The 72089-nt window shown below is 35.6% G+C and overlaps 4 protein-coding genes across 5 annotated transcripts in view; 2 read left to right on the top strand and 2 right to left on the bottom strand.

The window, feature by feature from the left end:
* Positions 1 to 2929, top strand: part of LOC140874664 (uncharacterized) — a 5392-nt gene extending 2463 nt beyond the window's left edge. The window contains exons 4-10 of the mRNA XM_073278020.1: positions 1 to 35; positions 496 to 592; positions 1246 to 1292; positions 1440 to 1656; positions 1820 to 1949; positions 2168 to 2210; positions 2663 to 2929. The exon at positions 1 to 35 is cut by the window's left edge and continues 16 nt beyond it. Coding sequence (XP_073134121.1) covers positions 1 to 35; positions 496 to 592; positions 1246 to 1292; positions 1440 to 1656; positions 1820 to 1949; positions 2168 to 2210; positions 2663 to 2740 — 647 coding nt within the window. The 3' untranslated portion in view covers positions 2741 to 2929. The remainder of the gene's footprint in view (positions 36 to 495; positions 593 to 1245; positions 1293 to 1439; positions 1657 to 1819; positions 1950 to 2167; positions 2211 to 2662) is intronic.
* Positions 2930 to 4341: 1412 nt separating this feature from the next.
* LOC140888664 (vacuolar protein sorting-associated protein 32 homolog 1-like) lies at positions 4342 to 7973 on the top strand. 2 transcript variants are annotated; one of them, XM_073296367.1, is made up of 8 exons: positions 4342 to 4504; positions 4671 to 4811; positions 5738 to 5837; positions 6043 to 6128; positions 6225 to 6316; positions 6739 to 6853; positions 6932 to 7111; positions 7597 to 7973. In XM_073296367.1, the coding sequence occupies exons 2-7, from the start codon at positions 4740 to 4742 to the stop codon at positions 7109 to 7111; spliced, it is 645 nt and encodes a 214-aa protein (XP_073152468.1). In that variant the 5' UTR covers positions 4342 to 4504; positions 4671 to 4739; the 3' UTR covers positions 7597 to 7973. The 2 variants fall into 2 exon arrangements, with proteins under 2 accessions (XP_073152468.1, XP_073152464.1); XM_073296363.1 differs by having other exon boundaries at positions 6932 to 7115.
* Positions 7974 to 9470: 1497 nt separating this feature from the next.
* LOC140875640 (transcription factor MYB74-like) lies at positions 9471 to 11284 on the bottom strand. Its single transcript, XM_073279372.1, has 3 exons — positions 10974 to 11284; positions 10473 to 10602; positions 9471 to 10190 (listed from the first exon to the last, which is right to left on the bottom strand). Exons 1-3 carry the CDS (start codon positions 11110 to 11112, stop codon positions 9704 to 9706), a joined length of 756 nt encoding a protein of 251 aa, XP_073135473.1. The 5' UTR covers positions 11113 to 11284; the 3' UTR covers positions 9471 to 9703.
* Positions 11285 to 30705: 19421 nt separating this feature from the next.
* Positions 30706 to 32187, bottom strand: LOC140874770 (zinc finger CCCH domain-containing protein 23-like). Its single transcript, XM_073278160.1, has one exon. The coding sequence runs from the start codon at positions 32012 to 32014 to the stop codon at positions 30911 to 30913; it is 1104 nt and encodes a 367-aa protein (XP_073134261.1). The 5' UTR covers positions 32015 to 32187; the 3' UTR covers positions 30706 to 30910.
* Positions 32188 to 72089: the final 39902 nt, after the last annotated feature.

Raw genomic sequence — 72089 nt, 5'->3', positions numbered from 1 at the left:
TTGGCATTAAGCTAAATAATGTTGTTGATACCCAGGTTTGTATTTTCTTTAATTTTTCTGTTTTGAAGACAATTATGGTCTGTTTGGACAAGTACTTTAAAAATGTTTTAATATTTTATAAATGAAAAAAATCTTAAAGTATGTGTTTGGACAAGATTTTTAAAAAACTTTTTCGAAAATATTTTTAAAAAAGTGTTCTTCAAGTATAGTTTTAAGAGACCAATTGAGATGTGTTTTAATAATGTTTTTAGAATTGAAAGCAAAGATGGAAAAAAAATACTACTTTTAATTGTAAAAACATTTTTATTGAATTATGGTCCAAACATATATTTATTTTAAAAACAATTTTTAAATTATTATATATATATTTAAAAAAAACACTTTTATAAAACGTTTTATAAGTACTTGTACAAACGGAACGTTAAAGTTGTGTGTCACCTTTGATGTAAGTTTTATGATTGTACGACTTAAGCATGCGTACATTTTCTTGTGCAGATTGCTTATTCTTTGATTAAGGAGCAAGAAGAGCAAAAAAGAGTTCCGGATGACTACATATCATTCGTTGGCCTCCTTGCTGACCCTAGTTATTGTGGTAATTAGTCTGTTTGCGTTTCAATCTTTGTTGCTTGTAATTTTGGATCATGTGGCTGTGGATCACCTGTGTTGAAATTTGTTTAAGCATTTCGTTGGTGAAATGGGTTTTGGATTCTTATCCATGGGGCCTGGAATGGTTATGTATCTGATTGCCACTTGATTGGCATATCATCTCAAATGCAATTTATCAACTTTCTTCCTTGATGATTCTGTATGCATGTTCGGCTCTGGAGTTGGCACCATTTTTTAGTGTCAAAATTGTTTAGCAACTTTTTATTCTTCGGCTTAAAGAATCATTATACTGGACATGACAAGAAGGAAAACAAATAAACTGATAAGCTTCCTGATGCAGCTTCACACTTTGCCTCATTTACATAGCAATCCAAGCTTACTTGACTTTCTCCATTGATGAAGCTTTATCTAAAAAATGATTACATTTGTCGACCATCTTCTGCATAATATGTTTTACTTTGCACATGCTGTATTCTGGATGCTGTTTGCAATATATGTGTTTCACATGACATTGTTACTAGTTTGTTCATGTACTATTTCTGATACTCTTGTATGAGAAGGCCTTCAATTTACTGTGTTTTGTTAAAATCATGCTTCTTTGTGCTAGGATATCCTTTCACTCTAAAGAATTTGTGACAGGTATATCCTATGATGAGAAGGAAGAGGTTCGCGTTCTTTTAAGGCAGGTTAGTCTTGGTTTATTCTCGAGCTTTTTGGTCAGGTTTTACTAAAAGTTTGTTCACATCTAGGTATGTAACTGTAGATGAAGCGGCTTAAAATTTCAACCTGCAAATTACATGAATTTTCTAGGTACTCAATTTGTTTGGCTGCAGGATCCCAACTTTTGGACATACAGACCATTGTCTGAACAAATGGTCCGTGCTGCTGCGGATGACGTTCGCTTTCTTTTACTCATCTATCATAAGATGTTGGAGAAATTGAATCAGAGATCTTTGTGGTATCTTGCGGTTCGCGGTGCACTTTATTGCAGATGTTTCTGCATTAGTGATGATAATTACGCTGACTGGCCAGCTCTGCCTCCAGTTCCAGGTATTTACTCTCTTCAATCCTGTTTTATTCAAGCTTCTATAAATATGTTGATGCTCATGAATGGTAGTGTCTCAAATTATAAGTAAACTGTTAAAACCGGTGTTGCATATCATCTAGATTCTAACTTTAAGTGCTGTTATTATAATTCTTTTCATCATTACAGACAATCTGATTGCTGACAAGCATGCTCCAGAGCAAGAAACCCTATCGGTTCTCGATGTTCCCCCAGGGAAAATGGGTTGTGTTATCGGGAAACGAGGAGTTAATATCTTGTCAATAAAGGAATCATGCAAGTATGTCGTATTGCCATATGGTTGGCATTTTTTTTTTATTTCTACACGTCAATTTAATTTATAAATTCCTGACCTCGAACCATAGTAATCTGTATGTATGATAAGTAAGACATGCGTTTTTGTTTATTTTTTGTCATATTGGCAAATCCTTTGGCAATTTTCTTCTTGTGACGTTTAGGCATGCTTTGCTAACAAATATGGAATCATTATATTTGCAGCGCTGAAATATTTCTTGGAGGTGATAAAGGTCCCCCGGACAAGGTTAGTCCTTTATTGTTTGGTCTTCTTGTGCATTTGTTTCCAGGGGATGATTCTGCTGGAGGTAGGGAAATTGCACCCTCACCAAATAAAATAGAAAGATCATTCATAAAATTGCTAGTTTTCCACCTCTCCATTTCCTGAATCGGCATCTACTTGGTGCCGCGCCCTCTATCACACTGACTGCACTTCTTTACTTCTAGGACACTTTAGATATCTCAAGAAGTCCGTCTTTAACTTAGTGAGACACTCAAGGAACATTCAGTTCAATGGTAACCAAGCACTTGAAACAACAACTTGTCATCCTTACTGGCCAACAGACCAAGCATAGAAATCCATTGCCTCCTGTTATAACCCCGAGTTTATCATCTCTTGTCTCGGAGTTTGAAATGGTCTTTTTCTTTGAAACTAAGGTAGTCTGCAGTAGAAATACCATGTTCATTTTAAACGTGCAGGTTTTCGTGATGGGGCCAGTAAAGCAGGTTAGGAAAGCGCTAGCCATGATAAGGGGAAGAATGCTGGATATATACTAGAAAGCTGCAATTTTTTCAAGTTACTTTGCAACAGCACCCGGAAGATGGGCTCAGTGGGCATGCAATCATTCACATATACCCTTATTTGTGTACATAAATAAACAGTAGTTGTTAAGCTCTGAGACTTATGAAACCTTGGGCAGAACAGAGGTTATATTTTTCAATGTAAACTGAAGCAGATTTTACATACATTGATGTGGTGAATGCGTTACCCCTTCCTGGGGCGAAACTAATTGTCTTTGCTTGCCCTTCGATGGCCCCGAAAATCGCTTCTGGTGTGTGGTACCTTGAGTATTTTGCCTTCTATGTTTCGAATGCCATGGAATTAGTGATGATATATTTTTTTTTTGTGACGTGGGAACCCACAGCCGTTACCTTTCGGTGCGCTCTGGGTAAACTCCCGGACTAACGCAATGGCCTGCAAACTACGATTAGTGATGATACATTGCTTTATGTTGCAAATGTAAATTATGTAGAATTCATGTTATATTTATATGATCAGACGTAATCAGCAAATAATAAGTTGATATTATGTGCGTTTAGCAAATTATATGAATCATATAGACGATGGTATGTAAACAAACTTGGCGATGAATGCAATATGCCAACAGTAAAGTCGGTCGACAACTCATACATGGATTTAATCAAATCCGTGTACATATATATATATATATATATATATACACACACACACTATAACAAGGTAAATAATTGCAATGAGATATTAATCTTTATTCATTCTGATATAAATAATAGTTAATCAGAGTAAATATAGATGGCTGGATATTGGATAAAAGAGATGGAAATGCAAACCGAACTTTGAAATTGAAATATAATGTAGCATTTTTTAATCATCTACACAAAAATATGATTCTTTTTTCTTAATTCACTGTCAATTTTATCTTTATTTAATTTAACATTTATTATTTAAGAAAACGTCTCTCGCGATTATAACAAAATATTATAATAAAAACTAAAATGAAATAAAAATAATTTATATCAAAATTTTTTAAATTTTGATTATTGAAATACATCTCTATCTCTATCTATCACTGTATTATTTTAAAGATGAAGATATCATACGTTACCTTTGGTATCATCATTCTCAAATTATAATTTGTTCCCAAAATAAAATTACAAAAATGGTCTCTCATCAATTTTATAATTATTATGTTACCTTATTTAATATAAATTAAATTAAAGATAAAAAAACTAAACACAAAAAACAAAAAAAAAACTGCATAAGCATGTAACGTTTGGATACCAGTAGTATGTTAAAGTTGAGTAGACTTTGGAACGCTGATATGACCAATCTTCTATTTGTTTTGCAATTATCCAAATGTCATATTCTTTTTGTTCTTTGATAACTTATTAATTTACAAAAAATACCATGTTTATAAAACTAATTTATTTATTTATAAAAATTATTATTTTCAATTATTCTTCAATTTTTTTTTTCGTAAAAAAAATTGTATAAATACGGAAGACGTGCACCGAATATATATTATATTAAATTAAAACAATTAATGCAAGCCAGAAAAATCTCACATCTCGAAATCCTATTCGTCCGTGACATTTTGTGAGTCACAGCCTGTGATGCGAGACTTCCTTCCCAAGCGATCTAGCTCGTACGAAGTCCCCATAACGACGACTTTTTTCCGTATATTTTCTTAAATTAAAAACGCAAATTGAATCCACAAAAATTCTCCCCAAAAACAATCTCAAATTACTCCGGCAGATTCTTATCATCGGGTCAAACCACAGGTTAGTAATAATTTAATTACACGATTGTTTATTTTAATTTAGATATTGATAATAATTGTTGTTATTTTTTTGGTTGTGGATGCAATTTGTGAATTTGGACGAATTTAGGCTGATTTTATTTGTGTTATTTGTGATTAAATTTACGTTGTTTCTCATTTGGTTGCAGGGTTTGATACCTTCGATTTGTTTTTAGTTTTCCGAAACATACTTTGTTTTTGAAGTAAAATAATCGACGATGTTTACGCGAATTTTCGGAAAGCCTAAACAAGAGACAAATGCTCTGGCAACATTAGACAAGTTAAATGAGGTAAAAATTTGATCTTTGATCATTTTGGAGTACCTGGTATTTTTGTTTTGAAGTTTTGTGTTATAATGAATATGATTTGTAAGTTTGTGTATTTCGTTATTGTTCTGCCTCGACTGTTTAAAGATTCTTTGGGCTCTAAAATTTCTTAGGTGAGAGAATTAAGAATATGAGTTAATTTGGAAGCTATTTCGAAACGCTTATGAAGAATTTGTATAGTTATGTACCTCTTGATTGCTGCATGTGAAGCATTTGAAGAGACTGGACTTGTTTATTTGGTTTCAATTAGTCTATATGTTGATCGTGAATTTCTTCGTGCAAAGAAAAGTTATCATTTGAATTTGACGAGACATTTGGTGAATGATTATATTCCACGTCAGCAGTCCTCATTTGAGAATCCACTCCTTGAGGTTTTTGGTTTAATTTTTATCTTTGGTTTTAGAGAATTATATGTTTAATACTTATTATTCACTCAATGCGTGTTCTTTAATGATGTTAGTCTCATGTGTTACTTCTAATTACAGTAGATGGTTTGAGGGATTTGCTTTATCCTTTTCCATTCTTCACATGTTCCACCTGCTTTATTAGTTAAATGACACTGGTGATTGGTGAATATATGGAGATAGAAGAGACCCAGACCTAGGGTTCCTATCTTAGGCTTAGATTTTGAAGTTTGCTTTCTTATGCCTTAATCTATACATAGTAGCAGCTTGAGGCACGTGCACCATGTTTGGTGCAATGTCATGCAGAAACCAAGTATTTGTGACTGCAAAAAAAGGTGAAATCTCCATGGTCGAAACCAAAGGATTATTGACAGTCTACTTTTAGTGTTTTTGCAACTGCGGAAGTTGTTGTCGATTCTAGACCAAGTGAAGTAAAGATCCCTTCTTATGCATTTTTTTTATTCCCCTGCGTGACATGTTATGCAGACTCTTGAGATGCTAGAGAAAAAGGAAAAAGTTCTCTTGAAGAAGGCAGATGCAGAAGTGGAAAAGGCGAAGGAACTTACCAAAGCTAAAAATAAAAGGGGTAAGATATGGCGATTGTAAGAAATTATTTTACTCGCTTGTTCAGTATTTTAGAATCGGAAACAAATTTTGCATTCTCTAATCCCTTTCATTGTCCAGCCTCATAACAGTGGTTTTATGCCATGAGCAAAACACGTTGAGTTATTTGCTTTGTAATTTTAAGAATAACAGCAGGTTTTTATTGTTCTTATATTGTAATGTTTTAGCTGCAATACAATGTTTAAAAAGGAAAAGGCTCTATGAACAGCAAATTGAACAGCTTGGAAATTTCCAGTTGCGAATTCATGATCAGGTGATTTGGAGAAACATTAACCAATTAGTTTTCCTGTTGAAATAGTTTTGTTCTCTATCTGGTCCGTTTAAGAACGTGTCTGTACGTTGGTCCCAGATGATAATGCTCGAGGGGGCCAAAGCTACAACAGAAACTGTTGATGCTTTGAGAACTGGAGCAGCTGCAATGAAAGCTATGCAGAAGGCTACGTAAGTTGCATTTCCCCCAATTAAAGAGATTCATTGATATGGCTTCGTAATTATGAAGTTAAAAAGAAGGCTGTGAAGTTAGTTGAATTAAAAAGATAAAGAACACCAAAGATAAAAGTCATTTTTTAGTTAGAAAATAAACCCTCAGAGAAAAAATAATATATCTTGAAATTGCTCCACATCACCCATTTATGCATTATATGGTTTATCTAAGTAATCAAGCAAGAGTGACCTTTGATGGCTACGCTAGATAAAATGCTTTTCAATGTATTTAATTTATGTGTGATTTTGTTTAAGAAGAGAATGCAGTTTGTCACATTTAATGGGAAAGCAAATTACGGACTCTGCCACATCTTGATACACAACCACAATGAACGTAGAATTTTGTTACCTCATATTCTCAACTGGCTTTGGTGATGTAGTAATATCGATGATGTGGACAAAACGATGGATGAGATCAATGAGCAGACCGAAAATATGAAACAAATTCAGGAAGCATTGTCCGCACCACTTGGCGCAGCAGCAGATTTTGATGAGGTAAGCTGTAGTTTCTGACAGCTGCTTGTTCTCACTTCTTCTTTTGAAGATTATACTGTACCCTATTTCCTTCCATAGGACGAATTGGAGGCTGAGCTTGAAGAACTTGAAGGAGCTGAACTAGAGGAACAGCTTCTGCAACCTGCAACAACAGCTCCCGCAGTTCCTATTCGAGTGCCTGCCGGTAGACAACCGGCAAAGAAGGTCGAAGATGAAGATGATGAACTTGCTGAATTGCAGAGGGAGATGGCCCTTTGAGTAGGTATCCTCTGACCTGTGATATTAGTTGCATAGTATGTTGATTGCACGCTGACAAATTGTAAATCTGTTGGTTCATTGACTTGCATTCAAAGAAACTGTTGTATCTGAGAGAATCTAATCTGTGATAAACATTTGCAATGAAAAAGGCTATTGTTAAATTTCGAAAAGGGCTGTGCTAATTTGAGAGGATACCGCTATTTTATAAATTTAACTGTAACTAGAAAAAACTTAGCAATTGTGTTTTACGTGGTGTATACAAAATCTAATGTAACTGTGTTTTATGTGGTATACAGAATCTAATGTAACTGAACTTGTTCCTAGGTTTGATAGTCACTATTGTGTGTGCAATATATAGGGTTTTCTATTAACAAGCAATTATGATTTCCTCTCCAAATGTTTGTGAAATTTGAGCTTTGGGGCTCATGCATGTACAAGCCTACCTCACACCCTTGATAACGGCTGATTTATCGCCCATCTTGCAGTTCAACAACAAAGTTCGAATGTAAACATGGGTTCTACTGTATCTTGAGATCATTGCTACAGCTGCTACCTCTATCCTCTGATGAATTTCACAGAGGTGTATTTACCAGTACAGAGATTTATACCTGTATGTATGGATGGCTTTAAATAATTTTTATTCAGCCTTTGTGTTTTAGCAGATGATGAATATTTTCTAGCATTCACGATGGTTTGACAATTAAATGTGATGACGTGTTTTGATTTTACCCATTTGCTGAGATCCATTTATCTGGAAAATGCATGTAAGGCCATACGTTTACTGAACTGTCGGGAACGACATCGTGTCATATGCTAGAGCATTGGGGTTTTTACAATCAAATGTGAGAATGGTTACCGTCCATTTTTGTATGTGTGCATTCATCTTTGTACTAGACTTGCGTCGACGGAGTATATAAATGAGTTCATGTGTTGTGTGGGAATTTACATTTAAAACACAACATGAACTTTTTCTGTGAAGAATACATCCATTTTAAAAGGTCTATTTCTTTCAGATTGTGATTACCCAAGTAAGAAAGAGCCAACGATGGCCAAGGAGTGGATGTAGTTTTATATATTTCTCATATTTTTTTATCACTGTATTATATTTTAATTTAAATTACATTGTTTTAAATCCGAAATGACTATTTTTGCCATAACTTGATATTTACATCAATAATTTTATTGTTGTTCAAAAATATTAAAAATATATCGAACATATAGTTTATTTTATTTCTCAAAAAATCTTATTATTTTTGTACCATTGAGTTGTCCACTTCTTCATCCTCGAATGAGCAGTAGTCCTAGGGATGTAAATGAGACGAACAGTTCGCGAACTGTTTGGGTTTCGACTCGTTAAAAGCTCGTTCGAGCTCGTTTAATGAGGCTCGTTAAGGCAAACGAACCAAGCTCGAGCTTTACAATATTCGGCTCGTTAGCTCGTGAACATGCTCGTTAACAGGTTCGTTAACAATCTCGTAAGTCATCTCTTAGACGAAAAAATAATAGTATTGATATTTAATTTATAAATTTACACTTTACTTATGAAAAATATTGAAATTTTTTTAAAAATTAATTATTAGAATAAAATTACAAATTTTAATAATATTATTATATTTTTTTCAAATATATAATTTAGTTTTTAATTAATTTAATGAATATTTAAATTTATAATTTAAATATATTAAGCTCGTTTAGGCTCGATAAAAACTCGAATAAGCTCGTGAGCCATGAATATATTCGTTAAATAAGCTCGGGCTCGGCTCGTTTATAAATGAACTGAGCTTGAAGATTCAAAAGCTCGGCTCGTCTCGGCTTGGCTCGGCTCGGCTCGTTTACATCCCTAAGTAGTCCCATGCAGCTTAGTGTTTGAAGTGCAAGATTGGATTAAATAATCCCATCATGTTTAGTTTTAAATTACATTATTTATCATTATTTATCTTACGTCAATCAAATCATTAATTATTTATCTTACGTTAATCATATTATTAATATAAAATCATAATATTGCCCTCAAATTTTTTTTTATATTAACTAATCATTAAAAATGTTAAAAATTAAATTTATCATTTTATCTTAAATTTAATCATTCAAACAAAAAATATTATTATGTATCAATTATTATTCTACATCCAACTCGAACATATTAATGAATAACGATCATATCATTTTATAATATCCAACCCTATTTATCAAACCAAAGGATATATCAATTACTAGCATGATAAAGAAAGAGATTCTGTTTCCACTCGTGTTTCCATCCCCTTCCCATTGAAAAGAAAAAGCAAACGTGCACAACAAATTCAGGTCTAATATTTAAATTCATTGACTAATAATTGAGAAAAATTGCTCTGTTATGAATTTATCACATAAATTTGTCAGAAATTTTATATACTACTGGTCCCTACAATAAGAGTAAATTATAGTAGGAAACATTGTTTTTTACACTAAAATTTATAGGATGTTAATTTCTTAACCTAATCACTTTGTTTCATATACAATACATCACAAAACACGAAACAGCCACATGCAAAAAGTCCTCTCTATCCTTTTTCTTTTACTAGTGGTTAGTGACTTTGACTGATACCTAGTGGTTTAAAATGAAAATGGAAACATCTGAGCAAAATCTGCTTTGCTTTCAACTTCAATGGCTTCCATTGGCGACCAAAGGCCACTTAGAACTTCATTTGAATATTCATCCACCGGGATTAATCCTTCGACGCCAAAGTATTCATCCACCGGGATTATATTTTGATTCAAATGTTCACCTGAATCTTTGCAAACCATTCTTGGTGTAGGAGAATTGTTGGGATCATTTGAAAATATGGCACTTGAGTGATCAGTGGTGGTTTGCGGATATGACGTCGAGTAAGTCGGTAGTACATGAGGGGCTAGAGAATTCGTCGAAGCTTGGAAAGTCGCCGTCTTCCTGGCACTAGCGGTGGTGGCGGAGGTGGCGGCGGTACAAGTAATAGGAGAGCAGCTAAGTTCTGTCAGTAGCTTCTTTTTCAACTTAGTGTTCCAATGATTCTTCACATCATTGTCTGTTCTTCCTGGCAAGTGTGAAGCTATGACAGACCATCTAACATGTAAAACAAAATTTAAAACCATTTACTCATACATTCAAGAAAATCAAATATCCACTGTTTGGTTCATGGATTGGATGACGATGAATTAATAATATAAGGATTTTAAATCAATATACTTGGATTAGACAATGGTGCATAGCATTAATCATTGGAAAACTTGAGCCAATCGTTGGACAAAACAATGATTATTAATCAATCAATGTGTTATCCTTCACACCAAACAGTGAAAATACTGAATCAGGTTCTAAGTATAGATAATGATTCAAAATGCATGCCTGCTTCCGAGTATCTTGTAAAGATTGAATATGGTATTTTCTTCCTCTTCTGTGAAAGCGCCATGTTTAATATCAGGTCTCAGGTAGTTGAGCCATCTGAGGCGACAACTCTTTCCACAACGCTTTAGGCCTGAGTCACAAAATTAAAATCATCGGGGAATTAATCAACCAAACAATATTGCATATATAAATGTATAATGCATGGATGGATATATAGAATTAGACTCCAAATTATGTACAAGGTTTATGTTTGAACTTTTGCATAAATAGGATCATGATTCATATCTAATACATGGCTTGTTTCATGATTCAAAGGGGCCCTTATTTCAACAAGTGTCATGAAATATGCAACAAATTAACATCCCAAACGAAAACATAAAATGCAAATAAAGGAACATGTATGTGCTGAATTTGAAACAGAACAACAACAGAACATCCTTTGATTAACTTCAGACGACGAGAGAGGCGATGAATATTGCGCATTTGCGCGTGCGTGCGTACCGGCCTTTTGAGGCAAAGCTATCCAGTTGCCACCAGTGCCATGCTTGTGGAGGTAATCCTTGAGAATTGCATCTTCTTCTGGAGACCAACACCCCCTTTTCACCTTGGTTTTATCACAGCAAGGGCTTCTCCCCATCATACAAATTTACACACAGATACACCCACTGAGGGGGGAAATGTATATATAGGTGGAGGATACTGAAAATTTGCATGTACATACACAGAATTTTCCAAGATATGAAAAAAGGCAACAGTCTTCTCTTGTTTCCACATATGTTAGCTTCGCTAGTCTCTGCCACTAAAAGCTTGACTTCCCCCATGCACTTTCACATATTAATAAGTCTCTATTTTTTTTTTACCCGTGACGTTAACACGCTTCAGTCTATAAAAAATATAGAAATAGTAACCATCACAGGTAGTTTCCAGGTACTCACATAATTTAATCATTTTAAGATTTGTAATCAAAACTATAAGGCACCGTTTAGTACATGTATTCATAATCTATGCATAATTTATCTCATCCAGTCCTATATTTTTCTTGTCATATTATTTATCCATCTTTAATTATTTACATTACATCAATCAAATCATTAATTAATTTTCTTACATCAATCAAATAATTGAATTTAAATTACTATGTTACCTTTTATAAATAATATTATTCATATTTTATTAATGTATTAAAAGGACGAAATGATCATTTTATCATTTTATATAAAATTTAGTCAATCAAATCAAACAAACTATACTCTGTATAAACCAACAATTATTTTTTTTAAATTTTTTTATCACATTATATTGCTTATCTCTGTATTATTTATCTAATCATCCAAACCGTGGTGTTTGGGTTACTGTGCGATTTAAAAAATTTGAGTTGAACTATATCTTTTGGTAAAACGACAAGTGCTCGGTGCTATAATTGATATTAGAGTTAAGGTCATGAGTTTGATTTTCATTGATGACAATGATTGCAATTATTGGGAGAAAGATTTTTTGGGTGCAATAATTATCCCTGTTAAATAGAGCGATCGAACTATGACACTTGGACTGCTGTGTTGTTCAAAATATTTGAGTTGCACAATTACCACCTAGCTATTGATAAAGTGACAAGCGATCGGTACTACAAAGATAATGAATACATAATTTTGTTTATATATCTAGATATCAATATATATGGTTAAAATTAAGTGAAGTTTATCTTTGAAATTTTTGACCTCATATAATAGAACAAACATTGTTATGGATATGTATTGAATTACTACTATATATATGTATAATAATAAAATAAAATAAAATTTGGGCCTTTAAAAGGTATGAATCTCAATTCCATACTTATTGTTTTTGTTTTTTATTTTTTCACAAAATTAATAATGATTTATATTTTTTAAAAAAAATTAAGAATTTGCTCTAACTATAAGGTCTCCTTATGCTATTAATATAACATCATATTATACATCATTTGTCATCTCAATAACATCTCACGAACCAAACGATCATTTTCATACGTGTTCAATACATCGATTCGCTCCACTCAAGTTATTGTTCTCGAAACGATTGGCTTTTGCCTTGTGACACAAATTTCGAGGCGAAATTTCTCAGCATATTCCTCAGATTGACTGGACTTTAAAGAGATGTATGGACCCATAGGATCTAATGTCATCGAACATCCAATGCATGCTTTGGCGAAATTTCTAATGAAAGAAAGTGGTCTCGATTCTCATAAATTAATAACTCGTCACAATTTATCCAAATGTACTCGACATTTTGCTTGGCTAATCTTCTTTATTAAGATATTTATTTATCCTTTACGTGTCATAATAATTATAACTTAATTAATGCAATATTGACTTACTATAATTAAGACATTATTTACACAAAAATTTCAGGCCCCGGGTGAGATATAGCCTACAAGAACATCCATAGTAACGTGTTTATGCCACAAATTTCCATGTCTAATAGAAATATTCGCATGCCTATTTTTCCATAGAATCACCACAGCTTGTGAAAGCACGAAATAATGTTGAAGTGACTACTGAGGCCACATGCATTGCTATATTTGATTAGACATCGTATGCTTGATATTCACATACATTGGTTCATTTTATAGTAAATTAACTTTGACGTGATTTTTCGAGTTGAACACATCCATGTTAGTTTAGATTTCCAACTTATTATTACTTCACTTACGTGCTCGACAATTTTATTACTTTTTTAAAAAATGTAAAACAATTATTATAATGAAAGACACGAGAGTTTTGATATAAAGTGGAGAGAAGTTGTAAAAAAAATGTAGATAATTTAATAAAAATTGATAAATGATTAAATTTGAAAAAGAAGATAGATATAAAATAAGATAAGAATGTTAGAGAAAAGTGAGAATAATTTAGTCATTTAAGATCTAACAAAAAAGAAAAGTATGTTAAATTTAAGGGTAAAATTAGAAGAATTTTTGGTGTGATTTAACACACAAAAAACGATTAGTATAAGAGTTGAAACTATTATATAATAAAATATTATTATTTCTTTTGTTAAGTCACCATCATCACCATTATTGTAGCTCTAATTCCCTATAATAATTTTTGAGGATATGGCCTAATTTTAGGCTTACTGAAATATCCTTTTAATACAACGTATTTTTTTATTTCTTTTTCAATGATAAAATTAATATTTTTAGTGTTTTTAGTAGGTATTTTGTAATACGATCTCGTGAGTATAGTTTCATAAGATGGTTCTACCCATATCATAATTATAATAAAAACTAATACTTTTTACATAAAAAATAATATTTTTCATAGATCTGATCATAAGACGTATGTTTTATATGATCAGATCTATGAAAAATATTATTTTTTATGCGAAAAACATTAGTTTTTATTAGGCACTTGTGTACGTCACTAGCAAGTAGCAAGGTGCTAAAATTCCCTGATTGGCTGATGAGTTCAAAGCCCAAATCATGATGAAGCAAATAATTTGAATCTCTCTCTAATACCATCTGAATTCCAAACAGAGATATTTTAAGTGAATCTGGGGTAGGCCCAATCAACATAATGGGTCATGAACCAAAGGCAGGCCCAATATATTGGCTTGCAAATAAAATGTATTGATTTTTTTTCTTTTTGAAAAAGAAATAAAATATATTGTTTTCGGATATGCTTTCTACCCACAACCTCAATCTTTTGAAAACCAAAATGGATCGATCGGTAATCGGTGATAAACGGGTAAGCTAAGGATCATCCGAAGAAGAAAAGGATATGAATTTTGGTGATTTATAATTTGTTTTGTGATGAATTATATTTTTATTAGAATGTTACTGGTGTGTTTGGTTATAAAAGCCAACAAAATAAAAAAAAACACTATTTAAAAAAAAGTGATGTTTTAAAAAAATTGCGTGTTTGGTTAAAAAAAATTTTATTAAAAAAAGCACTTATCAAATGTTTTTTAGAAGCCATATTGAAATAAGTGTTTTTTAAAAAAACTGTTGTTGTAACCAAACACCTAAATTTGTAATAAAAACAACGTTTTTATTTGGTGAGCCTTCGTAAATAAATGTCAAAACTGCTTCTGCTTCTGCTTCTGTTTTTTTTTTTTTTTTTTCACTTTAAAAAGATGGACTTATTATTTTTTTTAAGCTATAACTTATATATCAAAACACATTACAATTGCAAGGATTTACGTAACCCTTCTGTATTAAATTTTGGTTTGATAGAAGACCTATCAGATGTTTTATTTTGTTTAATTTAATTTTAAATTAATATCAGATTCGAGAATGTGAGTGTACTAAACGGTCTGATTAATCTAACGATTCAATAAGACTGTCGGAATAGTATAATATTTTTTAACAAAATACAAAATCAAATAATCATATATATATATATATATATAAGCAAAAATAAAAGTTTTAAATTTTAAATAGAGAAAATAATTTTAATGGAAAGAAAATTATGAAAAAATCAAATTATGAAAAAGTATATTTTTTAAAAAAATTAAAATAAGTGAATCGGTCGGACTGGTTCTTGGTCAGTTCACTGGTTCAAAATCGATCCGATCGGTTCTTGATCGGGTTTGACCGATTTCGAATGATTTGACCGGTCAAACGATTTTTAAACATGGCCAGAATCAGACTCGTGAGGTGTTCGCGATCGAACCGATCAAACCAACCGATCGATCCGATCCGATCCGATTTTTAAAACATTGGTCATTAGAACATATGTTCAATTTTATTAACAATTAGGGATGAAAATGGGTCAGATCAAAAACCGACCCCGCATTGAACCCGGCCCGGCGGGACGAGTTTAGAACCCGGCCAAACGAACCCGGCACCCGCCCCGCCAAAAATATATATTAAATATAAATATAAAATATACATGTATATATATTAATAATATATAATTATATTATTTATATTACATAATCAATATTTTATCCATAATTTGAGTTTATAATATTTTTGGATTTAAATAATTTTAATATATTATGATATTTTTAATATAAAAATATATTATTATGATTTTTTGTTATTAATTATTAATTAAATAAAAATGATATATTTTAACTTGTAGTAATATTTTTTTATCCTAAATATTATTAATATAAATTTGAAAAATAAATTTAATGATGGTTTGTTAATTTTTTAATTTATTTAATATTTTTATTTAATAAAAATTAAATTATATTTAATTGGCGGGTCTAACACGGATTGGACACGCCGGGTCCACGGGGTGGGACGAGTCCCGGGTTTTTCCAAACCTGCCCCGAACCCGCTTCGTTGTCATCCTTATCAACAATATTGTAAGACAGAGCGTTTGTCGCTTTACTAAAAATTATAGCTAGTGATAATAGTGCAATTCAAATCTTTTAAACCGCACAGTAGCTCAAGCGTCATTGTTCAATCGTTCTACCAAGTAGGAACAATTATTTCACCCAACAATCTCCCTCCCAATAATTGCACTTCTTGCAATCAATGTGAATTGAACCCATGACCTAATTGGCTTTGATATCAATTGTAGGATCGAACGTTTTTTTTTTGTTTTACCAAAAGCTATAGCTGATCGTAATGATGCAACTAAAATATTTTAAACAACACAACAGTCCAAGTACCATGGTTCGATTGCTCTACCAAATAGGGAAATTATTAAATCCAACAAACAACAACAATGATAAGCTGGAAATAGAAAAAGGGAAATATTGGTTTTAACTACCAGGGGCGGTCAAAAGAAAATGAGGCCGGGGCGAAGATTAAAGTAAAAGTTTAATTCTTACATTAATTTTAAAAAAAGTTGATATTTATACTTTATTTTTTTTATTTGCACTTCATTTGTAAATAAATTTGTACTCCATTCTACACATGAATTGGAGTGTAGGTAACACAAAATAGAGTGTAAATATCAAATCTTATTTAAAAAATCAAATATAATCGAGCTATACGAAATTATCTTCATATTTTGAGAATATAATTATGAAATTATCCCAAAAGAAACATCACATTGAACCATCAAAACTCACAATTTAAGTGCTAATTTAATTTGAAAGCATTTAATTTATCCAATAAAGACAAATTAAATAAAAGTCCCAATTTTCAAAATTAAGTTTCGAAATTCGTACCTTCAATCCATAATTTTCAACCACAACATGAAATTAACTATAAATATTAAAATATAACATTAAATTAAAAATAAATTAAACGAGTCATAAGTCAAATTTTAATGCACACAGAGGTCAAGAGAAAATTGGTCGAACATCAAGCTATAAAAATCAATGCCAAGAATAAGAAAAGTGATGGTCGACGACAAACAACGCCAAATTGAGAGGTGATGAACGAAGCGAAAATTGAACATATTAATTTGGGTGATAGCTTTGTTGTTGACGATGTATAAATATTCTTCGATTTTTTAAATAACTACTATAATATAATAATAATTAATTAAACTACATTAATATATAATGTTTATAATATACATCTATAATAAAAAAATTTAAAAAATTTGGGCTTCCACCCTGGGAATTGGCCCTGCCCGCGGCCCTCCCTGGGGCAGGGCCGCCCCTGTTAACTACTTTTCTTCGGACTCTAATTTTGTAAACCAAAAAACTAAGAGCATTGTGCATGCAATGACTATGCGCTCACAAGGGTTGTATTGATTTCAAATGATTAGATTGAATAATCGATTCAAAATTGAAGCAAAAAATATATTGATCGAGCAACACACGGATTTCAAATATTTAGTATTAATTTTGAGCCGATACAATGAATATCATGATACGTGGATTTGAAGTCAAATCTACTCAGATCTTTTCATCGAAGTACAACTTAATGTTATTGGTTTCTGAATTTAAATTCAAGAGTAAAAAAATAATACTAACATGTATGTTAAAAAATCACGCATGTTATTGGACGACATTAATGGTCTGGGTTGAATGGCACTGTCGCTGCAGGAATTCATGATATTATGCAATCCAGCACCTTCGTGTTGCTAAGACATATTGATAAAATGATAGAAAAGAAGGACTTTTTCCCTTTCTTTTCATTGATAAACTAGCATCCAAATATATACATCAAGAAATTGCAACTGTATCCTATTCTTATGCATATTAGTTTACAACCAATGAAATTTGAAATTTAAAAGTGTGAAGGCTAAGTAAAAAGCTGGAATCCTAACTATAATTTAAATTTCAAATATTAAGGAATGATCCTTGAGACGCCCTCTCGGTGGACGAGCCCAATCTTGAATTTCAGTTGAAGAAATCGTGCTCGAGATAGTGGTTTGGTTAAAGGATCTGCAATTTGATCCGCTGAGGATACATGTGCAACTCGGAGAGCTTCCTGTTGAACTTGATCTCTAATGAAATGATAGTCAAGAGCTACATGTTTCATTCGTGAGTGAAATATGGGATTTGAACATAATTGAGTGGCTCCTATGTTATCAAAGTAAATCACTGGACTATTTGACAAGTAGACCTGGCCAAGGGCCGGGTTGGGCCCGAACCCGGCCCGTGGTCAACGGGCCGGTTAACCGGGTCAATGGGCTCGACCCGAAACCGGGATCGGACCGGCCACTAGGCGGTCCGGTCCCGGTTTTCCTAAGAGAAAACCGGTGACCCGGCGGGTCAAACCGCCAGGTTGCACGGGTCCGACTCGCCGGGTTGGAACCGTCCAACCCGGCGGGTTGGACACGTGGCGCCCAGATCCAACGGCCACTAGCAAGTGGCCGTTGGATCATTCAACGACCACGATTTTGTGGCCGTTGAGATCAACAGCCACGATCTTGTGGCCGTTGGCGACCCGCCCGACCCGCCGGGTCAACCGGCTACTTTTTTTTTTTTTTTTTATTTTTAAAAACCTACTTTTTATCTATAAATACCCCCAACCTCCTTTCATTTTGTTTACACAATTCTCTCTTCATTCTCTCTATTCTCAATTCCTTTTAATTTCTTGAATTATCAAAAATATCAAGTTTCGATTATTGGTTTATTGTCAATTGTTGATTTATTTTCATATTTATATAATTACAAATGTCCGGAGTGGGATCAAGTCGTAGAGGTGACAAAGAAAAAGGAAAGAAAAAGAACATCATAACACCCGAGGTCGAGTATCCTCAATTCAATGTCGATGGATTAGATCTTGAATATTCCGATGATGAAATTCAAGAAATTCGACAAGAGGCGCAACAAAGACAACAAATTGAACAACCACCACCACCACCACCACGTCATCATGCAAGTCAAGAAAGTATGAACGATCCGGCGGCCTCTCAAAGACAAACTCGAGCGGTGCCTCGCCCGACATCCGATATATTCACCAAACACTTCGACAAGGTGACGCTTCCCTCCGGTGATTTGCAAGCCAAATGAAAATATTGTTCAAAATGTTACAAATTTAAACAAGAAGGTGGTTATGGAACTTTGACGCGGCATATCGAGAAAAATCATCCGGTGAAAATTGGTATTGATCGTGGTCAAGCTCAAATTCCGGCATTCTCTTCTCAATCGGGTAATGAATCTCAACTATTTAAATATAACGAAGCTAGATTTAGAGAATAAACGACTAAATTTTGTGCGGTTGAACAACTTTCTTTTAGTTTTAGCGATAAATTATCTTTTGAAAATTGGCTTTCTACAAGTGCAAATCCTTCTATTAGATGTATTCCAAGAAATAGTCTCAAACGCACAATGAAAAAGTTAGTCGTTGATCAAAAGAAAGAATTAATTAAGGAATTTTATAGTTTGAATAATAAAGTTTCTTTGTGTTCCGATATTTGGAGTGATCATTGGCAAAGTTGTTCATATATGGGTATTACATGTCATTGGATTGATAATAATTGAAACATTCAAAAAAGGTTGCTTGCATATAGATGTTTCAACGAATCACACATGACACAAAATATTTCGCAACTTATATTTGTTATTTTAGAAGAATATGGTCTAACTACCAAAGTTTTTTCAATGTCTTTTGATAATGTTAGTGCAAATACTTCTAGTATTAGTGAGCTTATTGAAATATGTAAACCATCACTAGGTGGCAAATTTTTTCATATTAGATGCACATGTCATATTTTAAATTTGTGTGTTCAAGATGGGCTAAATAATTTAGGCACACATATTCAACCAATTAGAAACGCTATTCATTATTTATGGACGCACCCCCAAGTTATGAAGCAATGGGAAAAATTTTGTAGAGTAAATGGTATGAAGCCTAAGCGGTTTGCACGAGATGTTCCAACTCGTTGGAATTCAACATATAAATTGTTATTATCCTCTTTTGAATATAAAGATTTATTATGTACATTTTTTCATCAATTTGTTCAAGCTCGTGATATTTATTTGTTTTCAAATCAATGGAACATATGCACTAGTATTTGTAAAATTTTAAAAGTTTTTAATGATGCTAGTGACCAATTATCCGGTGTTTATTACCCTACTTCACATTTATTTTTAACACATTGTTGCAACATTGCTTGTATTTTTCATGAACATGTTAATTCTAATGATAGTGCTTTATCTCAATGTATTCTCGTCATGAAAGCAAAATGGGAAAAATATTTTTTGCTCATTCCTGAAATTTTTTTATGTGCTTTTTTTTTAGATCTTAGACTTAAATTAGATGGCTTAAGCGATATGTTAACATTATATTATGAATCTTTGGAGCCTATTGCGGAAACGATTCCTTCTATCTCATTGATTTTGTTTAATATTAAAACTCATTTACTTGATATTTATAATGAATGTAACATCAAATATGGTGGACAAATTGTTTCACATGAAACACAATCTACTGCAACTAGTAATGTTTCTTCTAAACTTACTAAAACACAACTTTTATTAAGGGAACGGACGAAACGTCTACGAGGATCCTCAAGTTCCAGTCAGGAACTTGAGAATTATTTTACCACAACTTTTGATTTTAGTGATACAGATAAGGAAAACTTCGACATTTTGAGATGGTGGTCGCAAAAAACACAAGTATATCCAATTTTGGCTATAATGGCAAAAGAAATTCTAGCTTGTCCGGTTTCAACAGTTGCAGTGGAGCAAGCATTTAGTATTGGAGGAAATACATTGGACGAGAGACGTTCTAGCTTAAGGCCGGAAAACTTGGAAGCCCAATGTTTGCTCAATGATTGGTCAAAAGCCGCTACTCGAACACAACATATTCAAAGTGATGAAGAAGACCAAGATGATACCGAAGGAACATCCGAAACTACGACGGGAGGAAATACGAGTGAAGTAGAATAAAATGTAATAGATTTGTAATATTAAGTCATAAGATATTAAGATATTGAAATTCTAATATATTGTTTATTTAATAAATGTAATAGATTTTTATTATAGAGATATGAAATATTTGATTGAGATTATTTAAAGAATATGTCTTATTAAAAATTTGTTTAAAAATTTAAAAAAAATTAAATTTCGAAGGTGCAGCGCTGGGGCGCTGAACCTTTGAATTAAATTCGAAGGTTTAGCGCCCCAGCGCTGCAAATTACGCGCTGGGGCGCTGCACCTTCGAATTTAATTCGAAGGGGCAGCGCCCCAGCGCCTCCAATGCAGCGCTGGTGCGCTGAATTTTTTTTTTTTTTTTTTAAAATGGCACGGTTAGCCCGGACCCTGAACCGGCGGTTAACCGGACTCGGACCCGGACCGGAACCAGCCATTGGTGGGCCGGTTAAGGGTTGGCTAAATGCCAACCCAGACCTGACGGGTCCGACTCGGACCCGGACCGTGGCCAGGTCTAATGACAAGTGAAAGCCAAGATCAGATAAAAGATAGCAAATCCAATTAAGTTCAGCAGCCGTGTTTGCAACGGAACAGTATTCGGCTTCGGTGGAGGATCTTGCTTTTGTTCTTTGTTTCTTTGAGCTCCAAGATATAGGATTTTTGCCAAGATAAACAACATAAGCACCCGTGGAAGAAAAATCATCTTTATCTCCAGCCTAATCAGCGTCAGAAAAATCATGTAAGGTGGGTGGCGAGTTTTTATAAAATTGTGAAACCTCATCAATTGTTCCCACCAAGTACCGCAACAGTCTTTTCAGAGAAACCCAATGATCAGTTGTTGGATTGTGCATATACTGAGACAATTTATATACAGCAAATGAGATGTCAGGTCTTGTGATTAAGAGGTATTGAAGGCTGCCTACTATGGTTCTGTATTCAGTGGGATCAGATAAGCAGGACTCTGAGTTGAGCTTTAAAGGTAGGCTTGTCTGTAAAGGAGTGGTGACAGGTTTGGCTTCAAGCATGTTGGTTTTGGCTAGAAGATCTCTGATGTAGATTTTTTGAGATAGAAGTAGACCATGTTTGTTCTGAACAACCTCTACTCCCAAGAAATAATTTGGAAAACCAAGATCATTAAGAGAGCATTTATTGACAAGGGCAATGACAAATTTGTTGATGGTTGCTGTATTATTTCCAGTGATTATCAGATCATCGACATAGACGATAAGATAGATAATATGAGCTCCATCATTGAGGACAAACTGTGAGCTATCTGCATGTGAGTTTTTAAAACCCGAATGAATAAGAAAAGTTCAAAGTTCATGATACCATGCTCGAGGAGCTTGCTTGAGGCCGTAGATAGCTTTCTTGAGTTTACATACATGGTTTGGATGATCTTGATCAGCAAATCCTTGCGGTTGGGTCATGTAGATGGTTTCAAAAAGATGCCCTTGAACAAATGCATTATTGACATCAAGTTGTCTCAATGACCAGCCATTGCTTACCGCAATGCTGAGAACGATACGGATTGTTGTTGGCTTTACAACAGGGCTGAATGTGTCATAGTAGTCTACTCCGGGTCTTTGATGAAATCCTTTTGCAACCAATCGAGCTTTGAGCCTGTCAATAGAGCCATCAGATTTTCGTTTAGTTCTAAAAATCCATTTGCATCCAACAATATTTTGATGTTTATTCGGTGAAACTAACTCCCAAGTTCCAGCATCATATTCTTCAGACATGGCTTGACGCCATTTTTTTTTTTTATCTTTGAGGGCTTGGTTCACTGTTGTTGGTTCGGGTTCGTCAGTTTTGGATAATTGAACGTGAAGGTTCATTTTTTGTAGTTGCTTTTGAATGTTATTTTTGGAACGGGTAGTCATGTGGTGAGTAGATTGTGATATCGTTTGTAATGAAACTTCACTGAAGGCTTCCTATTGGGTTCCTTCTTGAGACTGAGTATTGAGTGAAAGCACCGGAGAAGTGACTGGGATACATAGTGGTGGTGGGATCCAAGTAGTTATTGTGCTAGGTACAGGACGAGGGGATTGATTTGAGAGAGAAGTGTAGGGGAACACTGTTTCGACAAATTTAACATGTCGAGAGACATAAGTTTTTGAGGTTGAAGGATCTAGACAGTAATATGCACTTTGGATTAGTGAATAACCAATGAAAACGCAAGGTTTCGAACGAGTTTCTAACTTGTGAGATGTGTAAGGTCTAAGCCATGGATAACATAAACATCCAAAGATTTTTAATTTTTTGTAGTTAGGAGTGGTTCCAAAAAAAATTTTGAATGGGGATTTGAGATTGAGTGTGGGTGTAGGCATACGATTGATTGGGTAAACGGCTGTAGAAAAAGCATAAGTCCAGAAAGATAAAGGAAGAGATGCATGAGACAGTAAAGTTAAGCCAGTTTCAAATATATGCAGATGTCGTCTCTTTGAAAAACCATTGTTTTCAGGGGTGTGTGGTGATGTGGTTAAGTGTGAGATTCCATGAATGGATAAAATTTTTCCAAGAGCTATGTACTTACCACCATTATCAGAATATAAGGTTTTGATTGGTTTGTCAAAATTTTTTTCCACGATGACTTTAAATCTAATAAAAATGTCTTTCACTTCAGATTTATGTTTCATAGGATAAAACCATACGAATTTCGTGAAGTGATCAACAAATATGACATAATATTTAAAACCATCATGTGAATGAATTGGTGAGGTCCATACATCAGAAAATATAATTGAAGAGGCTGGGAGGAGACAAGTGTAGATGAAAAAGACAATTTGTGACTTTTATTGGAGAGACATGCATTACATGAAAAAGTAGATGAGAGATTAGAAGACAAATCAAGTTTATTGGCAGAGATAATATGCTTGAGAATAGAGAGTGCAGGATGTCCTAATCTTTGATGCCACTCAACGGATGAAGTTTTTATTGTGGAGAAGGCTAGGACTGGAGGAGGTGTCGGCCACTCATATACTCCATCTTTAGTTGAGCCCTTCAAGAGTACTGCCCCTGTGCGAAGTTCCTTCACAAGAAAATATGATGGTAAAAATTCTATTGAGACGTGATTTGAAGAGCAAAATTGAGAAATAGAAATTAAATTCTTTTTCATGCTTGGAACACATAAGACATTATTCAAGAGAAAAGTGTTTTGGTTATTTGTAAGAGAGGTAGAACCAGTGTGTGATATTGAGAGACCCAAGCCATCGCCAATCATAATGTCGTCTGAGCCTGTGTATGGAGAATGAAGAGATAGATTGCTTAAGTCAGATGTAACATGATGAGAAGCGTCACTGTCAAAAAGCCAATTGTTATGGTTGGATGTATTAGCTGCATAGTGAGCTTTTGGTTGCCATGGAGTAATCGGAGGATTTGGGTTATTATTTTGCTGGATCGGTACTAGCTAATATGATGGGCATCGTTTGGCTGTATGGCCTTGCAGTCCACAACTTTGACAGTAGCCAAGATATGGTTTGGTGGGGCGATTTACTTGGTTTGGAGTTGATCTGCTGAATGGAGGCGATTGAGTAGCACTGCTGGTATTGTGTTGCCAAGACGTGTGCTGGTTGTTTCTGTTGTTTGAAGGACTCCAGTTTGAAGTATTTCGAGAGGTGGGATTAGCTGCGGCAGGAAATTAGTGTTTTTCTGGTTTTGTTGTGAGCAATGAGGCTTCGAAGTTCAGTAACTTTTCATGAAGTTCTTCAAATGATATGGAAGAATCTCTGGCTTGAACTGCACGAACTAGTTCTTTTTAATCATCACCAAGGCTCTCGAGTATTTTTCTTGATTAAATCATCTGGATCAATTGGAGCTCCAAGAAGAGCCAGTTCGTCTGCTTTGGCTTTTATGGTTTGCAAAAACTCACTGATGCTTTCTGATCCTTTTGTGATTTGCTTGAGTTGACTCTTAACTTGTTTGATGCGTCCTCGAGTAGGTTTAGCATAGGTAGATGCTAATATAGTACATGCTTTCTTGTGATGTTTTTGCTTGTGCAATGAATGGGATTATTGTTGGAAAAATGGAGCCAACTATTGCATTGAGAATAAGTTGGTCCTGTCGAATCCATAGTAAGTGAGCTGGATTGGGAGTTGTAACATTGGCTTGAGTGAGCGTGGATTCTGGGCAAGGTTTTGACCCATCGATATATCTGAGTAGATCGTAGCCGACAAATAATGTTTTGAATTGTAATTTCCATGAGGTGTACGTAGTTGGTGGATGTAAGTTTAAGGGGAGTTTGAGCGGCAACATTTATGGTAATGATAGAGTTGTGAGGATCGTTGCTGTTGCGAATGGTGCTCATGGCTACTGGGAAAAAAAAACGGCTAAGGATCAATGCTTTGATATCATGATAGAATGATAGAAAAGAAGGACTTTTTCCCTTGCTTTTCATTGATAAACTAGCGTCCAAATATATACATCAAGAAGTTGCAACTATATCCTATTCTTATGCATATTAGTTTACAACCAATGAGATTTGAAATTTAAAAGTGTGAAGGCTAAGTCAAAAGCTGGAATCCTAACTATAATTTAAATTTCAAATATTAAGGAATGATCCTTGAGACATATGAGACGGAAGGCGAATGGCGTAGCTCATGTTTTAGGTAGGAAAACACTTTCTTCTTCATCTTTATCTTCTTTAATTTCATGAACGGTGTTGTAATTTTGGATTCTCCGAATTAATATTAGCTTGTTTTCTTTTTCAAAAAAAAAAAAAATCACTCATAAAATTTGAGAATTTGATAAAGAAAATGAAGGACACCACTCACGTCCATTTGTCTTACCAAATTGCATACAAGAAGTTAGAAAGGATGTCCATCAATCAGCAACAATGGAAAGCATAAAACCCTGAAACGAGGAGATTTGGCACAAATTTTGGAAAAAGAAAATCACACTGTATAGAGTGAAATAAAAATATCGAGTCTTTTTAGAATAGGTTCGCCGTTCGTACGTGCAATTCATCAACTACTATATACATAGTACTAGTTGATTTTTTATTTGTATTTTTTGGAACATTAGTACTAGTTGTTTTAATCCCCTCTTTTTCTGAATTTTGTGCCTCTCTTTTCTTTTCTTTTTTTTTAAAACCAAAATAAAAAAAAATGATATCGTTTTATTAGTAAAAATTGTGGAGGTTTGTTTTATATCTTTCTTTTCAAATTTTCCATTCCCGTTAAGGTTTTATTAGAATACCAGTCTTCCCTTCATGTGGAAGACTGGAGATTTTCCTTCTTGATTGATTCATCTGGTAACTCAGGATCTATTGATTGATTAATAAATTACAAGCAGTTGATTTTTAAAAAAATAAGATTTAAATTTAAAATGAGTCCAAATTATTTGTTTTATGAATTTTTTTTTGAATAATTGATGGGTAGGTTTTCTGTGAGACGCGTCGACCCGATCCATATATATAATGAAAAATAATATTTTTTTATTAAAAGTAATAATTTTTTTATGGGTTGGTCAAATAGGAAGTCTCACGAATTTAACCGGCCGCAAGACAGTCTCATAAGAATTTTTGCAATAATTGATTATGTGTTTTCGCATTCGTCACCTAAAAAAATCAACCGACAAAGTGATATCAAATGGTCTTGAACTTGACAATGCAACTTGGGGAGATAATTAGATTAATAAAAATTTATAGATTTTGATTATAGTTTATTATTTACAATACTACAATAGATCGAATATGAAAATCGATTGGCATTAAAAAAAATGTATTGTTTTTTGGATGGGTTGGGGGATATGATGTTTTTTTATGACGTGAGAACTCGTCGTCATTAAAAAAGAAATGAAATGAAAATTGATTGATATTAAAAAAATGTATTGTTTTCTGGGTGGGGGTTGGTGGATGAGTTTTTTTTTTTCATGACGTGGAAATATGTTTTCATTATCTTTCGATGCGTACTGGATAAACCATCGAATTAATGCAATATATTGCAGGGAGATGGGTTTTTGTGTTATTTGATAAAGGGGGAAAAAGAAAGTAGAAGAAATGAAAATTGATTGGTTTTAAAAAAAGAGTTATTTGCACCAAACACCCCGGTGAAATATTGAAATTGCACACTTCTCCCCTATGAAATTTTAATAGGAATCTTCAACCCCTACCTTTTAAAAAATTAGCAGACTCGCCCCTTCAGATGAGTGATTGTTGTGCACGCGCCCCTCATGCGATTGAGCAAAGATTTTGATATTTTTTTTTGCACCAAATACCCCTGTAAAATATTAAAAATGAATTTTTGACCCCTGTGAAAATAATTTTTAAATCTATTTAATCCATAATATATAATTTTTTATAAAATCCAATTATAAATATTTAGCAAATATTTTTTGTTTTATTAATGTTTTTTATTTTAAATGTATTATCATTAATTAATTATTTTCTAAAAATATTATTAATTTATTCTGTTATCATTATTTTATTAAACTAACTTCGTATTTCCAAATTTTCCATTAAACATGCATTCATAAACAAGTATTTAAATAATTTCAAATACCAAAATATTAAACTAAACTGATATGTTCAAACATATTGCTTTTTTGATTTAGGACTATATATTATTGAACCAAAATTTAAATTTTTCGAGAATATGTATTGCACAATTTGTAATAAATAATAAAAAAATTACATGCTTATATAATTCTAAATCAAAAATATAACATTCATTAACTTATCATTTAGTTCAATATTTTGGTATTTTTAGATATTTAAATTCTTATTTATGAATTATGTTTAATGAACAAGTTGAAAACACAAAGTGATTTAATAAAATAATGATAACGAGATAAAATAATAATTTTTTTAAAAATAAATTAATTATAAATTATAAATTTAAAATAAAAAATAAAAAAATAAAATTAAAAATGTTTGAAAAATATTTTATAATTAGATCTTAATAAATATTATGTATTATTATTTAATGCAAATTCTGAAATGCATTTTAAAAAATTTAGATTTTGGTTCAAAAATCTATAATCCTAAATAAAAAAGTAATATGCATGAAATTATCATTTTGATTTAATATTTTGGTACTTTTAGGTATTTAAATCTCGTTTATGAATGCATTTTTAATGGAGAAGTTGGGAACAAGAAGAAAGTTTAATAAAATAATGATAACAAGATAAAATAATAATATTTTTTAGAAAATAATTATATAATCATAATAAATTTAAAATTAAAATAAAATTAATAAAACAAAAAATATTTGCTAAATATTTTATAATTACATTTTAATAAAAATTGTATATTATAGGTTGAATAGATTTAAAAATTATTTTCACAGGGGTCAAATATGCATTTTAATATTTTACAGGGATATTTGGTGCAAAAAAAATATCTAAATCTTTGCCCAGTCGCATGAGGGGAGCGTGCGAAACAATCACCCATCTGAAGGGGCGAGCGTGCTAATTTTTTAAAAGTCAGGGTTGAAGATGCCTATTAAAATTTCATAGGGAAGAAGTGTGCATTTTTAATATTTCACAGTGGTGTTTGATGCAAATAAATTTTTAAAAAAATGTGTTGTTTTTTTGGTGGGGGTTGAGGGATGGGTTTTTGTATCATTTATGTCTTTTAGATAATAAGAAAAATATTAATGTCTATACTCTCTTTGAATATTTCTTTATAGTAAAATTTCCAATTGCATACTAACCTGTAAAAGGTAAGGTTGAATATTGATAAAATTTAAATTATTCAATTCCTCAAAACTGGAAAGAATTCATTGTTTTTCTGTGTTCGAACTTCGGACCCGATTTCACTGACTGACTATTAATAAATAGAAAAAAAAAACAATATTTCCAGATTTAAATAAACTTTTGAAATGAAGTAAAAGAAAATTTTTGCTTTATAACAACATGGGTTAGGTAGGAATTTGGATAAGAATTAGAGAAGTTAAATTTGCATTTGGTACACTAAAAATAATCGTGAATGTTAAAACTTTTTTACCGGATCGAACTGATCTGAATAATAATTAATTATAATTTATTATAATTAAATTCTATTTTAATTAATTTACATTTTCAAAATTCAAGTCAACTCGACAAAATTCAAGCTCCAAGTTACAAATAATATTAACATGGTTTCACTGATTTGCACAGCTAATCATGTCCTAAACATCTCTTACGTTGCTGGTGCCTGGTCTACTAAAATAATTTATCAAACCAAATTTAAACTCTTTCATCCCAATTATACTTTTCACATAGATTAAAATAATTTTTGAAAAAATTTAGTTTACAAACAATTAATTTCCTGTTTTATCTTTATTTTAGTAATTTCAAAAATAATTACACATTTTTCAATATTTAGTTAATAGAGTTATATTATTAAAAAGATATATATATATCTTTTTATTTATTCTTTTAAATTTAGAACTTGAACTAAGCTTGCTTGCTTTCTTTCTTTCTTTTTTTTCTTTCTTTCCTTTTTGTTTTGTTTTGTTTTGTTTTTGTTTTTGTTTTTGTTTTTCTTTTTCTTTCGGTGCACTAGAACTTGAACTAAGTTAGTGAGTAGTGATGGCTACAACTTACAAGATTCTATTTAATGTGTGTGAATTAAAAAGATATACAAACTAAGTTTTATGTTCACGATGCGTTTGAGAAGTGATCGTATTAATAATGACATTTGTTTAATTGATTTTTTAATCAATACGGATAAGATTGATAAGGATATTTAAGTGTCAATTTAGCATCCACGTCACATTCTAATCTCGATTATCCAAATATTTGTTACCAAGTCCAACTTGGATAGATGTAAACTAAGGATAAAGTTATTTATTTTATTTTTATTTTTCTTCGAAAGTGATAAAGTTATTTATGATAACAATTGATTTTAAAAGAAAAAAAATTAATATAGATCATATCAATTTATTTCACCTACTTTCCCAGTTGTTTGTGGAGCTATGATGCTGTTCTTTTTATCCGTAAGGAGTGTGGGGATAATCTGAAACTTTTTTCAAAAATAGAAAAAATAATAATAATAAATCTTAAGTGTTCTTTAATTAAGTACATTTTGCTCCAATTTGTGTTTATTAATCCGAAAATCGTGTCTAATCAATTTGCAACTGATATATGTTCGGTAATATATCATATATATTACTTATATACCTATCTTGTATTATTTATTTTATAATAAAATAAAGTAGTATAGTGACTATTTTTGCGATCATGTGTAGTTTTCTATAAACAAAAAAATACTCATAATGTCACCAATAACATAAAATATTGAATAGGCTTTCATCCATCGCGTACTAAGGGAGGTTAGTATATTATAACGAACACAGTTCATTTAGATTAATGGATTGAAGTCAAGGGTTTCAAAATCATAATACTACTAGATTCCTTGATTCGTTTGTATAAATTCATTGTAAATATATTTGAGAATTTTTTTTTAATCAGGTAATTTTGAATTTTTATATGCTTAGCAAATCTAAAATCTTACTTTTGTCGTTTTACCAAAAGTTATAGGTAGTGATAATAATAGTGCAAATCTAAATCGCACAACCTCCTAAACGTTATGGTTCGATCATTCTACATACAGATGATCAATGAAATCAAACTCATGACATTGACTTTGATACCAATTATATGAACGAGTACTTACCGCTTTATCAAAATCTATAGCTTGTGATAATGATACAATTTTAAAATCATATAACAGTCCAAACAATATGGTTCGATCGATCTACCCAACAAGAAAAATTATTACACCCAAACTAATTGGTATCAACAAAAAAGTTGATGTTTTTTTTTGCTTGTATATGTCATATACTCATTACTCATATTTGTCCAGCGTCAGTCCATGTTTATATATTTTTTAAAAATGTTGATTTTAAATACACTAGCTTTTTTCAAACTACAAGAAATTAAAGCATGTCATAAAGAAGTTTCAGAACAAACTATGTTTTCCTAGAGATTTCATATAGCAATAGTATGATTATTGAAACTTGTAATCTTTTTAAGAATATTACAAGTTTTACTAAAAAAAATTATATGTATTTAACTCGTATATTTTAAAACAAGAATACCGAGATCTACGAAATTTTTATTTATAACAACAAAATATTGAAATCCAAATTATCATCGTATACACATAATAATTACAAAATGGCAAAATAGAGATTAATTTAATTAATATCCTTGAAACCCCGGCCAAGTCCACTCCCCTCTACCGTGTACTATACATATAAATAAGTCCAAGGTCCAATCAAATCACGGACTATCCGACCCGAATCCGATCATATGACGCGATCCGAAACCCATCCCGAATCAGAACCCGTACCCGTAAAATCAACCCGTCTAGCCCGCTCCAACGAGTTCTCTTTGCCGAGCTTGGCGTATAGCTTTTCGCGCAGTAGCCTTCCGGACTCCACTCTCTCCATCATCTGCTCCTCCTCGCATGGGATTTCCCATGCTTCGAAACCCACGAGTCCCGATCGGTTAAGGGAACCGATTGGAGTAGAAGGCATGCTCGAGAATCCGGGTCTAATAGTTGACGGGCTTCGGGGCGATCCGAACCCGGGTTTCCACGTCGGCGGGCTCATGCCCATTTTGATCCTGTTCATTTGCAGACCTTGCAACGATTCGGTGAGCTGATTGATTGTCACCGACGGGGACCTGGTGGTGGTGGTGGGAGACAGCGGCGGCGAGTATATGGTTGATTTTGGCGAGGATCCGAACAAACCCAAGAGGGGGACGAACGGGTCGTGGACGATTCGGCCAGGAGATGCGTCTGGGCTAGTCGTGTATGGCAGGACTCGGAGCTGCTCCGGCGTGTGAGCGAAGAAGCAGACGCGGCGCCGGCAATGAATCCCGTCCTTGCACGGCTGCGTGCGATAGCGAGCCGGGTGGAGCCAACACTCGAACACCCCGTGCGCGTACTCGCAGGAATCGCCTCTGGTACAGGTTCCCCTGCGGAAGTCCGGGCACGCGCTGCCGGAATAATGGCACCTACGCGGGTCCCTCCGCCGCGCCTTCTCGCCGGGATGTGCGAAAGGGCACTCCGTCCAGTCATGCGGCCTGGCACGCGTGCATTTCTTCACCTTGAACTCCAACATACGGAAATTATCGCATGAGAACGCGTCCACCGGCACCTCGAAATCACCAGAATCTCCCTCCCCCGCCGCTACGGCGGCGCCGTCTTGGTTAGACGGCAGGTAGCGCTGCAACGCCGCAAAAGCATTTTCACAATGGAAAATATCAGAGACGTTCGCATAGACATTGTAGGAGGTGGGAGATTGAATGTGAGCCGACGGATCTTCGACTGGATGGCGGTCCCAAGATGGGATTCGGACGGTGGGATTTGAATCCGGAGGATGATCTCCGATCATCATCATCATCATTTTTCTTTATATAAATTCCTAATTTACAAGCTCTCTCTCTAATCTAATGGTCGCCATAGCTCTGCATGCGGAGAGTTCAATATAAACTGGTTCTTCTAACCATGGTCGAAGCAATGGACTTAACCATGGTTGGGTTAAAATATTATTATTTGATTTTAGGCTTTTGAGCCGGACATCTGATGTACTATATTGTTAATTATTGTGAATTAGGAAAGTTAAGTATTAGTCTTGCTCAATGTCTGCAATCCAATATCTCCTAAAAAAAAAAATAAATGTAAAGTTTATTATTTACAATTCAGTACTAAATTTCTCCCTCCCTCCCATATATTGTATTCTTTGAATTTTCACACACATTAAGAAAAATGTATTGGGAAAACAAATTTTATATAAACTTCATATTTTATCCCTATTCAATGTATTAAAAAATGAATGCATAATTTTCAAGGTGTAGTTAATAGGTGTATATTAATAAAGAAGTGTAAAAAAAATATTACTAAATATGATATATGACTATATATTTGGGACAAATAAAAAAAAAACGTGAACAATATAATTGAAACGAGGGAATATTTGTTTTCTTGCGATGAATTGATTATGAGGTCTCCGGCGTTATCATTTCGTGACTCATTATGTGATTACTGAAATAAATCTCCAAGTTAATGCAGTATCTTACAAATCAGGTTGATTGTTTATCTACTATATTAACTCGGACACTAACGAATCAGTCTTAAATATTTTGATATTTTTTGTGATATATTTATGATGTGCATCATCATAAAACACGTTGCTATTATCACAAATTGTGAAGTACCAAAAGATTACTTAAATTTATCTTCACGAAAATTTAAAGTTCAAATGGGAAAATATAAAGGCAATAACCAACCATCCTTACCCTTTGCATTTACTTCAAACAATTCCTCACAGGCTTTTGATTTGCTTAATTTTGACCGGAGAAGGTGGACTTTTATGGGTCCCAAAATTAATAAGGGATTCTCACAAGTAAAGTAAAAATTTCCTTGAATTTTGGGACATTTTAACTTTGTTGTGCTTCAAGTCTCTGTATCTCACTCAGTTGGTTTCTCCAATAAGGTTGGCTTTTCAATTTTTGGGACTTGAGCATTCATTGCTTGAAATGGGGGGTTTCATTGGATTCTTGCACGAAAAAAAATTTATTTATACAATAGTATATCTTGGTTTTTGTGGCCAAAATTATTTTTAATATGAGATATATATTATACAAAAAAAGAATATCATTTGGGAAACCCAAAGTCTTTGTGGAATAGTAGTTCGGGAATAAGTCTGGATAAATTATGTTAATATCGTTATTGCATGCTTTATAATTTTATTTTATACCCTCGTGGGTGGATACAATGATTATTTCTTTTGTTATCGTTATCGTTATCTTAAATTTATTAATAACAAAAATGTCACTTGCTAATGGTTTTTGGGGAAAAGGTCCAATGGTTCAATTAACTAAAATAGGTTTTTATGATATTTTTTTATTAAAATAAGATGAAGTGTTTCGTAATCTTATAAAATGTATTTTTGGTTGATTAAAAATATGTCACGATACCCGTTGACGCATTTCATATCTATCGTGAAAAGTAATACATTTTTATAAATTGAGTGGGATCGAAAATTCATTTTTCCCAAATTTGTGATGATCCTACCTTGAAAGATCCATACTAATCCTTTATTATTATTATTTTGTATTTTTCATCACAACTCTGTTCAAATATTTACTCCAACAAATACATTATTCTTTGATGATAGAGTAAATCATGGTCTCGTGTAGGACTTATTTTGAAGAACAACATGTTTTGTAATGGTTAGTGGTATCCAGAGTTACGAATCACAAATGTCTAAAAATGTTGAGTCATATGAATCTTAAAATTTTGATATGTGGTATAACTACTAGAAAAAAAATTCAATGACAACTGTTATATTATGAAGTTTCATCATTTATAAATTATTTCATTTTTTTGTTTTCTAAATACACGAGCTTTGTTTTTTGGCCTGCGCGTTTTTTAAAACAACTAAAAACACCTTTAAAATATTTTTTTTAAAAATTTTATCCAATAACGCTTTTTAAAAATATTTTTCAAGATGGTTTTAAATTTTTTTATAAAAACACAAATTTTAATTTTTTTCTACTTATAAAACATTAAAAATACTTGTTTTGAACATGTCCAAACGGAGCCCATAATCAGTTTAGGTTGCATTTGGATTGAGTCAATTGAAATCTATGGACTTCAACAATGTAAATTCAAATCAATCTCCTACTAATTTTCACTTACCACAATGAATTTCAAATGATTGCAATATTCTTAGGATTTCAAACATATTGTAATTAACTCAATTATAGTGTAAATAAATATAAAGATTAATATTTTTTGTGTAAATTATTTAAAAAATGGAAATACAATATTTAAATCGGATTTCCAATTCTTTCATATACAAGATCAAACTTAATTTAATTGTATTTTAATTATTTATTCAAACACGCATACTTACTAATTTTTAGTACTAATAGCATAAAAACAAAGTCTCGTGCGATGCACGGAGTGTAATACTAGTATTGATAGAGATGAAATAATATTGTATTATATATGATTGTCATAGAGAAATAAAAAAATTTGACTAAAATAGGTTTAATGATTTTTTTTTATTAAATTAAGATGAAAGGTTTCGTAATTTTATAAAAGATATTTTTGGTACAGGTTGACGTATTTCATATCTATCATGAAAAGTAGTACATTTTCATGAATTGGGTGGGATCGAAAACTCATTTTCCCCAAATCTGTGATGATCCTACCTTGAAAGATTCATACTAATCCATGTATTTTTGGGATTTCTTATCACTGGAGATTCTTGAGTGTATTTAATACTTACGATATTCTTTAGAATTTATGAGAATGCATGAGAGTCTTCGGTGAGACATCTTCACGTATATTTATTCTAGAGATAATTCCACTTGATAAATTAAATTAAGTAATACTTTTGAATTGAAAAATAAGACTTTTTGATGGGTCAAATCAAGTAGGATATTCATCTCACAAAATTTATGCGTAAAATAATTTTGTGTTAATGATTGGATCAGGGATGGAGCTCGGGACGGACATCCATCCATCCCTTCCTCGACTCCTTGTGTTAGGGTCGACCGGTGATCCGATCAAAGGTTATGAAGTGCTCTAGTGTTCGAACTTTAATGGATATCTTTGTGGTCGGATGTCAGGGTTGGGAACTTCGACCGGCCGGACCATATGCTCGGGTCAGAGTGAACCTCCCACCCGAGCATGGGACGATATCTACATATGTGCTCGATCGGGTCATTGCTGAAATCCATGTGGCTGGGTTGTTCTAGGATCTGGTGTCTTTGATGGTACTGGGGACATATCAGGCCCATCTTTGAAGGACATCAGTTTTATTTCAAATCAATTCGAAAATACCAATGTTGGATCTAATCCTATAGTACCTGCATGCGTATTATTGGTAAACTTGTCACATGCAATATACAAGAATTTATGGAACGCTCTGACTATACAAAGGTGACAGCCTAGTAATTTCAAATCGGCGGTTAATATCGCGAAATACTCGCATCAAGTATCGTGTTCCAAAGTTGGAATTTCTCATTTATCGGCGTTTTCAAAATGCCACGTGGAAGTTCTTAAGCATGCCATCCGGGGGTGATTCTATTAACCCATCTGCCCAAATCAATGGTGCAGATCAAATCAATTGATTTGCATATTAATCTGCACCATTGATCTATCCGTGGGGTAGCAACTCCAAGGGCAGCATAGAATTTCCCGCCATCCGGAGCCAAAATTAATGGTTTAGGAATCTATACTATATATTTGGGCACACAAAAAAATCATGTGAGACGGTCTCATAAGTTGATTTTGCACTGAAATGTGTCTTTTATTTGGGTTATCTATGAAAAATATTACTTTTTTTACGAGCAAAAATATTGTTTTTTTATTGTTAATATAAGTAAAATTGTCTCATATTATAAATAAAACTGTGAGATCGTCTCACAAGAGACTTGATCGTTTGTATATGATAATTGAGCTTGAGCATTTAGAGGAGAACACCAAAATTTTTCCTAAAATTGATGTAAATTGATTTTATCTATACATGCTTTTTTAACATTTTTTTTTGAGTAAATTGTCCTAAAATCCCTAATACTCTTCCTAACTTTATTATAACTCCATAGCCAAAAGATTCTTTACTATAACTCCCTAGGACCACCAAACTTGAATATTTTAATGTTTAATTCTTGTACTGGATTTATGCTAATTTATGCTTGAATCTGGATATTTTGTGCTCATTTGCAGTATAAAAATTATCCGCAAAAATGGAAGAATTATCCGCAAAAATGGTATCAGAGCTTTAGGTTAATTATTCAGACGTAATATTATTCGTTAATTCATGCTTTTCTTTGTTGAGGAGAAGATTTTTACAAAAGATGACTTCAAACGAATGTTTGAATCAAGAGGATTTTATTCATATGAAATCCTATAAACAAGTTAATTTATTCACAATAGATTATTTACAACAGGTTGGGATTAATGCTCTCAATTTTGAAGAGATAAATAAAAATGATTTCTAACTCTCAATTTTTAGAGATTACCCCAGATTCCTCTAAACTCTTCGGAGATCTTAGATTTTCAAAAGACGGTACAATATTACAGCAATCAGCTGTATGAAATACCTCGGAAAATTGAAGAAATCCTTAAGAAACAAGAAGAAATTCTTGGAACTCTAAAGGATCTTCAAAATAAAATCATAAATCTAGAACATACTTCTGGTTCTAGAAAAGGAAATACAAGAGGAAGGTAACCACTCTCGTTTGGTATCGAACCTTTGTTACATCAGAAAGGTAAAACCAAAATGGTTCAAAAACCTTTAACTGATGATGAAATGATGATTAATCTTATAAAAGCAGTATCAGAGAAAAACACTATCTGATGACTACTTTAGAAAGATTAAATCTTGAGGATCTACAAGATCTTGCGGATTCTTTTGCGAATCTCAAAGTAGTAGATCTAAAAATGAATTCTCCTGAGGGTGAACAACCCATAGGAAATCCCCCAAGATATGTGGTTAAAACAGAAGAACCACATAGTGAGTTCCATGTTGGAGAAAATTCACATCCAGCAGGAACCAGATCAAGAAGAAGTAAGATACCACTACATCAAACTCCTTATGAAAAAACAGTTTTAGACCTGATACATCCTTATGGGATTATGTTAAGCCTTGATGTTTTGGACTTCAAAAACAGAGAAGATCTTATAGATGATTGGACGTCAGCTATGAGAATTACAGCAGGGACATTAGATCTTAATAAAGAAGGATTCATTAAACTTCTAGAAATGAGTCTAATGGGATCTGTTAAGATCGCATGGGAGATGACTATGCCAGAAACTAAGGAATCAATCTTAGCAGGAGAATCTCTCAGCGAGATTGGAGGAAGAATGACCACCCTATTTAAAGCACAATTCATAGGGGTAGACTATTTCAATAATCAAGATACAGAAAAAAAGAGAACGTATACTCAAGCTCTTTATAGCCTTGAGTTACATGATATCTGTTTAGTTGATGAATACATTATGTTATTCACTAAATATAGATGGAATTCGGGAGTCGAGAAAAATGTAGCTATTCAGCTATTTTTCGCAAAAATGCCAAGTCCCTGGAGAGAAATGCTGATTAAAGAATATGTTCCAGGTAATCTTGATACATTGGCAAGACGTGCCTCCTTTTTGAAAGGAAAATTAGCAGAATGGTTCTATATGACAGCATTACAGAAGAATTATAAGAAAATAAGGGGTATAGATAAGCGTACACCTTTGTGTTGTAGAGAAAATGATCTTCCAACGATCATTGGAAACAGATCACAGAGATTTAAAAGGAAGAAATTCAGAAATAATCCCTATAATAAAAGAATGAAAAGTTCTTGGAAACTAAGAACATTTTGGTCCAAACAAAAGGCCAGATCCTATATATCGGGTAGAAGAAGTGGACCTACAAGAACATCCCCAACAACAGGCTCATCACAAAGTAGGGAAAGAACACTATCAAGAAGAACTTTCAGAAGAACTCATACAAGAGCAAGTGAAAGTTTCAAGCATTGAAACTACTGGACATGTGGAGCAAGAGGACATATATCTACAAATTGTCCAGAAAACGAGAAAAAAAGAGTTAAACTCTTTGAAGCAATACCAGATATTGATGATACGGTCTTCTTTCAAGATCTAGTCCAAGTATATCAAATTGAGGATATCCCCTCAGATGAAAGTATATACGAAGAAGAGATATTGTTTAGTCGAGAAGTTTCTGAGGATGAATCAGAATCAGAATCAGAGTAAAGAGGAAATGTTTCGGCATGAAACACATGAAAGTTTGGCTGGGTTCTTTAGTCAAACCACGATATCTCATAATATGGTCCAAAGGATTATGAGAGAAAATCCAACATTACAAAAGTACCAAGGATTTTCGGCAGGACAAGTTGAAAGAGTCTTAGGAAACCTAGGGCTAAGACAAAGAAGACATAATTTGATTTATAAGGTATCCAGAAGGGAAATGGCGATCCCTATGGAATTAACCATTAATCAAATTGAGATGCAGTTAATTCCCTTTGAAGAAATTCGAGAGGAATTACAGAAATTAAAAGCAGAAGTAGCAAAGACAATGTTTTGGATTCATATTGGAGCAATCCAGATTATAATCAAAGCTACTTTTAAAGAGGGAATAGATTAACCTATAGATATCGTAGTATGCGATAAAAGAATGGGGAATATACAAGATGCGGTTCTAGGAACTATCTCGGGAAATTTGTGCGCAGGAAAAATTGTGGGAGTTATTTATCCAAGAATAGCCTACAATTTAGCTGATAGAGATTTTAGTCTATCCTTGACGTTGCATCAAAACTTTAAGGAAAAAAGGCTAATGAAGGAAGGTAATAGGCCATATTCTATTACATATCAAATTTCATATGCTCTTTTTAATACTCACCATTCTGAATTATTTATTAGAAATGAGTTCATTGAAATTCCAGAGATCTTTGGGAAAGTTTCTCAAGCAATATACCCGGAAAGGATCGAGTTTCCTTTAATTCAGGAAACAAACATTCAAATTCAAGACAAACCGGTTCTATACAGAGAGACCTTAAAATAGAACCCTTTTCAAGGAGACCAAATGACAAGTAGGAGATGAGACAAATCTCCTATTCAAGAAATTCCACCAGAAGAAAAGGAGTTTTCTATAATAGGAAAACTTAGATCTCCAGAAGGATGGAAAGAAATGAAAATAGCATTCGAAATTACAAGTCATCGGAACCAGTTCCCTTGTAACTCGATTTACTATTTGGAACAACAGGAAAACGGAACTTACCAAGGAGTGATAAATATTGGAAAATTGGAAGTTCAAATCTGTGGAATTCCAGGAAAAGAAGTGGATCAGCTCATTCTTGGCCTAGAATTTCTGGAGGACCATAAACCATGGAAACTCCTTGAAAAAAGAATAGAGTTCATGACAAAAGAAAATATTTGGAGGATTCAATAAGAATTCTACGAGATGGAAAGCCAAGAGAATTGGATAAGGGACAATCCCTTAATCAGATTCGAAAACTCTGTTTACAAACAGAGGAAGAAGCAACTGTTGAAATTAGTAATTCATGAACATGATTTACTAGAACACATCGAAGAAGTAGAAAGGAGTAACCATACTCTACCTTCTGAGGCCTTAGAAAAACTTAAGGTGAATAGTCTTAATCGGATTACTGAGTTACAACACAGTGTAGTAGCCCGTAACCAAAATCAGTAATTAAGGAATTAATCATAATTACTTGGGTAGAGTTCGGAAGCTCCAAACAGGATCGGAAGCTCCGATCGATATTACGTCAGGCATGACGTGTGGCCAGATCGGAATCTCCGATCAGGACCGGAAGCTCCGATCAGGACCGGAAGCTCCGATCACCCCTATCCGGAGTCAACAAGTATATTTTGACACGTGGCAGATCAGGATCTTCGGAAGCTCCGATGGCAGGATCGGACGTTTCGATCAAGGTTCGAACGTTCCGATCAAGGATCGGAAGTTCCGATCGTTGTCTATAAATAGAGGGCCGAGACATCATTTCCAATTGCCAATTCCGAGTATTTCCCTCTCCTTTATAGTCTATTCGAGTTGTTCTAGCCTTCCTAGGCTTGACTCAGCGGTCGGCGAGGCGTTCGGTAGTCGTAGCGGAGTTGTGCCCAAGTTCTGGAGGCATCGACATTAAAGGGCTAACGACGGACGAAGGTATAGCTTTTGCTTCCTATAAATATTTAGGAGTATGCAATAGCTTAGTTAAGGCTTTAGAGCACTATAATGATAGTAGTATCATTTGGCAGTGTAGAGCAGACTATAGGCGTGGACCTAGAGTTGGTAGAGCTTGCACTGTTTTGAGGTACGGAAGTACTGTTTGAGATATCCTGACTGAGTATGCATGTATTATGTGACTGCATGGTTTATATGTCATTGATTTATGCTGCATTCATTTGCATCTTGCTGTATCTCTTTCGAGATGTCTGTTAGTAGGGTTGTACCCTATCCTGTTAGTGGATGGACTTCCATCGATTTGGGTCCGGCGTATCCACGGTTATCTCGGTATGGGAGCCACCTCCTGAAGCGACGGCACAGCGTGCTACATACCAGGGCCCGGTCTGTCTCTGTTATCTGATCCTTGATCTCGAGTTTATAGGGAGTTCACTTTGCATGCATGTATACTCATACTCTCGTACTGAGCGTTTTATGCTCACGTCTCGTACTCTGTGTTTCTGGACACCCTATTCCATGGGGCAGGTTTGCGATTGGACGAGGAGGGTGGATCCAGGAGGGGCTAGTCAGTGGTTGGCCAGATGGAGCTTCGCTTAGGTTTTATTTTTGTTTTTTGGGTTGATACAGCTATTCGATTTGGTTGTATATTATTTGGATAAATTACAGATTCCTTTACTTGGGATTGTATAATGTTTATGGTTTCCGCAGTTTTATTCTGATATATGTTTAATTAAGTTAATTGCATGCCTAAGTTCTGTTTAGTAGGTGATCCGGGTAAGGGTCACTACATTTATGGTATCAGAGCATGCAAAAGAATTCTTGGGATTTAGTCTCATCATGAGGTATTTTTGTAGATGGCAAATCGTGACGACCGAAGTTCTCATGGCAGTGTTGGTGGGCGTTGGGGTGATGCCGACCGGGAGCCTCGTCTAGAATGGCGTCATAGTCATCATGACGACGAGCGTTTCACTGTGCATCGATTCTTAGCTATGGGTCCTAAGCCCTTAGTTGGAGGTGAGTCTCCGGAGGATGCGGAGAACTGGTTAGACCGCATGGAGACGACTTTTCAGACTTTCCAATGCACCGAGGAGCAGAAGATGGAGACCCTTGGTTATCTTTTGGATGGACGTGCGCGCAGGTGGTGGAGGTTTACTTCTGCACCTTTTGTTGCGGCGAGAGGAGTGGCCACCTGGGCCGAGTTCCGCACAGCTTTCCAAAAGCGGTATTTTCCTCCTGCACTCCGTCAGTCGAAGGCAGGCGAGCTACTGAGTCTGCGACAGGGAGCCATGTCTATTGATGAGTATCAGCAGAGGTTCTTTGATCTGCTATCATATTGCCCCGAGATTGTTGATAGCTCAGAGATGATGTATAATCTGTTCCTTCAGGGCCTTAACCCTGAGATCCATGACTGTGTGGCGGTTGGCGACGACATGTCCTACGAGGGTTTGGTGAGCCGTTGTCACCAGGAGGAGGATAGCATTCGGCGGAACAGGTCTTTCCCTCAGTCGAGGCCTGCTAGTTCTTTGGGTCCCCGTGCCCAATCTTTCAAGAAGTCTGGATCTTCTTCTTCCTCTGGCTTTGCTGGTGTTGTCCGTTACGGTAAGAAGGACAAGTGTGATCACTGTGGGAAGAACCATCCATCCGACAAGTGTCGTAGAGCTTCTGGAGCTTGTTTCCGTTGTGGAGAGACTGGTCATATCCGGAGGGATTGTCCACTGTCTGGGGGAGGCGGTTCTGGTTCTGGTTCAGGATCGGGTTCTCAGGCCACCGTTCAGCAGAGGTCGCAGGGACAGTCTGCTGGGAGTTCTCATTTGAGGCCACAAGCTTCTGGCCAGGTGTTTGCCCTGAGACATGATCAGGCTGTGGAGGAGAATGAGAAATTCATCGCAGGTACATTTCTGCTTTATGGTATACCTGCTCTTGTACTTATTGACACTGGTGCATCTCATTCCTTCATTTCTGCACGTTTTTTTAAGAGGCATAAGTTACCATGCATTGCACTAGACGTAGTGATGTCTGTTTCTACTCCGACGGGCCAATCTGCTTTGGCTAAGCGTCTAGTGATGGGTTGCTCTTTAGAGTTCGAAGGGAACATTCTGTTAGCGAATCTCATGGTCCTGGAGATGAACGACTTTGATTGCATTCTGGGAATAGATATGTTGACTACCTATCGAGCTTCAGTGGACTGCTATCAGAGATTAGTACGCTTTCATCCGGAGGGGAGTGAGAGATGGTTTTTCTATGGTGAGGGAGCGCAACCCCCGATGCCTTTGGTATCAGCTTTGAGAGCCTGTCGAGCTCTAGAGTCTGGCGGGGAAGGCTACTTTATCTATGCAGTTGATTTGTCCACTGAGAGCATTGGGATAGAGAGCATTCCTTTTGTGGATGAATTCACAGATGTATTTCCTGATGAGATTCCGGGTTTTCCTCCTGCTAGGGAAGTTGAGTTTGACATAGAGTTGATGCCGGGTACTTCGCCTATTTCTAGAGCACCGTATCGTCTGGCTCCGTCAGAGATGCGTGAGTTGAAGAATCAACTACAGGATCTTTTGGACAAGGGGTACATTCGTCCTAGTGTATCTCCTTGGGGAGCTCCTGTTCTCTTTGTAAAGAAGAAGCATGGGTCAATGCGGCTGTACATTGACTATCGGAAGCTGAATCGAGTCACTGTGAAGAACAAGTATCCGTTGCCTCGTATTGATGACTTGTTTGATCAGCTGCAGGGCACGTCAGTTTACTCCAAGATTGACTTGAGATCTGGGTATCATCAGTTGAGAGTCCGTGATCAGGACGTAGCCAAGACTGCATTCCGTACTCGCTATGGGCATTACGAGTTTCTAGTGATGTCATTTGGTTTGACTAATGCGCCGGATATATTCATGGATCTGATGAACCGTGTCTTCAGGGAGTATTTGGACATGTTTGTCGTGGTGTTCATTGACGACATCTTGGTGTATTCGCGTAATACGGAAGAGCATGTTTCTCACTTGCGGTTGGTACTGCAGACTCTTCGAGATGAGCAGTTGTACGCCAAGCTGAGAAAGTGTGAGTTCTGGATGGATAGAGTGGTCTTTCTTGGCCATATCATATCCAGGGAGGGGATTTCTGTTGATCCAAGCAAGATTGAAGCGGTACTTAATTGGTCGCGTCCGACGACAGTTGCTGAGATCCGTAGTTTTCTGGGTCTAGCAGGGTATTATCGTCGCTTCATTCTGAACTTCTCTCAACTAGCTCGACCTTTGACGCAGCTTACCCGCAAGGGTGTGGATTTCGAGTGGTCCTCCGAGTGTGAGGAGAATTTCTGTGAGCTTCGATGGCAGTTGACTTCAGCGCCGGTGGTGGCATTACCGTCAGGATCTGGAGGGTATGTGGTATACACGGATGCTTCACTTCAGGGGTTAGGTTGTGTCCTGACTCAGAATGGGCATGTGATCGCATACGCTTCTAGACAGCTGAAGCTTCACGAGGACAACTATCCAGTCCACGATTTGGAGTTAGCAGCCATTGTGTTCGCTTTGAAGATCTGGCATCATTATTTGTATGGAGAGAAATTTGAGATCTTCACCGACCATAAGAGTCTCAAGTATTTGTTCACTCAGGCAGAGTTGAACATAAGACAGAGACATTGGATGGACTTTCTTAAGGACTATGATTGTGAGATTAAGTACCATCTGGGAGCTGCTAATCTCACCGCTGATGCTTTGAGCCGCAAGGTGCGACTATCCGCACTTCAGACTTGTTCGATGTCTAGTGCGATCAGTTACTGTTGTACTTCAGGTTATACCTTCAAGCATAAGAAAGATATGCAGAGTATCCAGATGTTTGCGATATTATCTGAGCCAGCTTTGTATTCGCGTATTCGAGATGCTCAGATGTCTGATTTGAAGACCCAGCGTTTAGCTCGTCTAGCTAACGAGGGTAGCTCGTCTGGATTTCATTATCAGTCAGATAGCTTTCTGTGTTTGTCTGGTAGGCTTGTGATTCCGCAGGATGAAGAGTTGCGAGAGGAGATTTTGTCTCAGGCGCATCACACTAAGTTGAGTATTCATCCTGGGAGCAACAGATGTACAAGGATCTACGTACTCATTTCTGGTGGAAGGGTATGAAACGCAGTGTTTATCAGTTTGTTTCGAGATGTTTGGTGTGTCAACAGGTCAAGGCAGAGCACCGACGACCTGGAGGATTGCTTCACAGTCTGCCTATTCCTGAATGGAAATGGGAGTTTATCACAATGGACTTTGTGACCCATTTGCCGTTATCTCCGAGGAACTATGATGCTATCTGGGTTGTGGTGGACCGACTCACCAAGTCAGCGCATTTCATTGCCTATAGCAGAGAGTACTCTGTGGATCGCATGGCACGGATGTACATTCAGGAGATCGTTCGACTTCATGGAGTGCCTGTGAGCATTGTCAGCGATCGGGACCCCGGGTTCACTTCTAGATTCTGGGGGAGTGTTCAGCGTGCGATGGGTACTACTCTCAGTTTGAGTACTGCCTATCATCCGGAGACTGATGGTCAGTCAGAGCGCACTATCCATACTTTGGAGGATATGCTTAGAGCGTGTGTCATGGATTTTGGTTCAGCCTGGCAGGATCATTTGTCGTTGATCGAGTTTGCGTACAACAACAGCTATCACACTAGTATTTGGATGGCACCTTTTGAGACGTTGTACGGGCGACGTTGTCGTACTCCACTCTTCTGGGAAGAAGTGGGGGAGAGACAGGCTGAGGGACCGGAGTTTATCCAGCAGGCGATAGACATTGTTGATCAGATCAAGAAACGGATTAAGACTGCACAGGATCGTCAGGCCAGCTATGCTAATATCAAGCGTAGGCCTTTGCAGTTCGATGTCGAGGAGAAAGTGTTTCTGAGAGTGTCACCTTTCCACAAGATTCTCAGATTTGGCCTTAAGGGCAAGTTGTCTCCCAGGTTTATCGGTCCGTTTGAGATCTTGGAGAGCATTGGCAATTTGGCTTATCGACTAGCTTTGCCATCGCATCTATCCAGTATTCACGATGTGTTCCACGTATCTCTGTTGCGACGGTATGTGGCGGATGAATCTCATATTCTGCAGCGGTCTGAGGTTCAGGTGAACAAGGATTTGACCTATGTTGAGAAACCTATTCGTATCCTGGATTATAAGGATAAGGTTTTACGGAACAAAGTCATTCCTTTGGTTTTAGTTCAGTGGCAACGCCGAGGCACTGAGGAAGCTACTTGGGAGCTTGAGGACAGGATGCGTGAAGACCATCCTGAGTTGTTTTGATTTCATTCTTTAAGTGTATTCAGTTGCAAACTCTGTAAACGTTTGATTTGAATTAAGAATGTTTTTGATTTCCGTATTGCATTCGGTACTTAAGATCTGATTTCGAGGACGAAATATCTTAAGTGGGGGAGAATGTAGTAGCCTGTAACCAAAATCAGTAATTAATGAATTAATCATAATTACTTGGGTAGAGTTCGGAAGCTCCGATCAGGATCGGAAGCTCCGATCGATATTACGTCAGGCATGACGTGTGGCAAGATCGGAAGCTCCGATCAGGACCGAAAGCTCCGATCACCCCTATCTGGAGTCAACAAGTGATATTTTGAGATGTGGCAGATCAGGATCTTCGGAAGCTCCGATGGCAGGATCGGACGTTCCGATCGAGGTTCGGACGTTCCGATCAAGGATCGGAAGTTCTGATCGTTGTCTATAAATAGAGGGCAGAGGCATCATTTCCAATTGCCAATTCCGAGTATTTCCCTCTCCTTTCTAGTCTATTTGAGTTGTTCTAGCCTTCCTAGGCTTGACTCAGCGGTCGGCGAGGCGTTCGGCAGTCGTAGCGGAGTTGTGCCCAAGTTCTGGAGGCATCGACATCAAAGGGCTAACGACGGACGAAGGTATAGCTTTTGCTTCCTATAAATATTTAGGAGTATGCAATAGCTTAGTTAAGGCTTTTAGAGCACTATAATGATAGTAGTATCATTTGGCAGTGTAGAGCAGACTATAGGCGTGGACCTAGAGTTGGTAGAGCTTGCACTGTTTTGAGGTACGGAAGTACTGTTCGAGATATCCTGACTGAGTATGCATGTATTATGTGACTGCATGGTTTATATGTCATTGATTTATGATGCATTCATTTGCATCTTGCTGTATCTCTTTCGAGATGTCTGTTAGTAGGGTTGTACCCTATCCTGTTAGTGGATGGACTTCCATCGATTTGGGTCCGGCGTATCCACGGTTATCTCGGTATGGGAGCCACCTCTTGAAGCGACGGCACAACGTGCTACATACCAGGGCCCGGTCTGTCTCTGTTATCTGATCCTTGACCTCAAGTTTATAGGGAGTTCACTTTGCATGCATGTATACTCATACTCTCGTACTGAGCATTTTATGCTCACGTCTCGTACTCTGTGTTTCTGGACACCCTATTCCATGGGGCAGGTTTGCGATTGGACGAGGAGGGTGGATCCAGTGGTTGGCCAGCTGGAGCTTCACTTAGGTTTTATTTCTGTTGTTTGGGTTGATACAGCTATTCGATTTGGTTGTATATTATTTGGATAAATTACAGATTCCTTTACTTGGGATTGTATAATGTTTATGGTTTCCGCATTTTTATTCTGATATCTGTTTAATTAAGTTAATTGCATGCCTAAGTTCTGTTTAGTAGGTGATCCGGGTAAGGGTCACTACACACAGTCTGTTAAAAATGGCGGGGCCATTTAGTAATCCCTTTAAAAAATGACAACAAGTCCTTTCTCCATATACATTTTGATAGGGATGTTGTATGAACAATATAAGGCTGAATACTTGGCGCTTATATTGACTTGGGAGCATGAATTTGTACAGCAAAAAGAGGAGTCTTTCCTGAAGAATGTGAAGAAGAATTTCCAAAAATTACTGGACGAGATTTCTCTCGAAGAATTTTAATTCTTTGCAAAGGAATAAAACAAGCAGAGATCCTTATGGGAGGAGCAGGTCAAACACCTTGGTACAAGGTAAAGACACCACCAATCTATTTCCATGATACATGAGCTGATATCCTGTTAGGAAATAACTTCTTACAAATGTTTAAGAAGTACACACAAGACAATGAGTCAAGAAGACTTATGTTCACTACAATTTGTGATCATAAAATTATCGTTCAAAGACTCAAGGTTGCTTTTTATCGACAATTGCCGATAATATTTCGCAGCCAGCGTGGTGATAAAGGACAACTTTTTCACCCAAAAATGAAAGATCCAATAAGGTTTGGAGAAACCATGTTGAAAATAACAACAGAACAAGAACTCCAAACAGAGGATATGGAGCTTCTCAAGGTAACTCTAAATCACAGAGATATAGAGTAAAAAAATAAGGTATCCCTTGAAGATGTCAAAAAGAGGCTCAAATAAAGTTACAACGAGCATCCTTTGGCATGGTGGGATAGAAATAAACTCAAAGCCAGTCTTACTCTAAAGGAAGGCAAAGAGTATGAATTTGCCAGATATAAGCCTATCCCGATGAACATAACAGATCAAAGGGATATGAGAATGATTATCAAGGAACATTTGGACCTTGGTCTAATCAAGGAAGGAGTTTCACCATATAGCAGCCCAGGATTTCTGGTCAGAAATCATGGTGAAATAAAAAAGGGAAACCCAGGTTAGTTATTAACTACCAAGGTATTAATAAAATCCTGGAGTTTGATGGGTACTTCATACCGAGTAGAGAACACCTAATTAGCTGTGTACAAAATGCTAGAGTGTTCTCAAAATTTGATTGTAAGTCTGGATTTTACCAGATTCGAATGGAAGAAGGCAGTAAGAAATTCACAGCCTTCTCTACTCCTCAAGGACACTATATTTGGGAAGTTATGCCTATGGGATTGGCTAATGCACCCCAGATATTTCAAAGAAAGATGGATAACCTTTTTAAAGATTATTTAAACTTTATGTTTGTTTATATTGATGATATTCTTATAGAATCAAAAAACATAGACGAACATGTTAAACACTTAGAGATTTTCTCTAAAATTTGTAAACAAGAAGGACTGGTCTTATCTGAAAAGAAATCAATCATAGCAACAAGGAAAATTGAATTTCTTGGTATTGAGATTGATGAAACTGGAATAATTCTACAACCCCATATTGTGGAAAAGGTAAAGAATTTTTCAGATAAATTCAAAGACGTAAAACAACTCCAGAGTTTTCTTGGAGTAGTTAATTTCGCAGGGATGTTCATTAACAACCTAGCAATGTATAGAAAGGTGTTCAGTTCTTTGTTAAAAAAGGATGCTAGGTTTATATGGACCGAGGACCATACTCAAGGGGTAAACCAATTAAAAGAGATATGTAAGAATCTTCCAAAAATATCTATACCTGTAGATGAAGATGATCTGGTATTATTTACAGATGCCAGTGACGATTGGTGGGCAGCAGTCCTTAACAAGATCACTCCAGATGGAGAAATACCATGCAGATACTGTAGCGGTCTTTTTTCAGAATCAGAGGCCATCATATGACATATCAACGAAAAGAAATTTTATGCAGTTAAAAGGGCTTTCGAAAAATGACCATTATTTTTACTTGCTAAAAAATTCACGCTAAAGGTTGATAACACCCAGGTAAAATCTTTCCTAAAAAATAAGATTGAATCTAAACCTGAGAAAGATAGGTTATTAAGATGGCAAACATTATGTCAAAATTATATTTTTGATATTTTTATTATTAAATCTCATGAAAATATTTTTGCAGATTTCTTAACAAGAGATGGAAGGCAGTGACGTGGATTTCATCATGAAAGTGCAGAGGCATCTCAGGGAACACCTTGGGTTGCTTCAAACCGAGTTTAACCAGTTAGCCATTAATGCTGAAATGGCCAGCAGGTTACAACAAGCTGATCGGATCAAAGTATCTAATCGAATTACAGGATGTATGCAAGCTCAAACACAACTATGAGTTGCTATTCAAGGGCCAATTGTGAAGGCTATAGAGAAACCATTGGTTTCTCATAAACAAGATATGCTAAAACCATTGGTTTTTCAAAAACAAGAATTACAACCACCGGTTGGGAAACAAGATGTTGAGGAAGCTAAAACTCAAAAAACAAGTGCTAATCTATCATCAGCTTTTGATGATCTAGATGAAGCAACAATTGATGAGGATTCCTCATCAAGTCAACCCTCCGCCTCTGGGGTAAAAGAGAAAGAGATCAATCTTAGGCCCAACACTGACAAGGACAAATCTAAGATCGATACTAATCTAGCTATTATTTCTCCATTTCAGGTTTATCAACAGAGGTGGAAAAAATTAAGTACAAGAAGTGAAATTAACCCTAACACTTGCAGGGTTGATGTTGCAGGGATATATCCAAGGGTTTGGCTAAAAAACAATGTCAATCCTAAGGATGTAAAGATCTGGTATGAATTTGGAGCCTTGGCCTCAGTTTATACAACGTCATCAAGCTTCTCGGAGATATCACAGTTACCAAAATGGATTCAGGAAGCAGTCCAAGAAACATGGGAAAATAACGACCATTTGTACAGAGGAGATGTGCTTGAATTATATTTCTTTAGTGCAGCTCCAGAACCAACAGGGAAAGGATCACACGAGCCCTTTCATTTCATCAAGCTAAGGAGACCTGCTATGAATAATCAAAGATTCATTAAGGACCCTATACCTGAAGGAATACCATTAGTGTCCACTTTTGGAGAAAATGAAATTTAAACCAGAAGGACATGTGATATTTGGGTTTGTCTCACCGAGATGGACAAGGTCAAGTTTTCGTTCAAATTTTATCAAAATTCTGTGAACAGATCATTCCTGTTAAACAGAATGACAGGAAAAACTACGGCTTTTGCGAAAGAACTCTTCGAAAATAAGAGAAAATTTTTGTGGAACAACAAGCTGTCGAGGAGTAAAGAGAGTCACCGAAAATTTTGTAACATTGCTCATATCGGAAGATGGTCAGAGAACATCTGTCCAGAGTGTCCAAACCAGAAGGAGCCAGATTTCGGAAAAAACTTCAGACCCCGAACGGATCGAAAAGAATTTTCCGATACAAGCAAAGGTGGACAGAGACCACCAAAGATGCGTTTTCACAGGGGCCTACTTCAAAAGCAAAAGATGCCCCGACAACAATAAAGCAGACATGTTAGGAGAATAAAGCCAAAAGAAAGTGGCAGGCATGTGATTCCTTCACTAGTAAAAGATGCCATCAATAATGGCATAAAAAATACAAGACAACTGCCTCATCCACTATTAAAAGATGCCATCAATAATGGCATAAAGAAATACAAGACAGCTGTGAGATTCCCTGAAGTTTCTCGGTGAAACGAGTGGAACTACAGCTATAAATATAGGCATTTGAGGAAGCTGAAGACATCAATCATTCCCTTCAGTTTTTTTACAAATAAATTGTTGTAATATTTCTCTCTCTATTGTATTAAGTTTTCTTTATGTATTTCAAGAACAAGGCTACTATGAGTAGCTAAACAAGTTGTCTTCTCCTCTTCAAAGGAGTTGATTTATGTAATAATATTATTTCTGAATAATTTTTTTAAAGCCTCTTGTTCTTTCATGCTCATATTTTATAATTAAATTTATATACCATATGCCTTAAGGTAGAAAATAAATTAAGGCTGTGCTGGGTGTCGTTGAAGGAGCTTGTGCAGAAACCATCTATTGCGACTGCGTGGTTGGAGTGTGAGGAGCACTTCGTAAAACTCGGCAGGTATGACCCAACGCCATTTTGTTCAAAGAGGTATTTGAATTTAATTCATCTTACGAAAGCATGTTGGACCCTAATTCGGAGTATATCGGCTGGAAACCTTGCGTAACTGACAGTCTTGCATGGCCGGGACTTGTTCGATAGGTTAACAATGCCACGTACAAGGGATTAGTTACTAAATAATATTTAATTCAAAAATGGGGACCACTAGGGAGTTGAAATAAAGAAAATTGTGGTTAGAGAGTTAAGATAAAGTTTGAAGGGTTGGTAGAGATTTTTAAATCATTTATCCTTTTATTTTTCAACTAACTGATATGGACATGATAAATAAAATTTTAAATTATTTATACACAATAAATTATTTTAGAAAATAAAAAATCATAACTAAACTCAAGGACGACTCTAGTTTATGTCATTCCTAAGCTTACACACTTGTTTTTTATTATTCGTGTAAGTTTTTTATTTATTATACTAAAACTCACATTTTCCACATATCTCCTTAATTCTTGCATACTTCATTTTTTGGGGGAAACTGCATTTTTGTTCTTGTAAATTTTTCAGCTTCAAATTTGCATCTGTTATCAAATTTTAATTTTATTTCTGTATTTTTTAATTTTTGGCAAATCTAGTCTTTTTTTCATTCGAAGTGTTTATATGAAATTATACGCATTAGCACCACAACAACAATGTATTTTTTTATACCATCCTCAAGTCGAAAAAAAGACTGAAAATTATCAAACAAAATAAAAAACACAGGTAGTGGACTAAAATTGAAATTTGACAACATAAATGACCAAAATAAAAAAAAAACGTGGCAATAAATTGCCACGCTTTTTTCGTAAACCGTGGCAAATGAATGTGACGATGAGTTTTGGGACAGTTGTCAGAACCGTAGCAAACTCAATTTTGCCACGTTTTTTGTGACGTTAGAACCGCGGCAAATGTCGGATTCTTTTTGCAGTGAACGAATTTTTTTTCAACATCTTCTGTCTAACTGTGATTTGATGCTTCTCTTTTTGTTCCCTATTATTTTTTGTTACTTATAATGTTTTTTTGACATACTATTGATTAATATATCTTAAGAAAAAGATCATTACTTTTTAATAACCAATGGAAATTTGGAAGACATTTGCAAATTAATATGTAAACATGATAAAACTTGTGTAGCCCACAGGGGCATAGGCGAGTTGGTAAGGCATGAGGTAACATGAGAAAAACTTTTCCAGCGTTGCGGGTTCGATCCTCATGTGGAGCATATTCTCTGCTGAAATATTGTGGGAGTATGCTCTGGGGGTAGGCCATGTTGCTCCTTTTCTCAGGTCCCTGTCACTCGTACACATCCCTCGATTTAACCCCTACATGAGCCAATGAGCCTCTTACTTATATGAAATGTGGTCCCCTTCGGGGTCAACCCTTTCATGATAAAACTTGTGTATCTCTAAAACATTCATTTCATTGAAAAAAATCCGATAAAGTAATGACAGAAATAGTCCTTCTTGAATTGTGCATCAAACAATATATAAAGCTTTTATTTCTAAAATTAAGAAATACTTTTCTAACCAATACAAACATAAAAGTGAGAAAAATGAGTAGCATAATCCAAAATATAACATTGGGATATAGAAATTTATAAACAAAAACTTTCTTTAATTTAATCATCCACATGTTACTATAATATCAATTAAATTGAATGAGACGATAACTGTGAACAATCTTTATATATGAATATAAGACTAGAAAATGGAAATTCTTAATGGTTGGAATCATATTGTAAAATAAATAATGTTATCATTTATGAAAGGAATTTTATTTCTTCAAATTTTGGCCCTTATATTATTTAATATTATTAGATTTTGCTTTCTAGACAAGTTCAAATATTTGGTAAATATCTTGTGTATATCTCGTATATGTTAAGATATATATTTACGATGCTCAAATCTTGTCTTGATAAGGTAGTTATTAGATATAATATTACTCGATATTATCAAGATTTGATTTGCAAGATTTGATAGAGTTTTATTCCTACTAAAACATGTTTCCTTATTCATGTAGGACTATATCTAAGAAAACCTTCAAGACTTGGATCCTTAATCTATAAAAGGAGGTTTTCACGCACAAGAGAGACAGGACTTCAGACGATAATTCTCTGCGCAAACTCTGAAGAATTCTGTTGAAGAATTTGAAGAATTCTGAAGCAAGGTTTGCAACCATCATTGTTGCATGTCCCTGTGTTGCCGTTCATGTTGAAGACATCAGAGACAACACTGTGGAAACTGTGTTGTTGAAGATCTTTACGTGTTTCTTCAATTTAGGCTACATGAGCTGCATCTGTTATATTTACTCTGATTTGTTTAGGATGCAAGTTTGATTTCTTAACTTGTTGAGAAATTTAGGATTTATTGACTTTTTGTAAAATCACTTGGATTACCGTGTAAGACTGATTTTACGTTTACTAGTGATATTTAGCCCTAAGGCACCCGCACGAGTTTTTATACTTGTGCAAAATTATTTACTTGTGTTTTATTTACGCTTTAAATTTCCACTGCACTGTGTTGTTTTTTTTTGGTGTTACAACACGAATTACAACATTGCCTATTTTACATAACAAACCACGTACACCGTTTCTTTCACGTGGCATCAGAGTCACCACTTGACTTTACTAAGTGAGTTCCTGGTTTTTGTTACTATGTTTGTTATGGATACTCCGTACACTACTTCAATTCGTCCACCTATTTTGGATGGGACAAATTACGGTCCTTGGAAATTGAAGATGAGCATGTACCTTCAATCCATTGAGTCCATGGCCTGGCAACGTGTTCTTGATGGTTGGTCACCGCCTATGAGAGATGATGATGTACCCGGACCAAATCCAAGAGCACAATGGACAACCGATGAAAATACTGCGGCTATTTAGAATGCAAAAGCTCTTAATGCTATGTTTACTTATGTTGATATGAATATGTTTAATCTAATTGGTACTTGTACTTGTGCAAGAGATGCTTGGGAGAAACTTCAAACTCATTGTGAAGGCTCGGCAAGTGTCAAGAAGACAAGGATGTGTCTCCTAACTTAAAAATTTGAGAAATTAAGAATGGAGGAATCAGAGAACATCATGGAATATAATGGAAGATTGAAGAGCATTGCAAATGAAGCATCCGTTCTTGGTGATCCTATTTCGAACGAGAGACTTGTGTCCAAAGTGCTTCTTCTGTCCCTAAAATATTTCACACCAAAGTTTGTGCTATAGATGAATCCAAAGATACATCTATAATGGGGTTGGATGAGTTGATAAGTTCTCTTCGCAGATATGAAATGGAGATGGAAGCCAAAGATGACTCCAAAGGTAAGTCTATTGCCTTTCAAGTATCTAATGATGTTTACAATGATTTTTTTGAATTTCAACAGGAAGTAAAGGAATCTAGTCTTGAAGAAAATTCAATTTCCTTGATCTCAAAGAAATTCACTGATTATCTCAAGGTAATGAAAGAAAAGAAGGATGTGAAAAGTGCACAACCTTCGAAATTTCCTAAACTGCCTATTTCAGAAAAGCCTCAAAAGTCAGCTAATACTCGAGGACCTCGCCAAAGGTATGAAGGTAAGATTCAGTCCTCAAGTAAATTTTTTGATAATGTTCAATGCAGGGAATGTAAAGGATATGGACACTATGCATATGAGTGTGCCAATCGCCTTCGTAAAGGTATGAATGTTTTTCCTGAGTGATGATGATTCAGAAGAAGAACAAGAAAAGGTTGAACAGGCAGATCTAATATCTTTTACTGCTTTGCTGGAAAGTAAGAAAAATTTTCAGATTAATCCACTCGGTGTTGGTTCTGGTGTTGCAACACCTGGACGCAACACAGTTAAAAAATCTGTTTGCTTTGTTGCTTCTAACCTTGATAGTTCCAGTGATCTTGAAGAACAGGTAGCTGACGCTTACACTCTGGAAGGTATACAGAAACTCTATGAGGAGTTGTACTGTGATTGGATCAAGAGGAATCAGTTGAACACAACCCTCACAAAAGAGAATACTGAATTGAAAGCTGTTGTGGCTAGACTGGAGGTTCTCATGAGTAAGAAAGATCTGGAATTAGGGTTGCTGAATTCGAAACTTGAAAGAGCAAAAACAACACTTGATAAATTTAATTCCAGTTCAAGCAAACTTGATTCTCTTTTGACTATGGGTAAGAATGATAAGTTTGGTCTTGGTTTTAAAGAAAGTATTTTTGAAACTGGTGAATCTTCCAAAACACCAGTGTTTGTGAAGGAAGGTAGTGATTCCTTGAACCATCTTTTAACTGCTTCTAAAGGTAAGAAACTCATTGTTGAGAAGAATGTTTCTGTCCCAAAGCCAAAACAATGGAAGCGTCCTTTTGTATGTCATTATTGTCTCAAACCTGGTCACATCAGGCCTTTCTGTCGTAAGCTTAAGAATGACTATATTTTGTGGGAATCTAAGCAAGTGTTGCCCCCTGTGTTGCACAACACCAAGCGTAACACTGGCAGAAAAGGACCCACTGTGAAGAAATTTTGGGTACAGAAGTCTGATGTTAAAAATTTAGTTATTTATACTTTCTTAAAATCTAACACTGCAGGTAATTGGTACTTTGATAGTGGAAGCTCTCGGCACATGACAGGTTTGAAAGATCACATCACGGACTACATCGAACAAAATGGAGGTAGAGTGACTTATGGAGATGGTGCAAAAGGAAGAATCATTGGCAAAGAAACACTCAATGTGGAAGGATTTTCAAAGCTTCATAACGTCTTACACGTTGAAGGACTTAATGCAAATTTAATTTCAATTAGTCAACTGTGTGATGATGACTTGCATGTGAAGTTTGATGAAAATATTTGTGAAGTTTTTGATAATGCTAATCGTTGTGTTATGACAGGTACAAGATCAGTTGATAATTGCAACCAACTTGGTGAGGAATTGGCATGTAGACATTCAAAGGTTGATTAGTTTAGTCTATGGCACCAAAAGCTTGGACATGTGAATTTCAAAACTTTAAAGAACTTGAGTAAGTATTAAGCTGTCAGAGGTCTTCTAAATCTAAAGTCTGGTGTTCCATATGTTTGTGGTGCATGCCAAAAAGGTAAGCAAACCCGTGTTTCGCACCCCGTGTTACAACACTGTGGGACAACACGGTGTCTTGAACTTTTGCATATGGATTTGATGGGTCTCATGGAAGTCGAAAGTTATGGAGGTAAAAAGTACTCCTTGGTATGTGTTGATGATTTTTCTCGTTTTACATGGATGAGATTTCTTAGAGAAAAATCAGACACTTTTGATGTTTTTAATAAGTTGTTTACCAAGATTACTAACCTGCATACTTTGACAGTAGAAAGGATCAGAATCGATCAAGGAAAGGAATTTGAGAACTCATCTTTTTCTTATTTATGTGATAAGAAGGGCATCTCACAAGAGTTCTCCGCTCCAAAAACTTCTCAACAGAATGGAATTGCCGAAAGGAAGAATAGGACGTTTCAGGAGATGGCTGGGTGATGATGAGCTCAAAAAATATCTCCAAGAGATTTTGGGCAGAAGCATTGAACACAGCTTGTCATATTTCCAATCGTGTTTATTTGAGAAGTGGTTCTTCGATGACTTCCTATGAAATTCTCATGGGAAAGAGGCCAAATCTCAATTATTTTCATATTTTTGGCTGTGTGTGCTATGTTTTGAATGATAGAAATCATCTAGAAAAATTTGATTCCAAGAGTGATAAGTGTTTGTTCCTTGGTTATTCTACTAATAGTCGTGCATATAGGATGTATAACCTTAGGACCAGAACAATTATGGAATCTATTAATGCTGTTTTTTATGATGGTGCAGATCTCAAAGGAAAAACTGCTGAAGATGATATTGAAAGCTTGCTGGAAATTCCTCTAGAAGAAAACAGTGTTGTTCCGGATGTTGCAACACCAAACACAACACTGGTTCCCCTAGAAACTGTTCATGAAGAAAATTCTCAAAATAATGAGGAAACTGAGGTATCTACTGAAAAAGACATTCCAAGAAAGATACAAAAGAATCATCCATCATCACAGATCATTGGAGATGTTCATGGAACAAGGCAAACCCAAGCTAAGGAAAAAGTTGACTACCGTAAGATGGTTGGATTAGTATGCATGAGTTCCGTATACTCACAGGTAATGCATTCTTGTTTTGTCTCCAATATTTAACCTAAGAATGTCAATGATGTTTTGAATGATGAATTTTGGGTAAATGTCATGCATGAAGAACTTGAACAATTTGTCCAAAATGATGTTTGATTTTTAGTTCCACCTCCCGATCATGGTAATGTCATTGGTACAAAATGAATTTTCAAAAATAAAATAGATGAATCAGGAAACATCATTAGGAACAAATCAAGGTTGGTTGCTCAAGGGTATACGCAGGTTGAGAGGGTTGATTTTGATGAGACCTTCACTCCTGTTGCCCGCATTGAGTCAGTCCGACTATTGCTAGTTATTGCATGTCATATGGGTATAAAACTTTACCAAATGGATGTGAACAGTGCCTTTTTGAATGTCATTTTAAATCAGGAAGTGTATGTGAAGCAACCCAAAGGCTTTGAGGATCCACACCACTTGGATCATGTTTACAAGTTGAAGAAGGCACTCTATGGCTTGAAGCAAGATCCACGAGCTTGGTATGGGAGGTTGACCGAGTATTTTCTCGAAATTGGCTTCAAACGAGGCGAAGTTGACAAAACCCTTTTTATTCAAAAGGCCAAAGATGAAATTCTTATTTTTCAAGTTTATGTGGATGACATTATCTTTGGTGCTTCTTATCAAAAGCATGTTGATATTTTTGTTGAATGCATGTCTTCTACTTTTGAAATGAGCATGGTAGGAGAATTAACTTTTTTCCTTGGATTGCAAGTAAAACAATCAAGTGATGGTATTTTTCTGTGTCAAAGTAGTATGCAAAGAATTTGGTGAAATTTTTTTGCAAAGAGAATGTTAAAAACATGAAAACTCCAATGGGATCGAGTGAAAAATTGGGAAAATACAGTGTTGCGGCTGGTATTGACAACACCATGTATCGCAGCATGATATGGAGTCTTTTGTATTTGACTGCTAGTCGTCCTGATATTATGTTCAGTGTGTGTTTATGTGCTAGGTACCAATCTGATTCAAAGGTAACCCATTTAAAAGCTGTTATGAGAATTTTGAAATTTGTTTCGGGTACATTGGATTTGGGATTGTGGTATAAAATGGAAACCAACACTAATCTTGTAGGTTTTAGTGATGCTGATTGGGCTGGTGAAGTTAATGAAAGAAATAGCACTACGGGTGGGTGTTTTTATCTTGGTAATAATTTGGTTTCATGGTATAGTCGTAAGCAAAATTGTGTGTCACTTTCGACTGCTGAATCTGAATATGTGGCAGCCGGAAGTTTTTGTTCACAACTTCTTTGGATGAACCAAATGATTGAAGATTATGGTTTTAAGAGTGAAACCCCCATTGTTTATTGTGATAATTCGAGTGCTATTGATATATCAAAGAATCCAGTTCAACACTCATGCACAAAACACATTGACATTCGTCATCACTTTATTCGAGATTTGGTAGAGAAATGTATGATTCGAATGGAGTTTGTTGGAACCAATAACCAATTGGCAGATATTTTTACTAAAGCATTATATCATGAGAGATTCTCAACCCTTCGGAGTTCTCTCAGCATGTGTGCATTATAATCCTTTGCATGTGTTGTCTTCGGTGTTACAACACTACCGACAACACTGTTGTTTTCTTGTCATGCATATATAGGATTTTAGGCATTCTGCACTCACTGTGTTATGCGTGGTGTTTAAATCTCTATTACAGTGATTCAATTGATGCCAAGTTTTTCTGCAAATTTTTTAAGCACACTGACCATATTGTTTTTGAACTCTGACTAAAACAACGGGTAGTTGAGGAATGTACGTGAAATCCATGTTCTTGTTCCATGTGAAAGATGGTTTCGCAAATTCAGTGTTCAACTTTTTATCAAGTTTGTTGACCAATGTCATAAATACAAACTTTTTCAAAAATTTGAAGAAAATGGAAAAAGCTACGTAATTGAGTCCAATGAAAACTGTTCTTTTAGTGTGCAGGCTACCACTTCTGGAAGTTTTCTGAAGAAAAAAAACAAGGGTAATCAAGCGTGCAAGTTTCAAATACTTTTGAAAAACTTTGGTGTTGTTGATGATGTTGTCAACACGAGAGGCAACACTACTCTTGTCAACATATCTTACGCTTGTGATTGCATTTTTATTTCATGTTACACTCTGTTTAGGCATAAAATAACATATGCATTTTTTTTAATAGGGTTCTGTTTTTGGGTAAGGTTCTAAATAGACGAATTTTGATGATTTACCCTATTTACTGAAAATTAAATTTTTGTGATTGATTTTTGTTTCAGTGGTCTTGCGTTACTTATGTGATTTTATCTCTTAATTCCGGTTTTTAAATCTTGGCCGTTAGGAAAGTTACCGTTAGTAACTTGGAGAGATAAAGGATCAGGATAATTATGAGTTTGTTAGAGGGAAAATCTTACCGTTGGTGATAGGGGTTATATTTATGAGTTCTCATATTTATCGGGCTTTATCTTCTTCTTGATTTCTCAAACCCCGATTGTTTCCTCTGCAACCTCTTTCTCACTCTCAAATTTGATTTTCCATGGCAGGCTTTGATCCTCAAGACATCAGAAGGGAAATGGGACATGTGAATCCGGATGTTGCCGCCAATGTTACAACACCGCCAAACCCCACTTCTGACACCACCTTGCCGATTGTTCCAGTTCCCATAGAACTCGTTCCACTTGCTGTTCTTATGCCTGGCGAACCTGGGAACGCCATTGATTTGAAGAATCCTCCAGATTTCTCTGTTTTGAATCGTGTAAACCCTCCTCCACCGATGGTAAGAAGATCGAAGAGGCAAGCATGGTATAATCCTGATTTTACCTAGTCCAAACGTTTTTACAAGGATCCTCGTATCTCCATGGCCGAAGAGGATCGTAGCTCGGGTGATGACTCAGAGGATGCTGATTACGAGTTTGTTGCTCGCAAAAAACCCTCATCCACCGATGCCTTTCCCTCCGCTCCAACTGCTCAATCTGCTTTTGAAAGCAGTGATTCGAGTTCTTTTGATGAAGTTCCTCCTCCCACTCAAACGAAGAAAGCCGATGGTGAACCATCCAATCCTCCAGAAACTGCTTTTTCTGATGAGGATGCCACTTTGGCTCAAATCTTGGAGAGCCTCAAGCAAAGAAAGGCTATGCCCTCTGCCTCCACATATCACCAATCGGATGATGAGCCTGATGCTGAGATGATGGAAGAGTTTGCTGAGGGCAAAGCTCATCAAGATACTTCTCCTTCCTCTTCTTCCTCTTTTGCCGATTCTGATGCTGACTCTTCTGATAAGAGTGCAGATATAAGTGATGAAGAAGACTTTGAAGATATTTCCAGCATGGATGCTGATAAAGAACCTCTGGACCAAGAGGATGTTTCTACTGCTGATGCCAGTGTTGTTGTTGGTGTTGTCAACACCACAAACAACACTGTTGATGAGGACTATGACCTTGATGATGCTCATTCCCTCATGTTTTATTCTGGTGATGCTGCTGCTGTTTGGCCTCTTTTCATTCATCGAGTACTGCTGGATGAGAGGAACATTGATGTACGCTCCAACGATAGGTACAATCTTGTTGATTTTATGAAGCTTAGACAACTTTATTCTACAGTTTTTGCTGTGATACCCTACTGTAAGAGGGTGATTTTGGAATTTTACGCCAACCTAACCCCAAGCATTGAAGATCCAGACTCTGCGAAGTATGGCTTGGTGTATCTTCGAGGTAGGCTGTTTTAGTTTACTCCAGCTGTTATCAATTCTCTCTACTCAACCCCCGATGTAGATGAAGGACCCCATCCGGATGTCAATGAAGTTATTTATGTTCTTACTTGTGGCTTGGTCAAAAAGTTTTCTGACCATTTTTCTGCAGCCAAGTTAACTTCTTTTTATTCTGTCCTTCACAAAATTACTGTGAGGAATTGGACGCCTTCTTCCAACTCTACAGTAATCACAAGGCCACAGGCGATCATTATATATGCCATAGAAACTCGGAGTCCTTTCAATTTTGGGAAGTCGGTCTTTAAGAAAGTGCTCCAGTTTGCTGATGGAGGAATCAAGTCTACTAAGCTGCCCTTCCCATCTTTGATATATGGAATTTTAGAGTCTCAGGCATTCATCCGCAATATCACAGAAGATCTCTCCAATCAACCTGAGATTTTGAAGTTAGCAGCTGGATTACTCAAGGGAAATCGAGTTCTGGATTTTCCCTGGACTGCCACTCCTACTCCTGCTGCTGAAGTTGCTGATGTTGCACCCGGTGTTGCCAACACGGGCGACAACACTGAATAAATAGTGCCTACTCCTACCCCTCTTGACTTTACCACTTCCGCTATTCAGCTGCTGATGACTCGTGCTGAGGAAAAGATTGCTCAAGCACAGGAATACATTGCCTTCTATAGCATGGTCTTGGCTGATTTTCGGAGACAACTTGGCATTTCTGGCCAAACAGGGGGAGAAAGTGCACAAGATGAAGTTGCTGGTCCATCTGGGACTAAAGATGATGAGGATGAAGCTACTGCTCAAGAGGGATCCGATAGTGATCAATTTTAGATTTTGCTTCTTCTCTCATCTTTGATTAGTTGTTAAATTTTGATTTTGATATAACTGTTTTGTTTGATCTAGTTATGTGCCTCAAATGCTCTTACTTACTTTAACTAGATTAACAACTTCTACTCCATTTATGCTCTGAATATGAATTATATAATCCCTTACTCATGGCTCGTGTTATCCTTGATGTTGCCAACACGAGAGACAACACTTCAGGGGGATACATAAAATTCAGGGGGAGAAGAATTTTTTAACTCAGGGGGAGTTTATGATTATGTTTACTTGTGCTATGTTTTGTCCAGAAAGCAAAAGGAGGGAGATTGAAAGGAATTTTATTTTTTGAAATTTCGGCCCTTATATTATTTAATATTATTAGATTTTTCTTTCTAGACAAGTTCAAATATTTGGTAAATATCTTGTGTATATCTCGTATATGTTAAGATATATATTTATCATGCTCAAATCTTGTCTTGATAAGGTATTTATTAGATATAATATTACTCGATATTATCAAGATTTGATAGAGTTTTATTCCTACTAAAACATGTTTTCTTATTCATGTAGGACTCTATCTAAGGAAACATTCAAGACTTGGATGCTTAATCTATAAAAGGAGGTTTTCACGCACAAGAGAGACATGACTTCAGACGATAATTCTCTGCGCAAACTATGAAGAATTCTGTTGAAGAATTTGAAGAATTCTGAAGCAAGGTTTGCAATCATCGTTGTTTCATGTCCCCGTATTGCCGTTTGTATTGAAGACATAAGAGACAACACTGTGGAAACTGTGTTGTTGAAGATTTTTATGTGTTTTTTCAATTTAGGCTACGGGAGTTTCATCTGTTATATTTACTCTGATTTTTTTATGATGCAAGTTTGATTTCTCAACTTGTTGAGAAATTTAGGATTTATTGACTTTTTGTAAAATCACTAGGAATACTGTGTAAGACTGATCTTACGTTTACTAGTGAAATTTAGCCCTAAGGCACCCGCACGAGTTTTTATACTCGTGCAAAATTATTTACTTGTGTTTTATTTACGATTTAAATTTCCGCTGCACTGTGTTGTCTTTGGTGTTACAACACAAAGTACAACATTGCCTATTTTACATAACAAACCACGTACACTGTTTCTTTCAATTTATTTGAAGCGAACTGAATAAAATATCATGCTAATAAAAAAAAGGTAATGCTACATGTACACGAAGAGCCACACGTTGGGTTACACATTGCACTTGAAATTACATGATTATTTATCATGCATTTTTGAAAGATTTTTTTCCAAATAAAGTGCAGTGATAATTATGTAATTTCAAGTGCAATGTGTAACCCAACGTGTAACCCTCAGTGTACATGTAGCATTATCCAAAAAAAATTGGGATTCTCTTGAAGTATGGAACCTGAGACAATTGACTCACGTGTTTCAGTACTCATGTACGTATGGACATGCGATCCTCCAGGTGTGCCGTAGAGACGACTCGAGGGCCGCAACTCATGCTAAGTTTTGCTGTTGTGACTTATGTTAATCACACTTCAAATTTCCCTTATTTTAGGTTTATGGGAACTCCCTTGTTTTAGATTTATGAGAACTCAACTCTTTTTCTTCTTCTTATCTTGAGTCCCTACAAAAATGAGTGAAACTCTTACCTCATATATCTATCGGTAAATTAAATCCTACATGTATGGGAACTACCCGAAATAACATCTAAATGTGAAGATTTGATCAACTAATATTCAGTGAACTCCACATATATCGACAATTTTCACTCTTAGATGCACTAGTAGGGTTGTGCCGTACAAGCGGGATGAAATTTTCCCTATCCTCCAAAAAAGTGATATACGATATCGTATTCCACCCCAAATTTTATCATGATGTAAATGTCAATAGGAGGGAAAAAAATTCCGGAAAATTGAAAGGGAAATATCTATTAGTACGGTATCTGATCCGAGTCCATAAAATAAACTTCAGATACAACTCATCCCGTGAGGATTCAGTTAACGACAGATCGAATTAATTGAATTAATTAAAACCAAGTTAATCAATTTTTTAGACTAACCAAACTAAACCGGATTTATCGCTAAAATTGATGGACAAATTAATGGATGGATAAAAATGTCCTTATTACTTATAACTACCATATTTTAATTTTATTTTTTAATTTAAAAATATAAAAAAAATATTCATTATTTTTAGATGTAATATAAACTATTTATGCACGCGAATATTATAAATTATATATAGCCTAGCAGAAACTATAAATATTCAAATTCAATTATTTCATAATTCAAGTAGCCGAATTTTCTTTAACAAAAACCGAAAACCTTGCGAATCGATATTTTTTAAAATTAAAACCTAATTTTCAAATTAGCCGAATCGAATTTCGGTATTAATTTACTTCGGTTGGTTAATTCGGTTAATTTGATGTCGAAGTGCAATAATTATCCCTGCTGAGTAGAACGATTGAACCATGACGCTTGATCTGTTTTGTTGTTTAAAAATTTGGTGTACGCGCTTGAATTGTTGTACGGTTTAAAAGATTTAAGTTGTATTATTACCATCAACTATAACTTTTCGTAAAATAGAAAATAATTGGTCCTACATTCTATTTAACCCATATAAAGCTCATCCCAACTAAGGGTAACGTGCTATGGTAAAATACTTAAAATATTTAAAAAATATCGTAGTTTTAAATTTGGACGCAAATTTATCTATATTTTAAAGGATGAATCAAGGGAAAAGATCGTTTTTCCTGGATTAGTAATTTAGTGGGGCGAAACATGGACACCTGTATAATATAAAAAGTACCTGGAGACAATTAGCTTTGGTAAACATCAAAATTCAATTCCAAATGTAATAAATGAATGTCCTTTCAATAGTGCAAACTTCTAGACTTTTAACGAATAATAATAATTAGTATTATATATAAGACATCAAAGTACCTTAAATTGCTATGAATTATTGGATTCGTTTTAAAAATGGAGTAACAATTTTAATGGAAGCTTTCCATCTTCAACCACCAAGAAAAATGAAAATGAATGCTCGTACCCTACTTGTTTGTTCTATTTCCAGATTTCTATACGACCAACATATATAAATATCGCGAGCTTATGTACAATTTGGTACCCAGGTCAAAGCGGAGAAATTGATATCCCTTTTTCCCACCCATTTAGGTTTGTACGTATTTTCACATAATATAAAAAGAGATAGTTATTCTATTTTCATGAATCCAAATCTCTCGAGTTACTCTAATCTGAAACTTCAATGAAACCGGAATAGTTCCCTTCGTTGGTATACTACTCAATTAGGATTAAATCAAATCGAGTTCAAATAGTTTTTATCGATTCCTGTCAAAAAGGAACAAATTGGAATGAAATAGAAAAGGCCTATACATAACATAATTTTTTTTTTCAAATCAATCCGTTTTTATGTTATTTCGTACTGTACAATTCTTTTCTTTGTGGGATAATTTTCCCCCGAGAGATAATGAGAAGAATTATAGAATGGATTGTTAGCATTATAGAATGGATTGTTAGCTATGCCTAGATCGCGAATAAATGGAAATTTTATTGATAAGACCTTTTCAATTGTAGCCAATATCTTAATAGAGAAAAATTTGTAAGAAAGTAGGAAATATAAAATTAAACATGGAAATTAGTATTACAAATATATCTTTATAAATCTTGTGTATATCTTTTGTATCTTTTTATTTATTTGATTCCTTATCTCTATCTCGTGAGATTGTATATAAATATACATTGTATCTTTATTTTGAGATATATGAAAAATATATTTCCCAAACTTTTTTACTTTGTAAATTCATTTGTTTCATTCTATACACTTATGATCTTGGATGAATTTTTATTTGAGTGATCCATAGCGCACTGTTAAAAAAAAGAAAAATGTTCTATCCGAGCTATAGACGAGCGGATTGAAATTCGAATCATATCAAAGTTATAGCTAAGTTTGCGGGTTAAATGGGGTACGAAAAAATGATTTCTTGCAAAAAGAAATCCAATTTTTTTAAATAATAATGATGCTCCATCCGGGCTATAGACGAGGGGATCTAAATTCGAATCCTATCAAATTTATAGCTAAGTTTGCGGACCAAATGAGGTTGAATAAACCGGGTGTAAAATCCAGTGGTGCGTAATTTATATTTATGGATCATTCATATTTGTTGTTCTTAAATATATATATATATATATATATATATATATATATATATATTCCAGGGGAGGTGTAAAGGTAGAAATGACTGGGGAGAACAGGTACATGAGAGGGAAATTTACCTCGATGTGTCAATTAGATCTTTTAGGTCAAGTACACGGAGTCTTTTTGAAGTGCATGACATTGGAGCCGCTACGTACACACTCACGTTCACATGAAATCTGAAAGACACATCATGATTTAACTCAAACACAGTGAAGTTATCGAAGGCTTGAAGTGTATGGGATCATCCATATTTTAGTGTGTTGCATTAGATTGAAAAGTTGTGTCTTCATGTTAGTTTATCACCTATTTTGCTCGAGGGCGAGCAAAAGGTTAGTTTGGGGAGGTTGACATGAGTTATTTTTACGTGTTTTTTTGCATTTGTTTTGCATGATTTCATGTTGTTAAGATCATTCATGTTTAGTTATTTCATATTTGTTTCATTCGGATGACTCCTTATGATCTTTGGTTGGTTGTAGGAAAAAGATGGAGAAAAGGAAGAGTTTGAGCGCGGAGAAGTGACAAAAGTAGGAATCACAAAGCATTAATGGTCCAAAATTTATTTTTGACTCGAGATTGATCCAAATCCAATCTCCACCGTCCAGATTGTAGTATATGATGTTTTAAAGCTGATGTCAAAATTTCAGCTCGATCCGACGCTTAGAACCCAAGTTATGAATTTTTTCAAAAATGTTGCACGTTGGGACAGAAAGGGCCGCCCGGGCCATCATTTTTTACCGCCCAGGCGCGCCTGTTGAAGATTTGAAACTCGAAGCAATGCACTCTAGCGCCCGATCCATCATTTTTTACCGCCCGGGCGCTCTCGCGATCATGTAAACTTTATTTTTTTGGGTGTTTTATATGGAAAGGAGTATTGGGCATTATATATAGATAAAGTCTGACGGTTTGGAAGAGGGGGACGAGACCACGCAGCGAGAAAGAGCCGCCATCAAAGAGAATAACGAAAAGAGGGAGAAAAATTGAAGAACTCAGGTACCGCCAACACTATTTTTCTTCTTTTCTCTTTTCTTTTTGTTGGGATTTAGGGGATCCTACCCCCAAAAATATGTTTTGATTTCTTCTTGAAGATTGAATTTGGTTTTTAAGCGTTCTTGATTATATTATTGTGTTTATTGCAATTTTGGAGATTGATCAACTTCGAATTGATTTTATGACATGATAGGGTAATATAATCCATGGATCTAGAACTTGCATAGAGATATGAAGTTGGATACATATTGATAGTCATAGTCCACCAGGTCGAAAGCTAGAGGATTCCACAAATCGTTAATGCAATTGCAATTGTTAAATAACACAAGGAGACTTGGTTATTACAATTCATTAATTAGATTAATATAGCTCGAGATAGTATATTGATAGATTAGGAAATTTCATCAAAAGCACGAATTGAGAATTGAAATTCAATCATTAGAGAAGAAAATGGGTAGGTGAACCGAGATCCTAAAAATCATTTATTTATTTTCTTAACTTAATTTATTGTTTTATTTTATTTCATTTTTTATTTTACTTTATTAATTTATTCTATTTATCGTTTTAATTAACTAAAGAATTATACTTGAAGTAAATTTGTCAAACATCAATCTCTGTGGGACGATACTCGTACTCATGTACACTATATTATTATTTGAATCGTGAATTTGCGATTTATTCGAGCTTAATTGATAGATATATTTGACTTTATTTTCAGTTCTAGTATTTGCTCGATCACACGACACCTAACCTATCCAAGCTTCGAATTTTTGGATGTATCTGTTATCCTTGGCTCTGTCCCTACTCTCCTCATAAGCTTACACACCGGCCATCCTCCTTTGTCTTCCTTGGCTATTCTCTTACGCAGAGTGCCTATCTCTGCTACGAGCCATCTTCTGGTCGAGTCTTTGTTGCTCGTCATGTTGTCTTTGTTGAGTCTGTATTTCCTTTTTCCAGTGGTGTTTCTGACAATGGACGTTGCTCTGGTACGCCGCCTGGATCTCCTGTTGAGGACCCTTGTGTCGTTGATTCTTTACCTGCTGAACCCTTTGCCCCACGACCAGCTCTACCTCTCCCTGTGTCCCCTGCCGTACATCCCGACCCCAAACCAGCCACCAAGCCACTCCCCACTCACGCAACCTCTCCTGCCGACCCGCCGCCTACCCCCTGATTCCAACACTCATCCCATGGTCACCCATTCCAAGAACAATATTTTTCGGCCCAATCCCCGCTTCGGTCTCACTGCTATCACTGACACTGCCCCGTCTGATCCTACATCGCATACTCTTGCTCTCAAGGATCCTCGCTGGCGTGCTGCCATATCTGAGGATTTTGATGCGCTTCTTTGTAACGGTACATGTCATCATTGTTGGAAAATTTGATTGTGCTTAATGAATCGAAATTAATCAGTGTTAGAACCTAAAAGGGGGGGATTTAGGTTCTATTGGCAACTTTAGCAATTTAAAGCGATTATGCAAGTATGCAAGCGGAAGACTTAAGCAATCAAATAATAAGTGCGGTAAATAAATGCGTAATGTAAATAAAGCAGTAAAAGGGATAAGAGATGTTTATGGAAGTTCGACGATAAATCGTCTACGTCTCCCCTTCTTGGTTAAGTCGATTAACCAAGGATCCACTAGCACTTCGAACGTCTTGGCCTTGATGGCTCCAAGGATAGCCTTACAACTTGACACGATCACAGCGCCAGTACAACTCAGCACTCTTGGCCTTAAGGGCTCCAAGGATAGCCTCAACACTCGTAAAATACACTTGGCTTCACACACAAGTGTTTACAAAACCGAGCAACCAACTCACAAATAAACAACCCTCGATTTTACAATCCCGTATACAACTCGATATGTGAATATATTTTGAACACTCAAAAGGGGCTACAAATTGCTCAACAAATGGCTTGAATAATGCTTGAGAGGATTGAGAGACTTGAAGATGTTGGGATGTATTGAATGGCCTCGGAATGCCTCCTTTTATAGCTGAAAATTTGGCATCGATCGGAACTTCCGATCCCTGCATCGGAGCTTCCGAAATTTGAATTCTGAGACACGCGGGTGTACTGGATCGGAACGTCCGATCCAATTCGGAGCTTCTGATCGGCGCAATAAATGTGGTGTCGGGCAAAAGTCTTCCGGACAAGATTATCAGGCGGCCGTTCAAGATCGGAACGTCCGATCACGTTCGGTGCTTCCGATCTGCTTCACTTCGTTGCCTCCGATCTGCTTCCGAACAATATAATATTCCTTAGAAAATGATCGGGCCTTCCGATCATAGATCGGAGCTTCCGAACCTGTTCTTCGTAGCTTCCGTTCTTCATTCCAAACAATATAAAACTCCCTGAAATAGATCGGAGCTTCCGAACCATGATCGGAGCTTCCGATCTACCCTTAGCTTCCGAAGATGCTTCTGATCATGATCGGAGGTTCCGATCTCCAATCGGAGCTTCCGATCCCGTAGCAGTATACTTCTTCGAATTTTGTTTCTGATCTTGAGTATGAATTTAGTCTTAATTTATCTTGAAAATTTTAACTCTGTAATAAGCTCAATGTAAATATTAGTAACATTTTAACCTAGTTTTGTTAATCATCAAAACATAGAGAAATAAGACTTGTTAATGCATTAAAAACATTAATCTCATAGTTTGAGATTTATATGCGTTTAAGGCGTAACACAATGCGAAGTTTGGAAAAGAAAAAATGATTGAGAAGCTGAAAAAATAAATTTTGATTAAGGTGCAGGGGCGCAGAAAATTGCGCCCCTGCACTGGTCATGCTGCCTGGGCGTGTGCCCAGGCAAGCAGGGGTGGCGCAGGGGCGCAATATATTGTGCCCCTGCACTTGAGCTTCTGCCTTGGAATTTTCCAAGGCACCAAGAGTGGTGCAAGGGTGCAATATGTAGCGCCCCTGCACCGGTGCTTCTGGCCACACGAAAAGTTGCATCCTTTTTCAAATTTTTTGATATTTTTGACTTCTTTTGGTGACTTTAGTCAGTTATTTTTACCAAAAGACATACCACATGAGTGAAAAGTTTTGTTTTTACATATAAACAATATAAATATGAGAATCAAACATCGTTTTGATATAGATAATCAGATTCTCAAATTTTCAAATACATTCTTCACATATTTTGTTTCTTCTTCTTTTTACAAAAGAGAGTTCATATCATTTTTGGTTCTAAGAACTTGTGATATATAGTGCTATATTCACAAGTAGAAGTTGTTGTATCTTGGGAGAAGATTTCCAAACACCGTAAGCACCAAGAGCGGGGCAAAATCTTCTTAAGGAAATCGTGTTCAACACGAGTCTCAACTGTTGAATTCTTTTCATGTTTTCTTCTGCCATATTCAAGTTTTTTCCAACAAATATACCAACAAGCTTAAGAATTTTTTTCTGAAAAAATTTGAAGATGGCATCATCATCAACAACGACGAACACTCCTGCGACACATGGAGAAAAACCTGAAAAATTTAATGGTGCAGACTTCAAAAGATGGCAACAGAAAATGTTGTTCTATCTCACAACTTTGAGTCTGGCCAGATTTCTGAAAGAAGATCCTCCTTCCATTCCTGAAGATGAAGTCGATCCTCGCAGAAGGGCCGCAGCAGACGCATGCAACCAAATCGACTTCCTTTACAAGAACTACATTCTGAATGGACTAAACAATGCATTATACAATGTGTATTGTAAAGTGAAAACTGCAAAGGAATTGTGGGAGATGCTTGAAAATAAATACAAAATGGAGGATGGTGGCCTTAAAAAATTCATTGTAGGACGTTTCCTAGATTTCAAGATGGTAGACTCCAAATCTGTAGTGAGTCAAGTGCAGGAACTATAAGTATTACAGCACGAGATTCATGCGGAGGGGATGAGTCTAGGCGAGTCATTTCAAGTTGCTGCATTGATCGAGAAACTCCCTCTTTTGTGGAAGGATTTCAAAAATTACTTGAAGCACAAGAGGAAGGAAATTAAACTCGAAGATCTGATCACAAGACTGAGGATTAAGGAAGATAACCGTGCTACCAAGAACAAGGCAAGTAAGATGGCTGCTAAAGTTAACATTGTGGAATCAAGCAACAAAGGGAAGAAGCGGAAATTTGTGAATGAAAAACCACCACCGAAGTATCAAAAGAAGTTTAAAGGAAATTGTTATAATTGCGGAAAACCAAACCATATGGCAAAGGATTGTAGACGCCCAAAGAAAGGAAAGGAACAAGCAAACATTGTTCAAGAAAGGTCGGTACCTTTTAATTCTTCTGAACTTGATTTAACTGCAGTTGTATTTGAGACAAATATGGTGGACAACCCAAATGATTGGTGGGTTTATACGGGTGCTACCCGCCACATATGCTCCGATAAAAAGATGTTTTCCACATACACTCCAAGTTCTGGGAGAAAGTTGTTTATGGGAAACTCTGCCACATCGGACATTGTGGGGGTTCGAAAAGTCGTCTTGAAGATGACGTCTGGAATGGAAGTGACCCTTGCTGAAGTGCTACACGTTCCTGAAATAAGGAAGAATATGGTGTCGGGGTCATCAATAGTGAAACATGGATTTAGGCTGGTTTTTGAATCAAATAAGTTTGTACTGACCAAGAATTGTCATTTTGTTGGAAAGGGATATCTCGATGAGAGCCTCTTCAAGTTAAATGTAATCGCGTTTCACCGCAAGATTGATGGCAATAAAGTTGATAATTCTATTTACTTGGTTGAGTGTTCTAATTTATGGCATGTTCATTTAGGACACGTAAATTTTAATACTCTGCGACGTTTAATGAATTTGGAATTATTGCCAAAGTACAAAATTGATACAACACATAAATGCGAAATATGTGTTGAAGCAAAAATGACCAAAGCGCCTTTCCATTCTATTCAAAGATGTACAACTCCTCTTGAATTGATTCATTCCGACATTGGGGATTTAAAATTTGTGCAAACAAGAGGAGGAAAGAAATACTACATAACATTCATAGACGATTGCACAAGGTACTGTTATGTATATCTTTTGAGAGGTAAAGATGAAGCACTTTATGCGTTCAAAACTTATAAAACCGAAGTTGAAAATCAACTTGGTAAGCAAATAAAAAGTATTCGCAGTGATAGAGGAGGAGAATATGAAGCTCCATTTGATGAGTTTTGCTCATCCTTGGGTATTATACATCAAAATACTGCTCCATATTCGCCTCAA

This window comes from Henckelia pumila, chromosome 1 (assembly GCF_033568475.1).
Source record: "Henckelia pumila isolate YLH828 chromosome 1, ASM3356847v2, whole genome shotgun sequence".
In the NCBI taxonomy this organism is placed as follows: domain Eukaryota; kingdom Viridiplantae; phylum Streptophyta; class Magnoliopsida; order Lamiales; family Gesneriaceae; genus Henckelia; species Henckelia pumila.
Note: the sequence above shows the minus strand (reverse complement) of the source record. Positions and strands in the feature narration are given on the sequence as shown.

Bases quoted from the DNA above. Each gene is read 5' to 3' on its own strand.
- LOC140888664 (XM_073296367.1), top strand. From the start codon at position 4,740: ATGTTTACGCGAATTTTCGGAAAGCCTAAACAAGAGACAAATGCTCTG. The intron at 4,812-5,737 runs GTAAAAATTTGA...CATGTTATGCAG, and splicing joins CATTAGACAAGTTAAATGAG to ACTCTTGAGATGCTAGAGAA. The intron at 5,838-6,042 runs GTAAGATATGGC...GTAATGTTTTAG, and splicing joins CAAAGCTAAAAATAAAAGGG to CTGCAATACAATGTTTAAAA.
- LOC140875640 (XM_073279372.1), bottom strand. From the start codon at position 11,112: ATGATGGGGAGAAGCCCTTGCTGTGATAAAACCAAGGTGAAAAGGGGG. The intron at 10,603-10,973 runs GTACGCACGCAC...TTTGTGACTCAG, and splicing joins AGCTTTGCCTCAAAAGGCCG to GCCTAAAGCGTTGTGGAAAG. The intron at 10,191-10,472 runs GCATGCATTTTG...TTTACATGTTAG, and splicing joins TACAAGATACTCGGAAGCAG to ATGGTCTGTCATAGCTTCAC.
- LOC140874770 (XM_073278160.1), bottom strand. From the start codon at position 32,014: ATGATGATGATGATGATCGGAGATCATCCTCCGGATTCAAATCCCACC.